The 72,089-nt window shown below is 30.8% G+C and overlaps 1 protein-coding gene across 2 annotated transcripts; it reads left to right on the forward strand.

Annotated features, from left to right (window-relative positions):
• Positions 1-2,216: 2,216 nt before the first annotated feature.
• Positions 2,217-60,256, forward strand: LOC132750869 (receptor-type tyrosine-protein phosphatase F-like). 2 transcript variants are annotated; one of them, XM_060740938.1, is made up of 35 exons: positions 2,217-2,466; positions 42,646-42,804; positions 43,043-43,288; positions 44,062-44,199; positions 44,462-44,608; positions 45,088-45,278; positions 45,809-45,899; positions 46,332-46,497; positions 46,895-47,067; positions 47,630-47,721; positions 47,961-48,192; positions 48,718-48,950; positions 49,619-49,688; positions 50,031-50,137; positions 50,318-50,504; positions 50,925-51,015; positions 51,298-51,559; positions 52,001-52,043; positions 52,427-52,541; positions 52,934-53,034; positions 54,188-54,282; positions 54,406-54,493; positions 54,749-54,822; positions 55,123-55,159; positions 55,319-55,416; positions 55,565-55,684; positions 56,178-56,326; positions 56,538-56,673; positions 56,887-57,036; positions 57,262-57,435; positions 57,704-57,838; positions 58,229-58,360; positions 58,805-58,962; positions 59,293-59,428; positions 59,751-60,256. In XM_060740938.1, the coding sequence occupies exons 1-35, from the start codon at positions 2,388-2,390 to the stop codon at positions 59,895-59,897; spliced, it is 4,752 nt and encodes a 1,583-aa protein (XP_060596921.1). In that variant the 5' UTR covers positions 2,217-2,387; the 3' UTR covers positions 59,898-60,256. The 2 variants fall into 2 exon arrangements, with proteins under 2 accessions (XP_060596921.1, XP_060596915.1); XM_060740932.1 differs by having other exon boundaries at positions 2,218-2,466; positions 54,110-54,282.
• Positions 60,257-72,089: the final 11,833 nt, after the last annotated feature.

The following is a 72,089-nucleotide window of genomic DNA, read 5'->3' on the forward strand; positions in this document are numbered from 1 at the left end:
ACATTTTCTTCAACAAAAGTTAATAGTAAATTAAATGTTACAACGATAGCGGCAATAACAACAAATTACAAACAGACACAAAAAAAAACAACAATAAAAAAAAACAAAAACAAACACGAACAACAATAACAACAACAAATTAAAACAAAAAAAATAACAATTTAAGTCCGCCTTTAGGAACAAAATTACTCTGCAGTACCAATTAAACACAATCAGCTGTACATGTGATATATCTTTATATTAATACACCGTTGACTGCTAACAGTTTCTAGTTAACTCAATATTAAATATTTGTAAATATTTGACAAATCTGCCAATGCCTAGCTTCAATATGATAATTATCTGCCAGTTAGAATACTAGTACACTTTTTTACACATACTGTATCACATAAAAACTACATGCATTAATTTTTGATTAGAATTATTAAGAACAATTAAAACAAAAGAAAACATAACTTTTACTTTTCAATAGAATTCGATTATCCATGCACCTTAAATGAGAAAAAAATCAAGCAATGGACAACATGCTTTCAGCAACAACATAGAAAAATATTTTAAATGTCTAACTCCCCAGATAGTTTTCAAGAATTTTCAATTGAATTAACTTTAAATTTGTTTTTACGAAAGAAATTGTCTTTCCATTATCACATTTAAGGCGTTTTGTCTGTCAATCTGTAAACTTTATGTATTGTGATTTATTCCGTTCAGAACAAAAGAATGTAGTTTTCAGGCCGCGAGATCTCATAAACATATTGAGCCGCGTCACGACAAAACCAACATAATGTGTTTGCGACCAGCATAGATCCAGACCAGCCTGCGCATCCGCGCAGTCTGATCAGGATCCATGCTGTTCGCTTACAGACCCTATAACAAGTAAAGAAACTGATAGGCTGGTCTGGATCCATGCTGGTAGCAAACCCATTATGTTGGTTTTGTCGTGACACGGCTCAATTATTAAAACGCGTGTGATTAATGGTTTCTATTAGAAAAGAGAGAGTTTAAATACGGGAAGGCGTTTTGTGAAAGCGGGAGTTGAATGAAAACTTATTGTCTCTTATAGTATCAATATTTGTATTGTTTGACAGTGAAAATTTTGTTTACATAGAACAACGGACTCTTGCGGCAGTGAACTTTGAAAAAGTGTCTGTATTATAATGAGATCCAATATAGAAAATTGTATTTGCATTTTCTTGCCTGAAGACAAATCAAACATATTAATATGGTTTAATGAGAGACATTATTTTTCACTTTGATTCAATTAAAGTTCAATTAAATGAAATGTGGTATTTTTTCTCAAAATGTGTCGCTTGGTTGAAACAGTACCTAACATTATTGATTAAAGAGTTCTGAAGTTAAATAAAGAGTTTTTATACTTTACTAATAACTAATGCATTATTTCTAGTTTTTGTAACTGATATCGAATCATCTCACTATGTAATCTAGATCCGATATTAGTAATCATGGTTTTATTCTATAATATCGGATCAGAAGCGCCACCTTGCGACCAATTTGTCTCAGAGGACTCCTTCACAAAGATCATACCATAAAAAGCTGCCAGCATTCATTATTGTAAAAATGAGAGCTTAATCTAATTTTAATCCTCTTGCTGAATAATGTATCTTATTTCAGCGGAACAAAAGTGATGATTATTCCAGGCCATGTTTTCATCAACCATAACGCGTAGTTTGTCTTCTCACAAACTAGACACAAGAACAAAATCTTATAAAAGAGAAAAAAAAAGAAAAAAGAAAAACAACAACAACAACAACAAAAGAATAAAAGTAATCATATTTCAAATAAAAGCTAATACGGTATAAAACGTACACTTCTGTTTGCTACATGTATCAACGATAGTTATGAACATATACATTAAACTTCATACTGCTTACTTTTATCAATTTCTTTTGTTTATGATTATGAATATTACATTATTTAACATACAGAATGTAGCTACAAAATGAGTTGAAAACATATGCATTTTTATGTTTACCTCAATGATTGTGTTTATATAATTAATTAAACAGAAGTGATGTGATATTCTGTTCTTTTTTCATGAGCAAATACCTGTTTTAACTTCGTCTGGACGATTAATGTATTTTTAACATATGGTTGAAAAGAAACTCAATATTAAATAATTAATATTTGACGAGAGCAACGGTTCCAATATTTCGCTCCATTTGCTCTGCCGCGGAGAATTCACAGTGTTCTCTCATAACCAATACTCCGCATATGGCTGCTGCACGCGCTAACGGAGCATGCGCACAGTCGGATTTTACCAGAATGTTGCAGACGATAAAACCTGTAAAACACATACGTTCTATACTTAGCTACTGACCTTACAAAATATGTGACCTCTTCGGGAATATTGTTATTTTTCTTGGTCAAAAATGGCCTTCAATTGGATAATTAAAGGATATTTACTCTATGTGTGCATTTATATATTGGAAATTAAATCTTCAGAGGGAGGTAAGACCAGTTAAATAACTTTTCCAATTCATCTTTAAAAGTTTTCAAACTTTCATAAAGAATTACTTGAAACGATGCCAGTTCTGTACAGTTTAGAGATAAAGTAGTTCGCTTCCTGCCAAGAGTGTTTCTTATTCACTCTGACGTGAGTGTGTGAATAAAAAATACATATCTATGAATGGTATCTTCTGAACCTTTGTTTTCTCGAGGTAATACAATTATAAGAATAATTTACGTTAGTAAATCGAATATAAAAATCAAATTGTGTTAGCTTATTTTGGCAAGAGCCCCTGGTTCCTTTCACGATCATTGCTTTTTAGTCATGTTGCTGTAAAATATTTTGCATTCGGCATAGTTTGTTTGAATAATTTTTTTTACTTATAATTGGAATGTTATAATTGGATGTTCTACAGATGTGTTATTTTTTAATGATTATGCTCCCATTTTATGCATTGTAATTATGAAACCCCATCAGTGGTGTACTTACCATATTTTATAATAAATAAATATTGTGCACTGACTCTATGAATAAACTGAAGTTGTAAATAAGTATGTAATTAATTGGTAGAAGTTCACGTAAGTGGCATGTATATCAAAGAGTTGGGAGTTTATTTATAGCAAGTGTCTATGTAAAAAGATATGGAACATTAACTATAGGTGTGGCGTAATGAAATATCCTGTACTTCCTCCTTCCCCTGTAGATTTTGGATATGATTAAAACTCTTTGAGAGCCTGGATAATTTAAACAGCGGGGATGTAATTAAAAGCATTTTTGCTGGGTTATCTCAAAATATTTCTGCGCGTTCTTGTGGAGCAGAGCGTTCGTGGATAGAAGTCTGAAGGCCTGAGCCAATGAGAATTACCATGTTCATGTTTTTGTTGTTTTTTCTTTTGTGTATTTTTTTCTAAATTAATTTCAATCATTAAATAGCGTTGGCTTCTTCATTAACATTCATGAGAAATTACAGATGATAAAATAGATTTTAACCAAGAAAACACATAACACTATCATTATGAAATATTTTGAATGAGAAGCCACATGATATCCTGTTTATTAATATGAAAATTTCCTAAGGATTTAATTAAAAATCATCGTTTTCATTCTTCATTATTAAGTAACGCGTCATCTATCAAAATTGATCTCATTTTGCGCGTAGCGTTTGTAACTTAACGATCCTGAAGATTTATTAGGTATGACTACAATATTGTTTCAGTAATTATTACAAATAGTTTTATTCGTGTTCTTTTATGTTAATGTATTGCGTATTAGTTTGTCCTTATGCTGACAATTTCTCACAACGACAATTTCTCTCTTTGAAGTATATACAAGTGATTTGTTACTTATAATTAAGTTTCTGTTCACGCGCGGAAAAGAAGTGTTAGTTAGGTAAACAATTTCTTTAGGTTTCTAAAAGTAAAAAGAAAAATTAATCCGCCTTTGCTTATGGGAACGTTTTTGTTTAAATTTCTTTTTAATTTTCTTGCCTGTTAAAAGTGCAAAAACAATAAGCCTTTTATTATATCAAACGTTCATTAGACTTGTGTTGAAGCGTACATGAACTATTTCGTAACCGAATTATTTATATATTATACGCAAGCTGTAATGAGGAAAGCATATTATTTTGTTATTATATGAGATACTTACGGAAAATGCACGGGTAAAATCATTGTTATTACTCGTGCTTATCCGCACTAACTGAATATATAATGATAGTTATATGTTATAGACTAAACACACTGATTACTAGTAATGATAAGGTATATATACAGGTCAGTGTTATTATATGGAATTCATTATCTGACTTCTGTGGCTCATAAAACGATTATTTATAGCAGTAAAGATAGGCAATCTCGTCCGATGTTTAACATATGTGTGTATTTCAAGCTACAGAAATGTTTGTTCAGTAGAAGAGCAATCTGTTCTGTTCTGATCGTAATCTATCTTAAAACCTCAAGTGCTTACGTAATATTGAAAACAAGTATATTAGATGTTTTAGCGGTTTGATTATTAAAGTAAAGTACAATGTACGTTTTCTTAATTTTTTTGTGCGTGTTTTTTTTCACAATTCTTATATTTTTACGAACAGCTCCATAATCTTGTGGGTTTTTATCTGTCTTTTTCTTTTTCTTAACAATTCTTCCTATATTTACGGACAGAGCCAAAATCTTAAGTTAAAGCATGTGTCAGAAACATTTTGCAGATGGCGTCTGGGCACAGTTGTTTAATCAAGTCTATGCGAATATATGAAATGTTTTGAATTAATTAAATCTGCACACTTTTTAAACCTGCACCCTGCAGGCTTTAATCCATCAGCACACCGTACTTGTGTCGGATATATTTTTCTTTCTCTTTGTGTTTAAACTTCTGCACGTGTATAATTGTAATATAACACCGCCGGAAGCAGTTACTTTGTACCGTGTTACTGTGTCAGATCGATTAATTACTGGTTACTACCGTAACATAACTTTATTTACGTCTGCTAATTAAAGTTGTGATGATATTAAATACTAGACGAACAATCAAGAGCATTATGTCAAAACCTAAATGCGCTTAATTTGATTGAAGTAATGTCTGTTATACTACATAAGATGGTGTAGGATTTATGGAATATCTTCGCCAATTATTTGCCTGTTTAAGCACATCTGGTAGTAATTATTGGACGAGTTTTCCGTGCCTGTCTTCACCCTATTCAAAATCTCCTGTTTTCTCACGATGCTAATTTCGCTCATACAAAGATGTGTATTGTGATATAAGTGTCCAACGAAGAATTAATTTGTATGTTTTCTTTCCCAATATAAGTGTACTAATAGGAAATAAATTGATTTCTTAAATTCATTTAACCATTAAAACCCCTTCATTTTCTTTCGTTTTTTTGCAAAGCTGGATCAGGTACACGTAGTAAGAATCAAAACGTTATCATTTAACATTTTTATGTAATGATACCCACAAATTAAACTATAGGATCAATAACAATTATCGATAAAGTAATAGCTGATTATAGAGATCGATAGATAAACATGTAGAATAAATTGATACGGTTACAACGCCACTTCAATTTATTGTGATTGTAATTAACAATCGTTAATGATCTTGAAATGTGTTTTATAACCGTTTTACGATCTCAGCATGGCGTCATATAATCTTCAAGTGTCGAGCAGATGAAAAGCTTTGGACTTTGTTGAAAGTGGGGACAATTGACATGTTTGCAATGAAATGAAAATTTAAAATCCTAGCCCTGGTGTCAGTGACATATGCTGTAGCAATAAAAGATGAAATACCGTTATTGTAGCTATCCATTTATTACAAACAAAAGAAAATATAGACGACAGAAAAAGTCGTTTTTTATTGTGAGTTATATAAAATCTGACTAAATAAATCAAGAAAACCTTGATGCTTGTGTTGAAAATTCAAATCTATTCTCGAGTAATAATTTAAATATTTTATAAATTTCCCCCGTCATAAATTCAATCAGAATACTTTATTATCTACATCTAATAAAAAAATTTGCAATGATCAGAAAAAGTACGTAAACTTGGCACTAACAGACCAATAAATGTGTGAAATGGTTGAAGAAAAGATATTAAAATGAAGAGGGAGATGTATATTAAATTGTTTTAATGGTGAATTTAGGTAGATTCATACTGCGTTTCATGGCGCCAAAAATGTTTATAAACTTGAATATGAACTGAATATAGTGATATGTTGATAACTGCAGAACAAATAAAAACAAACAAGTACAACATTAAGGAAGGGAAAGGACAGTAAAGTATTATATTGGTATAAACGAAAGCAGTAAATATTATGTATAAAGTACTGCCAACGATCAATTACTATATTGGAAGTAATATATCAAAAAAGATCACCGAATAATGCATATATAATGGTCAAATGCGCAAGATAACAGCTTAATATCCGTTCGTCGTTTTTGTTTGTGTTTTTGTTTGTCTATAATATTTAGTGGAACAGCTCTTGAAAAAAAACCGTAATAGAATAATTCTTCTGTTGAAGTGTACTTTTTCAGCTGCGCTGCATGATATTTATAACTTTCACGAAGAAAAAATAATCTTATAACAGATACATCTATTCAGGTCTTATTGAATTAAATCATAGTTTCTTTTGGTTTGTTGCTTTTAAGATGTTAAATTCTATATGTCTTGAAGCTTTTTTTGCTAGTCATAAACCTTAATATAAAATCTCATTTTGTAAAATGAATTATGTTTCTTTCATGACACGATGTTGCTTTTTTGCGTAATATAGAGACAATATCCCTAAGTAATGTTGTATTTTGCTTTGTAAAATCGTGATTTTTCTTCTATAACATACTAATTCTCATATTTAAACTAATATTCAGAAATAATCTCTAAAACTTATAAAAACCCGACCATTTCAGATTTTCATTCAAGTCGACTCAACTGAAAACGGTTTGTCACTTTACATCGAAACACGTGATTAAGTACCTTTATACGAGTATTAAATTATATTAACTTAAAAATAATGTAGAATGAACGTTTTTCGGACAATACGTGCCTATATAGTAAGGACGGAGAGAAGACCTTAAAAGGTGTAAGACGTATACGCGCCATTTATGTCTCATTAGTAAGAAAAGTTCTGTAGTAAGTTGTCTGCTGTAAGGTTTCACACAGCTTATTATGTGGTTGATTTCAACAACTGTCGCTGTCAGGAGGGAACTTTTAGGTGGACTAATTGTATTTTCTTGCCAATTTGCACGACCGAAGTCTGAAGTAATTTGTAAAGATATTGATAGATTAAGGTTAACAATCGTCATTTATGTTTGATGTTTACAAGTTAAATAGAAAAGACGAAAAACGCGCCGGGTAGAAAAAGAAAATAATTGTATAAATCATACAGAAAAAGATTTGTCCTTATTGGTATGTGTATTAAAATTGATGAAAATTGTTTAAAACAGCAGTTAGAAACAAAAAAGGTTTAATGTTTGACATTGTTGGAGTGGAATGATAATCATGCCTTTCTGTTTTGAATGTTATAATTGTATTGCATTATAATTTCATCTATTCATAAAGAAGATTCAATCTCAAGGGGCGGGGGGCTACTGAAAGCGAACCACGCGCATTAACCTTTTTTTATAGGAGATCTTGTTATAATAATGCAATGCAATTCTGTCACCATAAACGTTGAAAATAAGTGAAGAAGTTGAAAACACGCAGAAAAACAAGTTAGTACTTGTACTGAATCCAGAAATATTTTATACTAATTTTTTACTCATAAACTATTTTAACTGGTGCTTTAAACAAACAAACACTCAACAATAAAGAATGTTTATTTGAATAAGTACTCAAAGTATAGGCAGTCATAAATTGAAAGAGTATGGCATAAAAATGCATCATTTAACTGCTAGTGGAAATAATGTGACTGCATATTCTACAACAAAACGTTATTGGCATAACAATTCATTTTCTACAAGTAATTAGAGACGGTTCCCTGCATTTAAGGTAATTTTATGATCTCTATATTTAGAGAGGTCATCATCTGTCAGTCAAATATTTATATTTTACTTGACAATTTTAATCGTTAGCTAGAAGATTGATAGTCTATTTGTCACCAATTTCAAATGTCACAGCCAGTTGTTCCGCATCAATAACAGATTGTACAAATGAAAAAAGGGGACGCAGAACCCATTAGAGAATGAATCATAAAGGTGTTATGATATTCATGAGCTACGGGATACCATAGGTAGCTTAAATTCACAAAGTAAGAAATCAATTGATCATTGATACAAAACGTAGCTGCGCATTTGGTATTTGATTTTATAATCCACGGGTTTTTGTTTTCGACTGATCATGGCGTCAGACGATCAACGAAACACACAATAAATGTGGTCACTTATCCGTTTTGACATTCATCATAATAACAGTCATCAGCTTTCGACCTGTCGAATTGACTGTAAGTCGTTTGTAAAAAAAACTGTGCTTTTAATACAAATACATAAGTTGCAGTCAAATATAAAACAAAAAAGTTGTAAAGAAAATCAATTTATGTATCTTTTATTGTACTTTGAAAAGAATCTTGAAATATTTATAGACAGGCAACCAGATTAATAAATATTTAAATTATTTTAATTATTACTTGACTTTCTCCCAAAATTTATGGGCATTTTTTTCTCATTCATTGTTCTAAGCACCAGATTGTAAATGAGGGAAAAAACAACAACAACAAAAACAAAACAAAGCGATGACCATGTGCTTAAAACCAGGGTTAATATGTTTGAACACTTCATCACAAGACATTATTTTTCGAGGATGTGGACCCGGAAGAGTTACATTATAGTTTTTTATATAAAAAAATCATATGAAAGTATACTTCAGGTCATTATATATTATAAACAGTAAATATAGCTGCTCTTGGTTAACCAGAAGAAAAAAAAACAACAACAAAAACAGCAACAAAGAACACCACGCCAGAACAAACAGCAAACAGACAGCTGTCTTAGTGATAGAATTGTTTCGTCAGAGAACAAATGTGTAATCTGTTATACAATATACTTGAGAAGGAAGAACTTGATGAAATACAGAGATTATCTAGATTAGCAGACCCAATTCCCCACCATACGATCCCATTCTGTCTTAGAAAAATAAACATACATAACATACACATAAAAAATCTAATCTTAATTAATCACATATTATTTACATATAATTCACGTCTTATATAACAGATAAGTTAGATATTAGAGTTTTTCAAAATTCATCACCGATATAATAGCTACTCTAATGATATTTCTTTAGCTGCTTGTGTTGATAATTATCGTTGTAGATTGACCATCGGTTGAATATATAAAATTAGTTTTACAAAATATTTTCTTACTGCATAGTATTACTTTTTTATCAATAAATAATATGTTTTATTACGGCGAATGAACACTTCTTTAATTATTTTTTTACTTTACTATTCTATTCTATTCTATATTACTAACGCTTGCAAAAAAAATACCTCTGCCAGCAAAAATTCAGTAGCAAACGGTGAATAATTAAATAAAAACACATATTTCACGGGATTAAGTTTTATAAGTTATACATATAAATAATGTAATTTTGCCGTTTAAGTCCCCATAAAACAATTTCCTGTCGCTTATTTTCCAATGATATTATTTCCTTTCACTTAGACACTTTTTCTTTCTAATTAATCACCATAAGTTACTCATATTATTTTTACCAACAGATAAACCCGTCACTCTCTGTGCGTTGTTCATCGGTCAAATCAATATTTCAGGCTTCAAACGACCACTAACAATGTAAGAATGTTTACGAAAGCATTGATATATCAACAGTTCTCATTTGAAATAATCAGATCTAATGAAAAGATTTTCTGAAAAGTGCAGTACCAAATTACCAATAAGTATTAAGATCTTCAAGAGAGAGAGGTACACGGACTCCCCAAAAGACCACCCAGCAGGGCATCCAAAAGAAGCTGATGTAATATTTTCTCATTAATTTCAAATATGTCTGTAAACAAATTTCTTTTACCTGTTCGCAACCTTTACATCATGAACAGTCTAGTTATTTCGTTTCTGAAAAGATTTATAATATTTACGAAGGCGGATGAATCTGATTAAACAAGTAACACATTAGAATTCATCTGGAAAAAAATCACATCATTGATACTTATTTAATCAGTTTTATGTTAGATTTATCATTTTCCTTTGAATAGTTGTGAACGTTTCTCCCGTTGAATAACGTTAATGTCTTAAATTGTGAAGAACGATTTGTTTTTGAGAACAAAAAATGAATGAAACTGTCTAATCTCCCTGTGTGATGCCATACACAAAACATAACAACAAAAGCATAGAAAGGTCTGTTGTATTTCTACTTGGCTCCCCGTGAGAAATTCATCACGATCACGATTCTCACGATCGCTTGTGATAGAAATGATGTGTTAGCAATACGATGTTGTGGTTTTTTTATTCTTTAAATTAGTTTTACATTTTAATACGACGTCATTATCCTATCTTTTTCCTAGATTCAATCTCTTTTAAATTCCATTCTCCCTAGACAGAAGTTCTAAAATACATTCAGTTAGTTTAAGAAAAACAAAAAACATTTTATGCTGCTATAAAGACATTTCCCTTACTTCAGTGAAAGGAAATCACAATTAAGCATCAATATTTGAATCTCTTTTCTGTATTCAATTTTCAACGCAACGCTTAAATGGCAAAGTCCGATCAGCACGATTTTGATAATGTTAAAGTCATAAACAGGAATATGATATCTATGCGCAAATTATTTTCAGGGATATACCTTAAATACATATTTTATGTAAAGATGGGAAACATGATCTCTTCGTTCACTAGGTTCATGTCATTTTTTAACAAAAAAGTTTCGCTACTGTATCTTTTTTCATTTCCGGTTCATATATGTAAATATGTTTTGAATGTTTATGCAATGAAACATTTCGTTTGATACTGAGGCATACAATATGTTCAAAGAATTTACCAGTAATAGACCAGAAGGTCTGGTTTGTCAGTATGTTTGAAAATGAAACAGATATCTTCCGATTTTGTAAGTTTCAACTATTCGAGTCCTCCGGAATCTAGCATGATAATACACGCTAAAGTTTGTTAATTTTGTGTCCATGTACTTGCAGCGAAATTATCATAAAGAAAGAATTCAGCGCAAATTATTACCACCATTAATAGCTAAGATGATATAAAACACATTTGTGTTATTACTTATGTAGGCGTTAGCTTTCTTATCATCCATATATCTCTTATCTCAAATAGAGGGACACCTGTCGTTTTCTCTATCATTACATAATAATTTGTTTATGTTGAAAATAAAACATTCTTATGTAGGTTATACCGACTTTTACGTAAATGCCATATTTATCTTTAAAGATGGAATGAATTACTTTGTTTAAAAAGGAATTTGTATTTTAGAAACATATATGCTAAAAAATATATATATTTTTACAAAAAACAATGTAGTAGATAAAATAATATATATATAAAACGTACATTTTTGTCCCATTATATATTGAGATAACAAAAAAAAACGATCAAAGTGATCAAAATAATAATTAATTTTGGTGGTACAAACCCGGCAAAAGGTTCTGATAAGAAAAAATCACGAAATACGATTTCACCGCCACTTCAACCTAATTGTGATTGTAATTGATAATGAACGTGTTATATAACTGTTTTATGGCCTCACCATGCCGTCGTTTAATGTTCAAGTATTGTATTGATGAAAGACTTCTGAATTTGACGAGTACAGGAGCAATTGACAATTTTATTGTGAAACGAAAATTAAACTCCGATCAGTCTGTAATTAGCATATGCCATGTCAATAAAATGAAAAGTAAAACGATGTTTATTGATATAACAACTGTTCAACTATTTAAGAGGGTGTAGTAGGCTATGTTTGTGTGAAACCGTTTCCATAGATTTAAAAAGGGGAAAACTAGTAAATTAAATGTAAAACAGAAACAGTACTATCCTTTCATAATACTTCAAAAATTCTAAAGAATTGCTATACTGAGTACATTCAGAACTATTATTTCATTGACGTGTCGCGTTTTTATTTATTTTCGTGTTAAAAATCTTTTCGGTAAATGTTCATATGTTATGTAATAATTGAATCACACTCAGTTGCACTTTGTGTTATAATTATTTTTCTGGCAGAAAAAAGGTTGTTTTTTTCCGTACCCAAAGTGAAATCTTCTAACCAAATAACCGTACCATGCTATATAAAAATTGCATTATTTTTCCGATTATTTTTTCCCCTGTTGATTTACCACCCGTATAATATCATAACATCTTTTCAACCAGAGACATTTCAATGCCTACATATAGAAAATAATTAAAAAAATATCTCATTATAAACAGACTTACTTTTATTATATTTAACAAATTTGATAAAGGTCACTCAGACAATCTGTCTGGGTTTTTTGTTTTGTTTTGTTCTTCATTGTAAAAACTATGCCAACACTTTCCATAAAACCTCATATCTTTTAGCAGTTATAAAAATATTTATTTTTTACCTATCCACATTGTAAAGGTTAACTGAATGCCTCAAATATCTTAAATCGCTTTACCAGTGTATTTTTATCTTCTTCTTATTCAAGTGTTGGTTTTTGTATATTTTTTCTAATTAATTATTTTTTAATAATATATTGTTACTTCTTTACTCTCTTATAGAAATATAGTAGATATTGCAAACTAATATAATAGAGTATACATTTCTATTTAATTAGTAGATAAATGTTTGCTGTCTGGGTTTCACACAGCTTAATATGTGGTGGATTTGTGGTTGATTTAAGGTTTTTTAGTGTTACTGGTTAAATGTAATAGGGAACTTCTCAGCGAAATAATCTTATTGTTTCAAAACTTTGCACTACCAAAGTCTAAAGTAAATGTGTGTATATATTGATTGAAAGTTTTTGAACATTTATCCGAATATTTTTGTGTTTAAGGCACAAAACTTTTTGTCATTTACAAAAAAAAAATTGTTTTTGATTAACAAAACAAAATGATTATTGATAATAAACGTTTCATAGCGATTGTTTTAAAGATTACACAAGTAATGAATTACACATGCAAAATGTATAAAAACAGTATTATTATCAAAACTTATATAAAATAAATTATTTTTTTACAAAATTAATTATGACAGTATAATGTTTTTCATATATAATTTAACACTATGTTGTAGTCTCATTCATAAACCTCTTTGTTCTCATAGATTAATTAAAATGCATTTCTGTACATTAAAAGTAATATCCCGATCTCTTAATTGATACAAATTATCCCCTGTCAATCAATTATTAATCAATTCCCGATGAAATATTAATAATGTGCTTGAAAATTGATATTAAAATTGCCACCGATTTTGCGTGTCAAAACAGGCTGTTCCGCATCAATAACAGATTGTGCAAATGGAAAAAGGGGACGCAGAACCCATTAACGAATGAATCATAAAGACCTTTTGATATTCATGAGCTACGTGTCCTACATAAGCTCCGGAGCGTCATGCACAGCGTTAAAGTTACGAACACAACCGGAGAAATCAATTGTAAAATGATACATTAGAACGTGGTCCTTTTACCTTACGGTTGTTTGGCGCTTTGTGGCATTAGATACTGTAATCAACGAGTATTTGTTCTCTACTGGATGTGGCATGATAAGGTCAAAATGAATAAACAAAATTAATATCGTCCCCCTGATGGAAAAACGTAGCAATTAGTATAATGGTGGTCATATATTGACTTGTCCGATTAGTCTAAACCACGTGACTTTATTAAAATATCTGCATAGATATCGGAAGCGCTTAATCCAACAATAGGGCCATTTATGAAAGTTCAGTGAAATAAATCATGCACTAAGAAAATGAAAATATATGTTTTATGTTTTATGTAAAATATCATAAAGCGCTTGAAATTATTTTTTTAAGTTAGAAACTGATGGTTCAATGACTAATAATTTATTAAAGACAGAAAAAGTGGTGTGTAAATCTAGTCCATCTTTAATCAATAATATATTAGTATATACCTTAGTATTTTGCCCAATTTAACGGCCGCTCTTTGGAAAATACCTGTTTCCTAGAATAAAGTCAGTATGTTTAATGTTCATATTATCGATGCAAGTTTCAGATATACATGTATATTATATATGCAATCTACTTGTGGTTTGCAAGAGCACCTGCTTTTTACTAGTGGATCATTAAATGTGATGCATTCATATTTTATAAGTTAACAGTAAAATTGATACTTAAAATAACTGACGCTTATCGAAACGTTATTAATTTTGCATTTTGAAACCGCTTTTTTCTTTACATGTTTACAAATAAAGTGCTTCTACAAAAGGATTCATTATCTTTTACAGTTTTTTTTCCTTATAATAAAGTCACGTGATTAAATTATTCATCTTTTAACTCTGCTAAAACAATTTTTTACCCATTAATTTCCCCAGTGATATTATTTCTCATCGCTTGACCGTTGAATTTTATTACCATTAGTTATTTTGTATGGCCGGCAGATATCCCTATCAACTCACGTGAATTGTTCATCCGTCAGATCACGGTGATTTACTGGTCTCCGATGACCACAAAAACGCCAGAATGTGTCCGAAACAGTTTTATAGAGATGTAGTTATTCTTGCATAGCAATTCACACTTCTGATAATCAGTTTTCACTTAGGCTGATGCCTGGGAAAGCAATCGCTGAAACATTATGGATCGATACAAGAAAGACTGGCGTAACATTTTCTCATTAATGTCAATCGGTCTGTAAAGTAACAAGATGAAAGTATAATATTAGATTTATTTCCACAAATATACGAAACATCTTTCTGAGGAAATAAATTATTCTTTTATTCCAGATGTATGCGTACGCGTTTTTGTTTTTTGTTTTGTTTTTTTGTTTTTGATGAAAATCTACGTATAGTTATTATGCTCTACCTATGTTTTTATTACGTGCTTATAAATACATTAAGCGCACCTGATATATAAAAAACTTTCCTTCCGTGCGTTGTCTACAACTACAAATACCTCATTCATGGTTGCAGTCTTATTCTTTTTTTACTAAAAATAGATGTGTAAAGAAATATATGATACGATTGTGTACACTTTTGATTAACTTTTAAGTATATTTCGCATATTAAGGTCTAGTCGACATTTTTCGCTTGTTTTTGCATTAATTTAGGATCTCAAACCTATTTTAGGTTATACCGAACACAAAGAATGTATGTATAAATACGGTTTTATAAATAGAAAACGATATTTGAACTTTCCAGCATTGTAACGGTAAACTTGCTCAAATATTAAGTAAAGTAAAATAAAGCTAGTCGTTATGTCTAAAGATGTGTAACTGATGTTGCAATTTGCTATTTCGGTACAGAAAACACATGGCCTATCTAATTCTCAACTTTGTTTATAGATAAATGATATTTCTATATGAGTTGAAACACCATATTACTTGAAAGAGCCCGATGCTAAATTGAACGGTATTTTCATGTACTGCTCCAAATTTTATTTCAACCTTTGTGCATTAAAATGTCTTTTAGAGTTGAACAAGATTTTTAGATATTTCACAGAGTAGTTACAAAAACAACAGCATCAGAAGAATTGTGTTTTGCCTCAGTGTGAGAAAAGTCCCCTCGTTCACCTTTTGTTACATTTGTTTGTTATTTACAGAAGAGTTTAGAAATGGAAACATTTTGCTTTTTGTTCTCAAATCAGTTTTACATTTAAATTAGACAGTATTAAGACAACACAACACCATGTTCTATCACGAGGCAATCTTATTAAAATTTGTTTTCCCCAGACAGAAGTCCTACGCTCTAATCTAAGAGAGCAAAAAAGTGTTGCTCGTAAAAGATCTTCACCAAGCGCGATAACAATAACAGCATGTCTCATTTCATCGTCAAGATTTTATGATTATGATACTTTTTTCCGTTGAATAACCTAATATTTGCTTCTGCTACCGATAGTGAATTCAAACTACTTGAAACATGAGTAATCGAAAGTAAATAATAATTGAATTTTTATCTACAGTTTACTATACAGTTATTGTAACTTATGTAATCCTACTTGTCTAATGGAAATTACTTCGGTACATCATTGGGATGCGGTGCGATGAAGGTTTGGGTAGGAGGAAGTTACGTCGCATCATCACTTTAAAGGACATAATTATGTTAACTTTCCAGCAATACTGGTGGGAGAAAAATCAAATCTCGAACGTCCGTCCGTATCACACATGAGCTCGTGGGCAGAACCTCTGTCGTTCCGTATGCTAGATTTGTGAATAGTATTTATATTGTTTATAAGAATCAGATAAATATCCACTAGAAATCGTGTCATTCTAACAAATCTTGACATTTACTATACAACTGAGTACTTTAACAAACACATTTCTTTACCCATTTTGATAGCTGTACGTAGCATACGGTATACATCAAACTGTTAGCATACAGTCATTTTCTGACTGACCACCTACCTTTCCAGGCGTTATTGTTTTGCCTAGATCTCGATTTGTTAGTATGTTTATAAATGTTTATTTGATTAAACGCTTCAATTGATAATGAGGAAATCAATCTGTTCAAAATTCCACTAGTAACAATGTGTTAGCATAAGAAAACGAAAAAACCTAATTTCTTCGGTCCTACGAATTGTGAAATGAAAAAAAAAACAACATTGATATGAAACACCATTAGACACATATTAGATTTGGTATTGAAACTCATTCAAATTCTTCTGCAAAAAACCCCAAAAGACATGACAAACGAAGCAAAGCTTGTAAAAGGTTTAACTTATTTGCAAAAACAACTTTGTACATTAATGATTACCATATCTCTAATCATTTGCTTTAATGTATTAATTGCATTGTAATAGTTACAACTTACTGCGAAAGTTTACATCTTGTCAATTTTGTTTCTAATAATAGTATGTAATTCATTTCTGAAGCAAATCGACATTTAACTACCGTTACAAATAGAATCATCAGTTCAAGGACATTATATAAGACGACGATATCGTATATTTAGCTGACTCATTGCGTAATGATTATAACATCAATTACTTAATAGTTACAAAACACATTTTGTGCTACTATTCCTGTAGGCGTATGTTCTACTTCTTATACTTCTATAATACAAAATAATATATTGCAACAAATATGCAAGAACACCTGTCTTTTTTCTCGCCCACATCGTAAGTGTGTATAATGAAAATAACTACGTATGTAAAACGTTTTGTTAAGTAGCTAAGATCCTGCAATAAGCAAAAAATATGCTTTATTAATAAATTTATCAAATAAGGCTGTAAATCTATTGACAATCTGATATTGTTAGTTGAAATGTAACCTTGTTGATTTTTTTTTTGGATTTTTTTTCATTTCAAGGCATTCTGACTGCAATAAAGTGTTATTAATGATCATAAAAACATCAACATCCGTTATCAGCATGATTTTGAATAGGATTTCAAAAATTGACAAAAACGTGTATAAAAGTTATAAATTTAAAATGAAACAGAGAGAGAGGACAATGTGTCGCGCGGGAATTAAAGTTGTTTTCTCTAACAATATTCTATTCTATCACATTGATTGAACAGTAAGTGCACTTGTTTACTGTTCAATGTTCATAAATGTTGTATTTTTTATCGAAAATCTTAAGATAATTGAACTTGAAGTAAATAGTGTGGCTGAAGAAAGGATTCTCTATTTTAATGAATTTACTTATCAATAATTGATTTCCAACGATTGAAGTTTAAGATTAAAAACCAAAAAGACTATAAATGTCTAAATAATATAATATTAATGAGTGAGTTTACAGTCATCATACTAAAGGGACTCCACTGAGTTTTTTTTTACTTGAATGGACCGAAAATATTTTTTTCAAGATTTTTGTATAGCTAGATATATGTCTGGACAAATAACTAATGTACTCATATTATAGTTTTATTTGGAGAACTACTGCCTATCATGGAATATTCTATAAAAAGTTCGTGCGTGTCTACTGACCGTTTCCTACAATATCTTGGTAGAACACCCCTTGTCAATTATCTGAACTAATATTTCCGTAAAAGGTCAATACATTTCTTATACTTAACAAATGAATTATTCATCCTCAGCTGCGCTGCCTGGAAATTGTTACTTGCCCCGAGAAAAAAGTTCGTTTACAATGAAAAAGTTATAGTAAGAAGGAATCTAAGCAGGTCTTATTGTTATTATTTGCTGTTTGTTGTGTAGTTTGTTAGTTGTCAGTCTTCTGAAGTCTCATTTTTTATACATTTTAGCTGAAAATAGTCGTGTCCTGAATTACATGTCACCCAGATGCAAATATACACTATTTGATTATGTACTTGGTTACCTATTGGATTGATAAAAGACGCGACTTATGCTTTCTGTATTAGGCATTACTGTACTTTGTAATAAGATTGCTGACCTAAGCAATTAAATATACATTCACGTAGACGTGCCATATTTGTCTCATTAGTACGGTTAATTCTACTTTAAGCTGTCGGCTGTAAGGTTTCACACGGCTTATTATCTTCAAAGCTTCAACCTTTAGAGTGTTGTTATCTAGAAGAGAACTTCTAACTTCTAGGAAAGTAATTGTGTTTGCTTGCCAATTTGTATGCTTAAGGCCAGAAATGACTTGACGTGTAAAATATTGATTACAGAATGTTTACAGTATTTGAAAAGACAAACCTAGAAAGCAAAGAATAATTCATATATATATATTATTTTCTTTGCGCAATTTGTGTTATTACCCCTCACTTTTTTCGTAATGCTAATTTCCCATAGGCCTCTGGGAGTTATTTTTACTGTTAATGCAAGTGTACCACGTGACTAAGAATTTTTGTACTGTTACATAGGTAACAGTATTTTTTATCAGGTCACGTGGTCTATTTCCTAAATAAAATGGCCGCCATTTTTTCTCTATTCATTCTTATTTTTAACGTTAAACCCCGATAGGACATCAATTTCTCCTCTGGAGTCACCATGACACTCATAAAATTTAGTTGTTTGCACCCTGGTGTGCTTTTCGCGTATAAAATATCTTTTTGTTGAATAGTCAAAAAGTGAACATCCGTTTTCAACGGAAGTAATTGCAATGTAAATAATTATTTGTCAAACTGGAACATGCATACAACAAAGGATAATTTAACAAATTTAATCAGTGAAACGTTACAGATATGGTGGACATAGGATATCATCGTTATTTTGTCAAAAACCATGCTAATAATATTCTGGAAACAGAAGGATCAGATTTCACAGATCATAACCGTGTAAATGGGTTAGTGTTTTGTTTCCTAAATAAAACCTAGCTTATTGTATGTTTATGATTTGTAGATATCATCACTTGCTTAAAGAATAAAAGAAAAAGAAAACTTCTCAAGTAGGCCTACATACAGTAAAGTACACTTAAAACGTAAAAGGTAAGGACAGTTTAGTTATTGTTACTCTTGGTTTATGTTTGTTACAGTTAGATTTAGTTGACAATTTCAGATCATCTCAGTATTTTTGTTCGGGGTAATAAAATAAATAACACATGGGTTTGTGAGTAACAGTAAAAATATCATCCCTCGTAAAAATACTGTTACCCTCGGCTACGCCTCGGGTAACAGTATTTTCCTCGGGATGACATTTTTACTGTTCGCTCATTCTCAATAAAACACAGCATTTGATGTTCCACTGGGTAGCTCTTATACGAAGGTTTTTCTTGAGGTCAAAATGTCGTTAGAAAGGTGGCTGCCACTTTGTCTAATAGGGACACTCTCAGTTTTACATTTCTATCTGTTATTTTCTTTTTACAAGTACATTAATGCCCTAAAATGTAACATACGTTACTGTCGCCACCTAGAATTTTCAAACTTTGAAATTGTGTTTCAGAAAAATAAGTTCCAGAATAAACGAAACATGTGCAATTAGTCATTGCTGTGTGTATATTGCACTTTGATTATTGGTAAAAAAATTATATTTGACTGTTAAAAATCTCATTGGTATAATGAATGATCAAATTGTCGCCAAACGCATATAAATAAATAGTGACAAACCTAAAACAATAAGAAGTGAAACCCAAATTACATAATTGAATCGATGCATGCTTAATAATACAGCATATGTATAATTATAAGTAAAAATAAGCTTGCAGCCTCTCAAATAATCATTCTATTTTCGGAAATTTTCATTTTTTATTCAAATCTTTTCAACAGCACTTTAAAAAGAAACATGCGTTACCATTATTTAAGAGCCAATCCATTCAAAGAGGAATCCAAACAAGAAAGAATATTAACATGTGTGTAACTCTGATATATAACAAGAAAAACCACAAATTATGGCGGCTTAATCGGTCTTGCGTCATTTTAACCCACTTTCAATGTAAAAATGAAACATACGTTACAGAAACATACGTTATCAACTTTTTTAAAGTAAGTTTATCAAAAGGGAAATTGAAGTCAGAAAGCACGTATAGCATCAACATTAACTTCTATTTGACATTAGTAAGTAAATTTTGTTAACTTTGGTCGTGTTTTTACTTGTTTAAGTAACCACAGTGAAACAAACGTTACTTTTATCAAACAGACTTTATATTGTTTACACATGCATATATAAAAACATGAAATCGCATTTTTATGACAATATAAAATGATGTGCATTTGATTCCTAAATAAAAAAAGTCGATTTTACATGTAAGTTTAAATTCCGTGATAAAGTTCATAAATAAGCGAGTGTGAAACATACGTTACTCCAACTTACAATTCAACAATTTTTGAAATTAAAGATAAAGTTGGGATTAGCATGCCTGTTAGTAACGGTTACCTTGTATTAGATGTAAGAAGACACAAAATTGTTTTATAAAGGAAAGATATGTTAATAATATGTTGATGTACCAGCAGAAATGTTAAAAAAATATATTACAAGATATTGATGTTTCAGCAACAACTAATTCGTTTCTGCAAAGAGCTTACTGGCCGTATTTCATTCTATATATAATAAATTTAAAATAATATCCATAAATATAAATTATTTTACAAAAAAAATAAAATTGTTTTCTCAACCTTTACTTGCATTTGATAAATAAAATGAAACATACGTGACATCCTATATGGGGATAAATATCGACTGTTTAGTACTAAATTTTCCAAATATTAAGAAAGTGGAAAGTTGAATATTTTGAGAAAAAAAATTGCTAATACAAAATTGTTGTATGCATTCGACCTCTCATATATTATATATGATATATATCCTTTGAATGAAGACATAAAATAATCATTTTCAAAATTGACTATTTTTGCTTTCACGAATATTTAACTTTGAAGAAATTGACTGAAAATTAGCAAGGTACCCAACTTCTTTGAATTTTCCTGGGTTAGAAAGTCCCTCTAGATACAGATTTTGAATATATTTTACAGACATTGTTATTTAATATGCAGCCAATATGTTACATTATTAGATCTGAAATCTACGTTACCGAAGAAATACAGTGTCATTACCGAAATAAATGCCATCCTGTTATATCATAGTTTCTTGTTCAAAATATTTCTGGCAAACTTGCAAAATACCCTAAACTTTTACTTCAGCGATAAAAAATGACACAATGACAACATCAAATTTTTAATATTTTTCAACCTCAAATGCTTTATTTTATTGAGAATGGGCGAACATTACCCACAAACCCATGTGTTATTTATATAATACTACAGGGAGAAGTCCACCAATGAGTGATACAAAACTTAGTAATTAGTAACATGTTCTATAAGAAGTATTGTTATTTATGATATTAAAATCCGTAATCAATAGGTATTTGTTCTCACCTAAATATTATATGATAAGGTCAAAAAAGATAAACAATGAAATATAAAAACATATCGATACAGTAACAGTCAACGTAAATGACATCATATATTTGTTGTTTTTTTAATAGATTTATCAGATACAGGTATAGCACGTAACTATTTTAGTAGCTGCTTTTTGTTTAAAAATTAGTTTAAATATGCTTTATGCGCAAAGAAAAAACCCATTGTGAAACGGATGAGTTCTTTTTATTACTCGAATAATTTAAGACGAAATCCTAAAAAAAAGTAACACTCAACACTGATTAATAGGATGCAAAAATATAACATCTTTTTCATTATCAATTTGGGTTTACGATTTCATCTCCACTTTAACATAATGTTATTTTCTTAATTAAGGTATCAGTTTGTAAAAGAAATAACAAAATTCTATTGAAACTAAATTGTATTGTTTCATTCAATATATTATATAAGCACTTGTGCCCTGGGAACAAAACAAGCAGTTGTCAAACTGGTATAATTATTTTTCTAATGGAATCATTGTGAACATGTCATGGAATGTACAAAATTGGAAACACGTGATGAAACATCGTGGTAAAAGCTAGGATAGAGCATATGCTAAAATATTCTGCCAAAACTTTTTGTTTGTTTGTTTGTTATCAAAATTTTAGTTTGAATTTAAATGCGATAGTTGTGTTTTCCAAACAATTAAACCAACATATATTAAAGTATATTGTATAATATTTTTTTCTGAAGTAAATTAGTAAATTATTTATCATTCTTTCTGATTTCCCATAGTGATGCTATTTCGCATCTTTTGACCATTGTATTTCATCACATTTATTGTGTATGACCGGCTGATATCCTATCAGCCTGTGTGAATTGTTTCATCCGTCAGATCTAGATGATTTACAAGTCTCCAGTGACCACACAAACACCAGAATGTGCCTGAAACCATTATATAGAGATGTAGTTATTCTTGCATTGCAATACACACTTCTGATAATCAGTTCTCACTTAGGCTGATGATACATTGGTAAACTGAAATGATATTAACGTTCCGTTTAGAAATTCTCATTATTACAATTTGGTCTGTAACATTTATTAAATTTGATTTAAAACACGCCTACATAATGTCTGAATTAAAGTATCATTTATTCGAAGAAACTTTTACATTATTTGTGCTCTTTCCTTAACTAAAACTATTTAACGCAAAGAGTTACAATGTAGAATTATCAGATTAATATAACGTTACAGTTTAAGTGTTTTGTGTCTCGAAATATGTTTGATCAAATCAAGGAGGTAAGCAATGAATAGAACGCAACTCTTTCAAATTAATATATCCCAATTTGGTTAACTTCAAATTAATGCTGCATGGAAAAAGCCTACTATTATCCGCAGTTGCACAGCTAATATTACCAACACCTTTACGAAGTATGTTTCTGCCATTTTATGTGATCACTGAAGACTTGTAAATCATGTAGATTTGACAGGTGAAAAAACTCACAGGCACTCATTTGAATCAATATTATTCATTCAAAGAATTTATTCGTTTATTAATAGATTAATAAATTATACTGTCATTTAAATAACAGTATTGTTTCAGAGTGCAAACATTACTTATGTCGATTTTACATATTCTTCCATTACTGTTTCAGATCATTGTTCCATCTGTCCGCAAATAATCCCAAGCGTTATTGTTTTTGGCAATCTTTGCTTTGATTGTGTGTTTACGAATGTTTATTTAACGAAACACCCTCTTGATACTGATATGTTCAGCTTGTTTAAAGAACTTTGTGTCAGGAATATATTGGTAACTCAAGATCAAAACTGGAACCAGTTCTGTTTTCTTCTTTCATGTTTCAATGACAGCTCTCAAAAAGTGATGGATGATTTATTTTGATTTTCATATTTTACAATGCAGATCCTGGCAAACCACTTTGATAAGTAAATATCTCTTCAATATTGGAAACATTTAGACAAATGTGTACATTTATAAAAGTTTATTATACTTTGTTGCAATGTTTGAAGGGTAGCAATATGAATGTCAATATGTATTTTGTTTTTGTAAGGATCTTGCCAGTGGATTTTTATTCTTCTTAAACCGATGCAGTTACCACTAACGTCCATTAACAGGCTCAATCAATCCGAGCCTGCACAACGTTTTCAATTTTGCCGTGTCGTAATTTTTTTAGGGATTTTGTTTTTCTCTATTTTATTTAATAATGTCGATTTAGTTTAATTCTATTTTATCGTGTTTTTTATGCATATAAACGATATACATACAAACAAGACAACAAAATATGATTGTGCCATGAAAGAAAACAACTGCAAAAGGCCCGTTTCATAGGAAGTCATATAATTTGAATATAAGAAATATACTCTTATGTGTCTAATGAGTACCGTCATATTAGTATTACATGTATTTAAATTTAAACAAACAATATATTGATGGAAATGCGATGTTTATAAAGCATGTTTTATTATTGTTTATTGTTATTGGACAATTTCAGGATGTTGTGTCATAACGTTCAAGTACAAAACTAACTTTTAATACGATTTTTGTTTCAATAAGTAATAATGTCTGTAAAGTAAATAGAAAATTTCTATATTGAGTGTCCAAAGATCCACATGTTTATGTTCGGAAATAATTTTATCTTTCAAGGACACTTTTATGCCTTTAATTAACCTTTGAAGTCAAATGTATTATTTATCATCCCAAGTTTTACCTCAGAATCATTGCATGCCCTGGAGGTAAATCTTAAAGTTTCAAAGGAAAAGGCAAAAATTAAATCCGACCAGGCCTTGCTTAATTATCTTATTTTATTCTAGTTGTCTGTAATTTTGTTTTCATCATTATCAAGTTTCAAAAGATTCTTTTTGCCGGGAGACATTTGCACGTAAAATATATTATATACAATCGCATTTATTAAAATCTAAATTTACTGCAGTACTGAGTATAAATAGTGTGCACATAAAAAGGGACGCAATACCAATTTACAAAATAAATCATTGATGTTTTAAATATGCATGAGCAACGGGATTTCATGTTTTGTACAAATGTTTAAAATGTAGAAGTTTCATTATGTGGTACAAAATTGATACACTTATCAATTGTAACCACGACACCGTCTTTTTCGGGAAAGCCTACACTAAAGTTTAAGAATGTTTAAACTCCTGGTAATGCCCACCCTACGAAGACAGACAGAAAAGAAAGTCTCCGCGCTGTGAGATTGACATACACAGTTCTCGCTATTTCGGCTTTATTTCATACAAAATCATGGCATTCACCGACAAAACGGGGACTGATGGAAGATAAACACGACATATTTCGCCTGCATCCCGTTGCAGTAATCTTACATTATCCCCAATCACTATAATATGAGGTACTGTAGGTAACAGGTATCTGGTCTAAATATGGTCAGACATTCATAACTCAATTTATATATGTATACATTGTAATAGCAAATCAGAAAGTTACAAAAGTTACCACTGAGCTAAATAGTACAACCAATCACAACACGTTACTAGTATTCCCTTTATTCTGTGAATGTAGATGCCCTAGGAAAGAATTTCGACTACAATAGGCAGCTGCCAGTGTGACAGATGATTTTCTAGGGAAACGAAAGTGATATATGTACATAACAAAAACAGCAACATATGATGCATGACAGTGTTGATTTAGTCTCCTTCCAATTCAGCAGACACATTTGTTTCTTATTTGTTTCCCCATAAACGTAAACTTTGCATGTACAGGATAATTTATGACACCATGGTCTGACATATTTTTGTATTACTGCAGAACCAATGATGTTAGCTTTATTTTGTTATTATTTATATTGGGATGCAAACGGTAGTATTTAAAATGCATTGCGTTGCATCGTTTACATGCTTTAGGGTAGCAGACGCGCAGATTTGTTAACAACTGCAACATAATAAGTTTTGCATTACTGATATTCATGATCACGACAATACCTGTCTTGTTCTATAGTCAATGTTGCATTTTTAGATAGCACATTTGTGTACATGCATTCATTGAATTCCACACTACCTTTTGATCTTTTTTATATTGTAACTGACTCTAAGCTACAGGTCAGTACTTTATTCATTTTATCAATGATAACATAAAACCACGCTCTGCAAATGTGTAAGGTTTAGATATATATAACACACTTGTGGTTTGCAAGCGCACCTGTTCTTCCTTGCAGAATAATTTAATGTGTTGTATCTATAATCTATTACTAAAAATATCCTCAAGACGCAGTAATGGGAACTTAAGAATAACGTTTTTAGCTCACCTGAGCACAAAATGCACAAGGTGAGCTTTTGTGATCACAATTAGTCCATCGTCCGTCAGTGCATCTGTGCGTCCGTCGTCAACTTTTTTTATACAAATGGCCTCTTCTCAGAAACCACTTTTTCTGGGGATGTTTCTAGCATCAAGTTCTATAAAAATTGTTTAAATGATTCTGTTCTATTGATCATCTGGGTTAGGACGGCTAAAAATAAATGAAGTCTTTAAAAATTTTCTTCTCTGAATATGCATGGCCTAGAGCTTAGTTATTTTGTGTGCATTAAAAGTGGAAAAACTTTGTTAACACTCTAGAGGTTACATTTTAGCCCAACTATATTGGACATTGGTCAGAAAGGTTGATCGAATGATTTCCAGTCAGGTTTGAAAAAGGTCATCTGAGGTAAAAAAAAAAAGGTCACAACACATAAAAGGCGTATATGAAAAAAACAAAACTTTTTGCACTATTTCAAATATGAATGTTATGATATCAGTTTAAGTTTATGGCATTTATCTGTCTTTCATTCATTGCTATCAATATTAATTAATTAGGTAATCGATATAAGGGCCATCATGACCCTCTTATTATTGAAGTGTTACTTTTCAGACAAAGTACACAAATAATAAATAGATTTTGTTTTATTTGCTACTTTATCATTCGTTTTCTCGCACATTGCTTTAATAAATGGCATGTTTAAAATGCTTATACGTGTATGTTTTGGTACATGGCTATTGTATACCGTATCGTCTTTTAGCACTTTGATTTACCAACTTATCTCTTGGAACAAAATATTTTTTGAATGTATCTTGACAACACAAATTTATAGTTGAGATTTTTCAACTACAATTCTCGAGCTCGCTGGTTAGATTTGAACTTTCTAGTAGCAAGAAGAAGTAAAATGTTTATTCGGCACTTCTGTGAAAAGGAGTAGAATGCAAAAAATATTCACTAACGTCTAACTGAATCCATCCAAGGTTTTTATTGCGTGCTTTTAGACACGTTGGACCTTTTTAATGACAAAATAAATATGTGAGCTAAGAAAACATTCTGTCGAAAATATGTCTTCTTGTGTATGTTTTGATGGGAATATAACGTCAACCCTTCAGTATAATGAATTGAACGGAATGAAAATGTATGGATGTGCTATTGTTTTACATGTACTCCAGATAAGTAATAGCTGCATGTGTATATCAACAAGTAACTCTGGCTTTCATGCTATTTTCGCAGTTGAAATAATATCAGAGATAAAAAAAAGAACAACAACAAAATATCTTTCACTAACTGATATGGCGTATTCATTATGTGAAATTCGCATGTTCTCTTATTCTCACGGTTGTCGATAGAAATAATGTGTTGCTTTTTTATTTTCAAATTACTTTAACATTTAAATAAGATGGTGTAATACGATATTCCGTCAAAGAGTAATCTTTTTGATATTCCCAAGACAGAGGCACTGTGGCTCTTGAATTTGCTTGCGCAAAAGATAGTAACATAAATTAGCTTAAGAAAATAGGAAGACAAATGCGTTCCTGCTTTGCTTTTAAAGTCATTTCCTTTTCTGTTACATTTAAAATTGTTTCTATATAATTTATGAATTTATTTCCATTATCATCAAGACCTTGCATTTCCTTTCTTCTATGCAAAACCTCGTACACGGATACTAATAAACATGTTAACTATATAACAAAACTATATGCGTCTAAGTGGCGTTTGAATAGGTTGATTTATTATGTAACAACTTTTTTTAAATAGTTTACATACAATGTTTCGAGTTATTGGATTTATCTCTTATGTTGCTGTAGAAACAAATAACGTAAGGTACATTAGTGTAATCTAGCTTAACAGATTGTTTTTACTGATTTTAAGTAATTGTTCCCGTAGGAAAACTTGTAACTTTGAATATTTTAACAGAAATAAAAGAAATAAGGCGGATATGCTTTATATCATTTGTGAAGATGAGGTTCTACAGCGTCTATCACAAATCAATAACGAGCATTTTCATCTGACCAAATATTGTTAAGGTTTGCCTTAACTGATTTTATACACGTTTATTTGATGAACAAATTCTTTCATGTTCAAGTATTTCATTTGTTCAAAATATTTATCGGAATTAGAACGGTAACAAAAGACCAAGTCTGATATATGCCTGTTTTTTTCTTTGATGTTTCATAATATATCTATAAAAAGGAAATGCCCATAATTTAATAAAACTGTTCACTAGATTTATCTCGTAAAACGTACTTTGGGAATTCCTATGACAAATAGTGTTGACAATAACGATTTGTTATGATTCTATTCACTTCTTTGGAGAACAGAAGACAAGAAAATATATAGGAGAAAAATATCACAATAAAAAAAAAGAATTTTACGACATGTCGTGTATAGTTTATATGTTCGTTTTATTTATACTGTAGATGGAAGTTCAAGCCCACGCTCTGCGCTCCCTTGGTGCATGAAGTAGCTAACTAAATACACTACCGTTCCTTCAAACGGTGAACGGTACTGGAACATTTGAGCAATACACAGGAGAGTGGCCCACGCCCCTTTTACTGGCTTAAGAATAATTTACATCTGATCTTAAACAATTGTTTTCACACATCATCATTATACATGTTGCTATTCCCATTTAAACCTGCCCTTATATTTTTGTCCAAGACGGTTCCAAATTTATGATATTTATAGATATTTCATGATTTTAGATTATTATGATACTATTATATTTTGTAGAAATAATTTCAGCAATCTAGCCTAATCATGCAGGATGATGTTATTTCAAGTCATAAGCTGGCAGAAATTATTGTGATCGTTCGCAAAGTCATTATAAATATGAAACGCATTTGTGTTACTATTTTTGAAAACGATTGCGTTTGAGAATTTACACACGTATTTCTCTTAAGAGATAAAACCAATATCTTAACGAAAGTTTTGACACACCTGCTGTTTGCATTCTTATAACTCATGTGTAAATTATGTAAATAAATCAAGAAGTATGACTAAAATTTTTCTAAATTATTTTAAACGGTATTTTATATTTTCTGATCCTTTGGAATCATTGATTCCAAAACTTGTGCTCATAATTAAATACTATTAAAACCGGTGCTAGTGGTACGTTGCACCTTTCAGTGACTTATTCAAATTACAGAGTCCTTAATTTTCATGTTTTTTTTTAGTCTGAAAAGCATCGAGAAATCTCACCATATTTAAATTTTAAAGGTATCGAATTCTTTTAGACCAAATCATTATCACAAAATTTAAAGAACATTTCAAAAGCGATTTGAAAACGCAACACCCTTGCATGATTATGTTACAGCCCTTATTCTTTTCTTTCGATTAGTTTATCTTTCTGTTTGCTATATACGAGTGTATTATTACGATGCAAAGTAATCTTCATTCCTAAATCTGACGAAAATATAAGTGTAAATGTGTTGCCTGATAGCCACTGCACATGTTTATATTCAACTCTCTCCGATATTGTGATAATCGTGCTATATACTAGTATAAATCATTATGTGTTAGCGTTAACAAGCAGTTTTATGAAAAGAATTTATTGCGAGATATAGGACTTTGTCCATGACTACCCCTATATTTAGGAAAAATTGGTATGTCAAAGCATACGATTAGTCATGATTATTCTATTTAGGATGATTATTGGGGGTCATTTCCTTTATAGGGTCATAATAAATGAGCTGTCGCAAAAGCGTGTTTGGTCAGTTGACATGAAATGAATGGTCATCAGTGATATTACAACCGGACACGAACGCTATTAACGGAAACGATGAATCAAGATCACTAGTCATACGTAATGGTTCACGACTTTATGTGAGGCATAAATCGTTTCATTCCGCTGTGTATCAAGAGTACATTAAATTTTACATTTTAAAGCATCATTTCTACTCGCGTAAATTTTTTTGCGACAGAATTGTATCACTTCAATTTAAGAGACAGTTAATGTCTCGGGATTAAGAAAAAAGATATCACAATTTAAACTTTAATATATTTTTCAATAATTTTCACGTTGCTCTCGATGGATTTCCCATTTCCCAGATATTGTTTTCTTACAAGAGAGTAGTGTATATAACAAAATTAATGATTTGTTATAGCATGCAACATGTAAATTACTACATATAATTTTTCGCTTTTAATATGTTTCTGGGTACACGATGATTACGGTAATTAGTTCTCAAATACTGGTAGTTTTATTAGGCTTATTCAAATAAATATACCTATTACATGTTTCTAAATATCTTAATTATCAACAAAAGCGATAGCTTAATTTTCAAAATATGACCATAATTTAAGTATAACATTACAATTCCCTTTGTCAGTTTCTAAAACATCCTGTACAAGAACATTAATGCTGTTATATGACATTATATGCTAACTGGCGGTAATTGATTAAACTCTGACAATAAACACGCGACACCAGTATCCGCATGATGTCAAACGTAATGCCGATCCATACCGATTATTACCAGGAATTGCCTCTTATAATTCAAAATGAATCAACCGTTGTTTCAATGAAACACAATTTCCACCACTGTTTCCAATATTGCTACTTTAGACAATTTGATTAAGTGATTAATTAATGGAATATGTCTTGATCGATACCCGAAGATAAATCGCTTTTCCTCCTCGATCTTATGATATGTTTAAACTGTTATGGAAACATTGTACTGTGGTGTAAACAGTTCAATTACAATTGCAATGAGAGAGATGTACAACACCTCCAATACGCATAAAGTAAAATAAGTGTATAAGTGTAAACTGAATATATAAATAAAGATGAATGTACTGTTAGGAAGATTATTTAATCTAAACCAGAGAAATGCGAAAATAAAATGTGTTAAATTTTATTTGGATGAAATTTCGATATAGAATTTATATTTAATGGGTTAAAAATAAAATGACAGAACATAACTTAGTCCTGAAATTGCCTTTGATATTTCAATGAGTTTTATAATGTTTGAATTTGCTTCGTTTTTCATGTACTTATTTAACCCCTAAAATGACCAAAAAGGCCATTATAATAGGAATGATTGGACATTTCTCTTTTATATTGTACACTGTTTTTTTTTCCTACAAAAAGGACAAAACGCTCTTAATCATTTATAAATGATATAAATAAGATATGAAAATATAAATTGTAATACATGATAAGAGTCAATAGTCACCCCCGTAAAAACTCTTTGTATAATGTGTACAGAAATGTGTATGTTGAATGGTTTCGATATCTTGAGATAAACTAGTTTTCTATATGCGAATAAAGAGACATCTTCCCATTGCTGCTTAAGACACATATCTCACGATGACGAATAAAATAGTTTAGTTGTCACGAAGCTTCGCTCAAGGAATTGACTATATTGAAACATATTCTTGATGTTAAGCATTTATCATTTTCATTGGTGTATAAATGTCAAACAAAAATGCCCACGTAGAAAAAAGAAAAACGACTTTGAACGTCTAAAATAAACTTCACAACTTCTCTCATATAGCATTTGATTAGATTTTAGGGGTATGTATGAAGCTAAGGGAATAATCCAAACTTATCTATATTCAATCTTGTAGATCACAGCTATCAGACTGACGTATTAGAGGTTGAGATCTCAATTCCTGTTTTGGTATTGCTTTTCAATTAACAGGATATGTCTCCTAGATTTCCTGGATTTCAATATAATTCTCCAATCTAACGGCAGCCAGATAGGTTCCCGGTTTCATGAATATGTTCGGAAGAGGTCAAATGCACAGCTTTTGAAAAGTACAGAAGTGTAAATGACCAAACAAATTCCTAGACTAAAACCATGGTTAGACATTATTGAAATACTTTGCCCAGATATATAAGTTAGAAAACATAAATAAGGACATACCTTTGTTCTAAAAACGACAATTATTATAGCTGTTGCTGGTTGTTTTTTTATAAATATTTGACGTTATAAAGCTTTTGAACTTATATGACATTTTACTAGTTGTGTGACTTATTGAGCACAAATTTCAGCAGAAGTAAAGTATGTCAAGACGATAAAATTATGTTTTGTTAGTTTAGTTTAAATTTATTGATGCAACTACAGTTTATCATTTTCATTCCTGTGTGTTTGTAAATTCATGTATGATTGATACTTTTTGCTTGAATTATTTAATTTTAAAACTTGGAATAAATGAACAACACCACAGACAAGCGCACAACATAGAAGATATTGAATTTAATACATTGTTACTCAAGTTATAGTGGTGATGTCGCTCGCATTATTTAAAGCCTGAAAGAGTACCTAGATTCTTTTAGCTAGCTGGTGTGCTGCCTCACATGAAACAATAATCCAAAATGCTAGGCAGGATTCAAACACATGGCGACGTGTATCAAGTGGTTTGAATCAAGCAACATTAACTACCGGGTATTCGCCAATAAATGTGTAAGCAACTTATGTAAGGTATAACGCAATATATTATGTTCTTGTTCTTTCTTGTCAATGTCAAACTTATCTATAATGATAACGAAAAAGAAGAAAACAAACAAGAAAATATGACTCAACAGCAGTTAGTTCTTGTAACAATAAACTGTAACATAATGTGAGATTGTATTCCATGATGACATTTGTAATACTTCTCCTTAAAGAAAACTGTCAGGTCTGGTACGTTAAAAAACCAATATCAATGCCGTGATTTTAAATATGATTTTCTTATCTAGGGAATATCTTTCAGCAACAGTATAATTCATTCTAGCTATTCTCAAAGGCACAATGATATTACAAAACGATGACATTTTGAACATGTTACAGACAGATGTTAGATATAAACCCATCTGTTCATTGTTAGATAAACATCTTGTAGAATGAGGAGGGATATATTTCGTCGATTTCATGATCTTCTTCCCACTGTTGAAGTCAAAACATTTTCTATTTTAGCACAGCTTTTTTGTCGTCTATTTTTCTGTAGGTTCAAGTCAACAATGCAAAGCCTCAAGCTACCTACACGTAAATAGCGAAGTAAAGCATTCCTAAAGAATGCCCAAAACGGTAGAATAGAAATATTATATTAAGGAATAATGTTATTTAAGATTTAACACATGTTACTGTTACCGTTTTGTTATTTATATGTAGGTATAATTATAAGTTAGCAATACCTTCAAAATATAATAATTTTAATTTTTATTGCTGACATATATCAAGTATTTGAAGAGAATAAAAGTTGCTGTTAATTTCAACGTCTCTATTATCATTTTACGCTCTTAAAAACACACATTTAATACAATGAATGATACCAACGTTTAATGTAAAATCTTTAAGAAATGTATGTATACAATCTACTTTTTTAGTTCAGCCTTTGAACAGGCTCAATTAAACCGTCCCTGCAACATTTTAATTTTGTCGTTTTGGGCGTTCTTAAGATTGAAGGTCCTATATTATGTTTGGTTAAAATAGGGATTAACATTCCTGATAAGAAAATGGACCAATGTAAAACAGTTGAGTTACTTTTTGAAAAAAAGTGGCTTTAAAAGCTGAAATACAAGTGAATATAGGCTAAGGTCATTTATTGGCGAAGAGAAAATCATTTAATGTTATTACAATGTTATCATTTTGTCTGTAAAGGTATAATCGTGTTGTCATTTCAACATCTTTAAAATGATTAATAGATTTATCTAGTTTTAAGAGGTAAAGTAATAAATGCATGCAGAAAACTAAGTAAGTTTGTCTTTAAAAAAAAAAGTTAATGTGCACTTATAATTATGACTGGCCAGCATGTTAGTAAAAAACAATGACTTTAATCAGCATGTACATTACTTTATATCTCTAGAGTAAAAATATTGCTTAGATGTGATTTTAAAGTATGTGTTTTAATTCTGACACCAGAAGCAGCAGTAGATCATTAACTATTAGACGTGAACAAAGTTGATATTCGTTTTGCCTAGATTTGCACCTTAAAAGGTTTTTACATTTTAAGCTTTCTCTGAAGTTGAGGTATAAAGCAATGTGTTTCGTTTTGTTGTGCGCTATTTTCAAGCGATTGTGGTGCGTCCAAACAGGCATTGGTGTGATATAAAAGAATACTATTACTATCGTGATTCATATCATTGATTTACTATTATTGCTATGTCGACAGGAGACTGGCCGTCTGACATTTCATATTTGAACAAAGATAATATATTACGACTGCGGGCGTTCTTGTAACGATTACAATGTTGATATTATATTTATTGCCATCCGAGCCTTTAGACAGGAAATATTGCCAGCCGATTTTAATTACATTAATCATATCAACAAAATGTAAACTATATCCTCCGAAAAGTGGAAAGTGTTCGCGAGTGATTGTATTATAAGAATGTCATCAAGCACTATTGAATACTGTAAATATCAATGTAACATTTTTATGTAGAACTCAAACAATGATTGATATAAAGATTTTCACATAAGAATATAAATTGAATATTAAGTGCAGTTGTAAAAATATGCAACAAAATAGTTACGTGAATATAAGATAAGTGTGCATGTTATAGCATGAGCAATGAACGAAAGCAAATTATAGTTCACGAATAGCACTTTTATTCAAGCAAAATAAAAATAATATATGATGCCTTACAAATATACGAAAAAAAAGAAATACTAAAAATGTCAGATAGAGCTTGAATAGCACTATTACATTTTCAATGTTACAGATTCTGTATGTTAGAAAAATGATAAATTAATGAAGAAATGAAGGATACTGATTTGCTAATTATCTGAGAGAGCCTAGACGTGTTCTCAAAAATCTGAAAAGATAAAAATAAAACACAACTGAATGTACTGTTCTAAATTTATTGTTATCAATCAATGGTACCATATATATATGCATTTTAACTGCAATGTCTTAATTGGAGCATTTAAGTTATTTCAAGAGCAGTCTGGATTGTCCTCAGTTTGTTTATGGATCCGTTCGTGTTATTTAATATACAGTGCAAACAAATTGACATTACACAGTTCAAAAGTTAACGCATTGAATATGTCGTAAATATACATACAAATACAGGGAATTCTAACTTTACTTTAACAATCCTTACTTTAAAATGAAATACATTTTATAAAATTTTTCATACAAACTAAATATAAACTAAATATAAAGTTAAACTGCTTCTCGGAAACTATTTATGAGAGACCATCTTACTAACGAGTACTGTATAACCTTTATTGTTTAGTCAATAACTTCACAATTTAAATAGAATTTACGTTACATTACTAATGTAAATTTATACTACTAGTTTTAAAGAAAATGGTCATTTGTCATTTTCTTAATTTAACGCAAATTGTAAATAGCATCATCTGCCAATATTCCAGAGGTTATTGGTGGCTTGTGTCATAAATATTATTTTCTGCAATAGCAAATTGATCAGAACGAGGCTGTTGACTTGCTACCGTTTAAGCAAGGATAATGGATAGTAATTTATGAGATAAATTACTTTCTTATGCCAAAGAACATTTGAGATATAAATCAAGACATTATACCTTAGATATCGGTACAGTAAATCAAAGGAGAAACATTTCATATCATAATTTGATCTGTTAAGGCAGAGAGATATTTTGTTTTGCAAGTCATACTGTTTTGTCGATTTAATTAGAAAACATATATCATGCAACATTAAGCACTAATATATTTGAATACGCATCTGAGTAGATTTAATGGTACACAGTTCTCATTTTAAAATGAAAACAAAAACATTAAGATGTACAAGTATCTTCAACAAAGCCGCCATTAATGTTTGAACCTTTTAAGAGCGTTTGTAGCTGACAAAACCCATTGTGAAACATATACACTGTCAATTTGATCGAATTAAAATTGCTTTTCATTTTATATAATTTATTATGCGTCATTCCAAAGCCATATAATAAGTTTGACATGTTGTTAAGAACTGCTTGTTGTCTTTATAGAATTTGATATAAGATGTTCTATAAATAAGTTTGTTTCGAAAAAATATAAAAGAACGTTTTTTATGCAACAGGACGACTGGCAAATATATATCAGTAAAACATGAAATATGAATTATTTAATTCTAATTTAAACTGAAACTAAAGAAAGCCCAGAAGCATATTAAACCAAATGTTAATGGTTATAAGAATAGAAGAAGTATTGTTTTATATCCGCAACATCATTAGTGTAGTATTTTTGTACAGAGCTGTTGTCAATAAATTACTCCCTTTAGAGCAAGTGAAACTCATCAATATGAATAATTTATGTTCACCTCTGCCTCCGCTCTATTGAAAGAATGGTAACGTGTAAAATGTAACAAAATGAGCAGCACTAAATTACTTTTTCTGTATGCTTGCATGCAAGCGTAAAGTCGTTTGATAATGTTTTGTTTTGTTGGACATCCATTAGTTGCGTCTACTAATATAGTAATCGAGTAACTTTGAATCAACTTATCTATTTCAACCTTATTGTAGCGGGTATTGAGAAGCTATTGTTGACATAAATGTGAGATAAATAAAATTGCCATAGGTATATCCTATATAATAAAAATGGGTACACATTTATAATTATATATCATTTTGCTCATATATCGCCCAATACACGAAAGAGACGAGATTAAGTTTTAACATGATATTCCATAGAATAGTTTGTAAACCGGTGTTTGAATTCTCTCCAGGTACATTGTATACTGTATTTACTGATAAAAAGATGCTTTTAAATTTAATAGAAACGAAAGCAAATTATCTACCGATAGTAAATATAAAGTTACCGATAATTCTGCTTCATATATCAGTCCCTGTATCTTTAAAAGCCGTTGATGCAACTAGGAAGCCTTCAACAGGTAAATCGTTTCAACATTTTTCATTCATGAGTATTTTGCAACGAGCACTGATCATATCGCCACTGATGTGGTAATACCAGCAGGTGTTTGTAACATTTAGATTAAGTGCTTTCAAGTGCAATATCGTTTATAAGAATTACTCGTATGATTCAGGTATACTAATTTTTTTCACATTCAAGAAAAAATGATTGCTCTTACAAATGAACCCTAAAGTCAAAACATATTTCTTTTTACAATCTGACAATAAAACTAATAAATGTTTTAAGTACATATTTTGGAAGAGATATAATCTCTTACTGGCATCATATAAAAACAAAGGTACTAAATAATTTAGATTATAAAGTACAATTTATCTTATATTGGACAATTGGTGGGGAAATGAATGTCATTTATCTTAAAATATGACTGCATAGATTCACTGTTGTAAAAGTTGAATGATTGATTTATGACAGCAAAAGGGTAGCTAAGGCCTAAGATATTTGGACTAAACCAAATCCCTTTTTTAACAATCAGTATGTGTTCAAAGTAAATTTAATTCTGGACTTCTAAATGATGTTTTTTTCGAGTTGCATGGTTTTCTAGGTTTTAAAGCGTACATAAGAAAAAAGTGTTGATTTCTTTTATAGAGTGAAATAAGATTGTACAAATATTGCAGATGAACCTAAAAATGGTTTTCATTATTTTGTACACGTGTTAGTGTAACCAAACTTTTTGAATTTGATGATGATAAAGCAACTTCTGAGTCTAAGATAAGCTTGTGGAAAAATTAAACACTTTAAATATTGTCAAACCATTTTTTTTCTACTTATTGGAAGAAAAGTTGTCAGGGGTCTTCCAATTTTTCTTCTTCACCTTTGTAAAATATTGCACCACTAAATCTTCATTTAAATTCAACAAGCAGATGACATTTTATATTATATTTGTGCGGATGTTAAATGCATCATAAACATTTTACTTCGATATCTTTATTACAGTTTTCTTATAATTACGAAAGGCAAGCTACTCTTTCTTAAATACATTCATAATACAAACTGTTGAAAACGGTATTGACATAGATTCCTATTTTGTCGTGCAATTAAACCATTCTAATGAACGTGTTCGCTAAAGATAAAAACCTTCTGTTCGTGATTGAAGCCGTTATCTCTTATGTTGCTAACACAGCAGAAATTTGATTTAATCCTCATCCCCCAGGGTTCAATTGAAACCTCATATAAATCCTCAGGAATTTCTTTGACATTTCTTGAAGATGTGTGCTTCTGTTTACTCGTAATATCATTTGATTTTCTCCTAATTCTATCTTGCTTTGGTATTTAGAAATATAACCATATCTTTGCCGGTATATTTGAGGACTTTGTAATTCAAATTTAAAAAAGCCTTGTAAATTTTAAGCAATATATCTGTTTGTGATTGTTAGGTTTGTTTGTTCTGTTATCTCATTTGTTTTTTATTCATTTTGTTTTACTTATTTGTGTGTTTTACTGATTGTTCTTTTTTTTGTTGTTTTTGTTTTATTGCTGTTGTTCTTTTTTGTTCTTGCTTGCATGTTTAATCTACGCTTGTTATATTGTTATATCTCTTAAGCTCTAATACAGCCGATGCGAAAAAATGAAAGACACAACTATTTTTCTCGGATGATTGATTGAATTTTAGTCTGTCCCTGTTCATGAGGGTAACGACGTCATTTATTAGAAAACATCAGATTTATTTGATGTCAGGAATGAGCGTAACGAAGATAAAGGTCACCATAATTTAGATGCATCACCAGCATTAGAACTTTGGGGTAGGAGTTGAAATCCAGCATCTTTAATACAAAGTTTCATTCTAAACATTAATCAAAAGAAACTATAGAAAATTAAAAAATAGTAAAATCCTGAATGATTGTAAATTTATGGAAAAAAAAAACCCACCAAAATCAAACGACATTGAAATAATTATAACATTGGTGCGTGTTTTTCTTTTACCTAAAGATGTACTCACTCTGAAGGGTTGCTTTGCATAAATTGAACATAGTAATCATAAATAGGTCTTTCTATACGTCTAGTAAACTATTTGAGGCATACTGACAATTCACTTAAAAAGTGACAAAAGTATAACATTTCCGTTAAGACTCTATAATTTGAAAATTGATTTATTGTTAGATATAGCTTCTTCGTTGAGTATTTTTACATTATCCATTTCTTTTCATTGTCATATTTTTATTACCTCTCATTTAACTATCGTGAATGTCGATCAGACATTTTTTTCATCATTAAATTTTTACTGGCATTTAAAGAAACGAAATATTGTAATTCAAGCCATTAAACAATATGAGCCGCGTCACGACAAAACCAACATAATGGGTTTGCGACCAGCATGGATCCAGACCAGCCTGCGCATCCGCGCAGTCTGATCAAGATCCATGCTGTTCGCTATCAGTTTCTCTACTTGTTATAGACTGCGCGGATGCGCAGGCTGGCCTGGATCCATGCTGGTCGCAAACCCATTATGTTGGTTTTGTCGTGACGCGGCTCATATGTTAACAAACGTTAACAAACACTTATATGATGGCCCTAATGATATAAGCCCTAATGAAAAGAGAGAATAATTCTCAGCGGAAATCATCTTAGTATGTATGTTCCTCAGACAGTAATAAAAAACAAAAACATGAAAGAAGACCATGTTATCTGATATAATGTTGCGAGGGAATTCCCACTGTTTGATGAATAATTCATTAATCAAGTCGTTATGATATAAACTAGTAATCAAGGTTTTATTCTGTTTGACCATGATACCATTTCAAATTGTATCAACTATCGTGGGCGTCCGTGGTCGAGTAGTTAAGGTCATTGACTTCAAACTACTTGCCTCTCACGACTGTGTTTTTCGGATCCCACCAGAGACTTTGAAATTGTTTTTCGGATCCCACCAGAGACTTTGAAATTGTTTTTCGGATCCCACCAGAGACTTTGAAATTGTTTTTCGGATCCCACCAGAGACTTTGAAATTGTTTTTCGGATCCCACCAAAGACTTTGGATTCGTTCATGTGATCAAAGTTCCTAACCGAACGTTGATTGTTCTTCTGAGGTGTCCGTTCGTGCCAAAAATAATGCACGGATAAGCACCCGAGGTATTCATCCTCCAGTGAATTTCATTATCCCTCATGAATAGACTCAATAAGACCGAGTCTGCAATTGTCATGTTGTTTTGGTTTAATTAATGCTTCTCAGTCAGATTTTACTATAGTCTATTTCCATGTCGATCGTATTAGCATAATAATGATATGTGAAATAGAAAGGATATGCACGTCATGATAAGCGTTATTAGTATATTCCACGATTCCAAATGAACACAATATTGTCATTAGCCAATGCATATAACATGCTACAGAGTAAGTACACGATGATGGAGAAAACGGGAACTAATCAACAGTTGATCTAAGTATCATTTGACATGTCGTCAATAGAAAGGAAAGATGAAATCTTAAAGAACTGACTAGAGACTCTTTCATACTGGATAAAGTAATGAATTATTCATACCCCATGCGATCAACAGATTTTGCTTGCACTCAGCCTTCAATTGTAATGTGATATTGAAAAAGTCAAATGATAACATAATTACAAGCTTTACAACTTTAAAATTACATTGCATTGCACGGTGTCGACAAAACAATACATCTGTATAATTGATAATGTGTTGCCTTCTAACAATTATGTTCAAGCGGAGATTAATTTGTATCAATAATCAGAAAACAAAATATTAATATAAGTGTTGATCTTTATCTAGGATTTTCTATTCTGAATAATTTATAATAACACCCGTCCGTTTTATTTGTTCCTGTCCTTTCCTGAATTGTTTGTTAGCTTGCTAGGCTCCACGCTGGTGCAGTGTTGCTGGGTTTTGTTGGACGATGATTTCATTGGATGCCACCCTTCCTTGTTGATCTGTCTTTCATATTTCATACACGTATTGATATTAACAAAATCAGTCTTCAGAATAGAAAGGAAACCCCCTTGTTTCCAGAGTTCCCTAGCGAATTTAGGGAATTATCAAATTTAAAATAAGAATGACAGATTGCTAATGGTTGCCAACTATTAACAAGGGAACTGTTATGACAGCAACAATTTATCAATATTGTACACTTAAAATTACTGGAACAAAGGAGTTCAGTGAGAAGTTTAAAAAAACATCACAAAATAATATGACGGTAATAAAGACCAGGATGAGTCACATAGAAGATCTGATATAGGAAAATAAAGTGTGTTTTGTTGTAAGGTGCATTTCAGAAACGGTTTAAATTTTTTAAAAAGTAGCTGACCCTCGGCTTGCTTACTTTCTAATGTTCAGTTAATCGCGCTCTTGTATCTGCAATTTTATTCAACAGCCTTGTTGTCTTGACGCCATGATTATTGACTTTGCATTCTGGCTACGAGCCTTTCCATCCTAGATGTCTTTCGTTTTTCAATTGTTCAAGCCACTTGAAAATCAGTGATTTGTACTCAACTTGTTTTACTGTTGTCGACTTTAACATGCATCTAGTATGCGTGGATATTTTTCCAAGTAAACACAAAGTTTTATATTTTGTTTGTCAGCTGTTTTTATAATCTGTTGCCATCAGGTTTAACACATTGGTTAGATGATTGCTTGGATAGTTTGTATCGTCAAACAACGAATCTAAGGGATATCACGTCATGGTTAGTTCAGTTGGCAGAAAGCTTGTTATGTTGCCTGCAAAACGTCTTGCCAAATTAGGTTAATGTAATTCAAAATAATGGGCAAAACTTAAAGTACGACATTGTAATTGCGATATTTAGTATGCTTGGTCAGTGTAACCACCAACGATTTATTTTGTATTTTATATATTTTACATTTATTCAAATAAACAGACAATTAGATTTTTATTCGAACGCCTAGTGATGCGATTACGTCATATTGGTTCATAACCGTTTAAATTTCGGATTTTTATTTCTGCCTGCTCGTATCATATAAATAATTAGAGCAAATTTCGTAAATATATACAGTATTATCAGCATTATTATAGCAAACTTATTGTTTTGAACATTGGTTTCATTTAATGATAACATAATTCTGTCTTTTATATTACAATATGGTATTTTGGTTAACATTGCTAAAGTGGTTTTAACTACATTTGTATATCATATGATCAACATTATTACATGACAGTTATTTGTCAAGGCCAAAAATTGTTGAATTACACACAAGTCTCATGATAAAATCAGTAAGATAATATCTGATCCATGTGCGGAAATGAGAGACAAATTTCATAATAAAATGAGATAAAATCAGCGAGTTCTACTCCACTAAGCCTGAAATGATGAGTGTTTGATTGCTTAATTGTTTTACGCGTGGTCTTTTTTTACTCTTTAATTGTGTATTCACTTGTGAAATCATTTTCCATTTCAACGCTGGCACTTTGGGATTTGTATCAAAGCGAACATTTACGCCTAGTCAGAAAAATGTTTTACAAATCAGAAAAAAAATCTAATGCGATAATTCCGTGAAACGATGACATTTAAGCAAATTAATCTTGGTTCGTAAAATATGTCTTCATATTTTCTGATTTTTTTTGAAAACAGAACATAATATAATCATTATTAGTTTTTTGTTGTTTGATTTGTGTTCAAAAATGACACAAGCTAGTAAAAACACCTTTTTTGTTCTTGATAAAGCTTTAGCCGCAGAGTGTGCAAAGGGCTACTACTGTTTAAATCTGTCTCGAACAAGTATAGTCTTCACACAATACGTTTCTATTACTATATATTATAGTAATGCAATTTTCGTCCAAAGTAACAATACCCTTTATTGCCAATTAATATCGAATTATTCAGAATGTGATTTTATATATTTTTCAGGTGATGTTCGGGACTTGATGCAAGGTTGTAATGACGGTTTGTTTGGTTACCAATGTAGATACAGATGTCACTGTCAGCGTGATGCTCCGTGCGACAAGATTACTGGCACGTGCTATAACGGATGTGCCGCTGGTTACTGGGGACCCGGATGTCAGTTAAGTGAGTGAAAATTTGTTTTTACATTTTGCGTTTAGAAAGACATTTAAATTACAATTCAACAATATGCAGTAATATGTACCTAAACAAACCGGGAAAAGTTGTGTCATGTTTTCGCTATATAATCTATTCAGCATATTAATTGAATCACACAGAAACATGAACTAAGAATAATTCTGATATTGTTGAGCAATGATTTTATAAAGCTATTTAGATTTGTTTTGTATGTGATATTTTACAGACAACAATTGCTTCTACAATGGAAAAGCTCGTCAGTATCAAGGACGTGTTTCAGTCACTGCAAGTTTATTCATCTGTCAAAGATGGGGATCACAGACGCCACACAGGCATTCATACAAAGCGAATGACTTCCCCGACGGACATATTCCCGACAACTCCTGTCGGACAACAAAAGACTCGTCACGACCCTGGTGCTATACAACTGACAAACGCCGGCGTTGGGAACATTGTAATGTAAACAACTGCAGTAAGTAGATAAAACAATGTATATTAAACTCTTTAAGGTTAATTGATTTGAAAACATATTTGCTTTAGTACTGCTTCTATTGCTCTAATTTGCTTAAAGCCCCATTATGCTCCAAAAATGCTTTTGATTTTATTTTTCAAATTAAAGCTTTCTATTTTTGTTGTGCTTTAAAGTTTCCAAAAATACTCATTGACCAATTACCTGAATCAACATTTTCTTCTGTTGCTGTTTTTTGGCAATTAGTGCAATTATCGTGACGTAGATTTTTTATGGAAATCAAAATACTACATTGTTTACATTTTCGCTGGTTTCATGACATGATTTCATATTCAATGTTACTTTTTAAGATAACAAGCATTTGATATGCTCTAACACCATTATTTAAACGTTATTTTTTACCCTTTCTAAAGAAGTAAAAATGAATTCATTTTGAGGCATATAGTGCCTTTAAAATGGTCAGATTCTTAGCTTTTGTTTACTCTTTTATGTAAGTGTATTTTATACCAGTGTTATTCATTCCCTATCAAATACATACAACTATACTAAAATTACATATTTTTTAATGCCTATAAGAATTGTCCAAATATGCCGATTGCGACAACTGTGACAAGACAGTCATGCGCATCGGTGGACGGAATGTGCATCAGTATTACTGGAATATGTGTAAATCAGATGATCGCTGCGCCTGCGATGGAGCTGGATTTGATCATGTTGGTCGCAAACCCATTATGTTGGTTTTGTTGTGACACGGCTCATTTTTTAAATGCCTATAGATTGTCCATTGAGCCGATTCGGACATAACTGTGACAGGGAATGTCACTGCGCTGGTGGGACGGAATGTGACAGTATTATGGGAATATGTAAATCAGATCAATGTGCGCCTGGATGGACTGGATTTGATTGTCAGACGCGTAAGTTAAGTTTTAATATATAAATAAGTTGCAGTCGACAGCGATGGATTGAGCTTTGAGTAGTAAAGAAAATTCTATTTACAAAAGAGTTTTACAAGTGATAATTATAAAACCAGGAATGTATACTTGGGTAATAATTGAAGAATATATTGAACTTTAAGTGTAATATTTTCTTTCTTGTACATAACACTTCAAGTCAAGTATGTCTGCCAAACATTTGTACTATTATACATTATAACTGATTATCATTTTATTTTTACAGCTGAAAAATGTCTGAGTAACACGTATGGCTGGGAATGTTCAGAGAGATGTTATTGTACGAATCCGGATCATTGTGACAGGTTTACAGGTCCAACTCCTCAATGCCAGTGTCAGAGAGGGTACTTCAACGCACCTTTTTGTGAACAAGGTAGTGACAATTGCTTTGAAGATTTCTGTTTGCATCACTTATATTGTTATTGTTTAAACCCCCCGCTTGTTCAATCTGTCTGGAAAGATTTTTTATAATAGGTCACAAACAATAATATAAAATACATCTCACGATACATGTTGCAATATGTTTATTGATCATATACCGAGTGCTATATCAAAGTAGTATATACATACAATGTAATAAGGAATACATATAATTGCACCGATGCACATATTGCAATTTAAATATTTTTGCCAATTAATTGTTCTGAACAAAGAGATAAAGCAAAACATAATACAAATGCAATTTAAATTGAAACAAACAAGGAATCAAACGTTTTCACAAAAACATTTCAGGAATAGTTTATCGCTTTGATGGAATGCTCCTAACTTTACGAATTGCATGATAGGAAGGAATTGATAAATATCTTCTTCTGTAAGTTATCACTCTAAAATATCATTATAATATTTTTATAGTAACTCCACCAAGAATTATTCATTTTGGGAACGAGCGGGAGAATCAGGGACAAGCGTCGGTTTTCAACTGTACGGTAGCAGCGTTTCCGACACCACGTGATAGTGAGATCAGACTTCTAGCTCCACGAGGGAAACATGTCACCTTGATACAGTCTGTCGTGTTTACGTATACACGGTCCAGTCTCTTTCAGGTAACTTTTTTATGCAAGTCTGATAGAATGCAAATGGAAATATAAGAAAAGTATAATAAAGTATTTATCCCCTTTATGTAAATCAACCAAATCAAATTCAAGAAACATATAAAAGAGATCAAGAAATTTGTTAAAAAAACAAAATCCAAATGATAATTTTACATGCAAAATATATCAAAATATACAGTTATTTGTACACTTGTTAGTTTAAATCTTTACAGATCCTCAATATTTTCCATTTTTCAATAAAGATTTTTTTATCAAACCATGTGACACTATTATTTAAAATTAATTTCTACTGTGCTTTTTGACACCTGTTAGATTTTAAAATGTTATGTATTGCATTCGATGCGCATTTAGTGTTTTCATTGGTTAAGTTGACATGTTTTATCGTATGAATATATAGTTTCCGGTTGGACATTCAAACAATTTTCTGACACCCATTGAATTTCTCGGGAATCGATATATTCATTATAAACACAGAACGTTCTTTTATGATTTAATTATTGCCTGTTGTTTACGCATATTAGGTAAGCATGGTGAATGCAAATGAGAAATACAGTTGTCTGGTACGAGCAGTTGCTGGGAATACTTCCATTACAAGAGAAGCCGATGTGTTCAGTAAGTCAATGAATGCATTCTCTAGATTTGTATGAATTATACAGTCTTTTCTACTAGAGGAAGTTTTTTTCCCGCAATCTCAGTTTGCTCTTAATACTGCTAAAAAGCTAATTTGTTACTCAAACCAAATATTCATATTCAATGATGAAACGAAATTAAAAATATATTTCGTATTAAATTACTTTATGCTTTAAATTAATTTCACACTTTTCTTATCTCTTATTTATTTCACTTCTGTGGATATTATTTCATTGAAAATGTATTTCTCTTATTTTACTTAAACCAAATATCCAATGAAAAACGAACAGGAGGGTATATTTCATATTTAATTACTTTATGCTTTAACTTATTTCACAGTTTCCTTATTTGGTATTTGTTTTATTTCTGTAGATAGTATTTGTTTTCAATGGAAATGTTTCGCTCTTATTTCAGTACGCCCTATGTTGATAAATCCACCAAATATAATCAGGGAACAGGTTACAGGAACTGAGATTCCTCTAGAATGGCCACCTTGGAGTAGATCTCGAGGTGATACTGGGGATCCACCTATAATGTGGTACAGTGTCTGGCTGAGAACATTAGGAGAGTCTTCATTCAGGTAAAAAAAAGGAAGTGAAATTAACAAAAGACCATGCCGATCTTTACACACTGTCATCCGGATGTTGATTGACTTATATTGTAATGTTTCGCTCATATTTATGGCTGTTATGGCTTTTATATATGAGCATATTCTGTAGTTAAAAGAATTTTAATCAGAGTGAATCCTTTTGTAATGAATAATCTTAATCAATATTTTTAATTAATATTTTTATAACATGTATTCTTTGCTTCAATATCAGTTCTTTTATTAATATCTTAAATGTCTAAAAGTCATGCTTAGTAATTTAAAATGTTTTTTACTAAATTTTGATTTTAAGAGAAAATAATATGGTAACGAAAATTAAGGAAATACATCAATTAAATTTAATGTCCTTGTTTTTTATTTGATTTCCCAGAATGCTAAGCGTTGTTCCGGAAGTTCAGTGCTACGAGCGTTCTGCTTGTAATTTTACTGTGACAGATCTCATTCCATACACGAATTACGTCATATATATCTCGGTAAGAAGACAAGGAGATTCCATGGATGGACCAGCAGGACCTATGGTTCACGTTAAAACAAAATGTGCTGGTAGGAAAACCATACGTATTTTATAAATGTTAGCAAAAAGACTTGTTCATTTAAATAAGGTTAACCACATAATAATTACGATTGCTATGCAATCGTTTTTCTTTAGACGTGTCAGGCTTAAAAAGATGAATGAAATAAATTTTTTCATAAACATACTTATAATGTAAGAAGTTTATAGATATTCTCAATCTAATGAAACTTAAGAATTGTTTGGAGTATGTGACGTAATTTACTATAATTCTTATCATCAAAATTCTTCACCATAAATAACAAAGTAAAAAAAAATATTTCTGCACGTTGTGACAAGTTATAGATAGTTATTTCAATGGATAGAATGTGCCTAATACTTTGTGAAATCACTTAATGTGCACACTTTTATACAACATGTTACTCATGAATTTTTTTTGAGGTTTTCATAAAACTAATATAAATATATAGGCATGGTTCCTGGCATACACAGCACAGCACAGCACATATATTTTATTCAACATAACATTGTATACATACAATTCATAGTCGTATAGTTGAAAAGTAATATGCTGTAATTTCAATATTATTGCAGAACCGACAGAGAGTGTGATAATCACAACAATAGCTGGAGAGTATCAGGTGAACAACACATATCCAAAGACCAAGCTTATAGTACATTGGGAGGTACAATCTTCTTTCTTTTTTCCTACGATACAATCAAAATAAATACCACAAAAAAGTACATTATCACGTTTTTCAGTTATTGCGTATTTTCAAAGCTGATTCTAAATATAGAAAATGTATTTCAATCCAATTGAATAAATTATCAAATTGAAAATTTCATTGCATGTACTGAATGTTATATGCCTAATTGTGTTATTGTTAGATTAAAAGGCTGACTTTTGTCAAATCTTATTTTCTAGGATGCTCCAAAAGAAGCCTGGAGTTGTGATAGCATAAGAAAATACCAGATATTAGTTTCAAAAGGTGAACCAGATGTTATGGTAACACACGTGGCAGGAAGGGCTTATAAGCAGTTCCAAATATCAGAACTTGAACCTTCGACACATTACTGTATTTCAATGAGATATGAAAATAATCAGGGATTTTTTAGCCCAACATCTGCTGAAAAATGTGTAACTTCACCTTCAACGGGTAATTTAGAGTTTCTTTACTTAATGTTTCTTTCTCATTAACGTTTTGTTTGATAAGTTATTTTAGTGCGTTCGTTTTGTTTGTTTCATTTAATTTAAGTGTTTACATATGACGATTTCCATATAGTCTGAAATGGAATTTATGCACTTATGGCATAGTTATCATTTCCCAATCAATCATTTCAAGTTAAGATATGAGGCAATATTTGCATATGTATTTTGCTGCCTAAATTAACTATAGATAACACAGGTGAAATCATATGATTACTACAACTAAGTTATAGATTGTTAATTCAAGATTATCGATTTGACATGCATTGTAGTTGTAATCCAAATTAATAGTCTGCAACAGGTCACGTGCACGCTTTCATATTGGTAGCGTCCAAGGGTAAAAATTAAATCATGGAACGCTCGCACTTGTGTATATTTCTGCCTGAAAAGATTGTAGGATATAAATGAACGAAATCTTGTTAAGAAGACGCTTTAATCCAGCAATATTGTTCATATGTCATTTTCCTTGATTTAGTTTTGTCTGCACCGAGGAACCTCCAACTCAGCAGACGGACGAGTACATCATTAACGATTTGGTGGGAACGCCCATCAAATGCACGTGGGAACATGACGTTATATACAATAATATACTGGAAAGGTTTTGTCAGAGAGTTGTCTACAAAGAAAGGCGTAGAATACCAATCAGGAGAATTAGAAGTGAAATACAAATTGACAGGACTGGACCCAGTCACTAGTTATAATATTCAGGTATTATTTTCCTTAGAAAAAACATTTTTTTAGTTTTGTTAAAGTGACAAGCATCCAGTGTTGCAACACACTGTCAAAACAACCACACTGTCAAAACAACCACACTGTCAAAACAATCACACTGTCAAAACAATCAAAATTATTAACTGGTTTGATATCAATATGATATATTTTTTAAGTTCAGAATATTCATCAGTTAAGTGACAGCAATAATTATTAATGAGACTTATCACAGACTTAAATTAGGATTTAATCATAATATGCCTTGGCGTAAGGAGTAAGCACTTTTTGTCCTGAATATTTGGACACGGTATGGGTAAGGTATGTGGTATAATTCACGTTTAGTCAGCTATAATCACAATTGGCAATAACATATTTACTGATTTTGACAATAATTCGATTTTCATAAATATTTGCACGAATCTGGAAATGCGCTTCTTTAAATGGCACACGAATTGGATACAATGTGTTAAAACAAAATCGTCTTTTTGCTTGCCAAAATGTTGACATGAAATTAATAAGGATATATGTTGCTGCTTTCATTTCAAATATGAGTCAACATTAATGTTACGTGAATATGAATTTATGTAAAAACACCTTAAATTCTTTATTATTGTTTATTATAAATAAGTTGTTGATATAAATGCTATTGTACTTACAACTTTTAGGTACAGGCTGTAAATAGTGCCGGATCTGGAGAATACAGTGAAATCCTGGTAGCATCTACATCAGAAGGACGTAAGTACACTCAGGTCCTAAAAGTCCCATACACTATTTTATAATAAATTATTTTTGATGTTTGATGTGTAAAAAGACTGCTTTCTGTATTTCTTATACAATGAAAACTTGTAAAAAATATCAGTTTGTTGAGTTTACATCTTATAACATGTAAGGTATAAAGCATATATATTTGCCCTTGTTAGTTTGTCCCGCGTTTACTCATTTCTGTTGCCATACCGTCCGTTGGTGGACTTATTAAAAAATGGAATGTGGGAGTCATCCGTTTCTTCCTGTTTTTTCTTTGGCAGATCAAAGTGTCCTTGCATATTGTTATTCATTCTTGTATCATGTATATTTAAGGTCCTGGTGCACTCTCTAAATTCCGGAATACTTCAAGGACACGAACATCAATCATGTTAGAATGGCAACCGCCAGAGAGGTCAATCAGTGAGATTATGTTTTACTATGTAAGTTGTTGCTTCTTATCAATTATTGTAGATGAAACCCAACAAAATTCTTTTTATATATATTATGATAAGATTTATTATTTAGAGGAAAACCAGTGATAGAAATTATGGCCAAGCAAGTGGTCACTCAATTGATATCTAAATTAAATTATAATTTAAGTATAAACTGTTTTATTGTAGGTGAAGTGCACAAATTCGAAAACCGCATCAGTTAGTCAAGTAGAGCCGCTGCGCATTCCAACATCAATGACAAAATACAACTTTACTGGTCTCGAACCTACAACTCAATACATATGTAGCATTAATGCAAGCTCTACTATCGGCACGGGGCCCACATCATATTTTAAAGCCTGGACGGAAGCTGTCGGTAAGGCCATTTCGGAAGAATCATTTTATTAATTATATGTAGAAAATCTCATAAAGTTCATATTTTGTCATTTTCATGATATAAATTATTTTTATGTTTTGTAGAAATATTGATAATTATTCACTTACAGTCAATTACATTTTCTTCTGCATAAAAGGCGTATTAAATACGTACATCATATTACATTTGAATATATTAATAGATCCCACAGAACCTCCCGCACCAACCATCCTTGGCCGTTCTGACACGACTGGGAGATGCTTTGGTAGTTTAGCACGGAGAAAGGTTAGGTAGTCTAGTACTGGTGTAACTCTCCAGGAACGATGGTTAGGAAACTACCCGCCTGTATGACTGAAATACTGTTGAGAAAAGGCGTAAAATGAAACAAACAAAGAAACAAACATTTGAATATATTATTAGATCCCACAGAACCTCCCGCACCAACCATCCTTGGCCGTTCTGATACGACAGTCACCTTGGATATAAAGCAACATGTGGACGAATCAATCAGGTTGGTCATGATATTCACGAGTTTACCGATGCATTATTCATCTTTCATAAATGAATTATTATTTGTCATTTTGAGTGATGTATGTTTGAAGAAGTTCGGAGTACCTTTGACTGTTATTGTGTGTTTCAGAACTTTTTTCGTTTAAACAATCTGGGATAATGTGATTCCTCGGAAGTATTAATTACAACAAAATTTCTACGTTTGATTGAAACTTTGTTTCGTTTTAATATGTACTTTCAATATGTGGTTATTTGTTTTAAAAAATGTCTAATGATATTCCAGCTTTTACAGAATAATAGTAGAACAGGTTACAGAGCGCTCCAAACGTAGTGTACAAGAGTCAGTATCTGACATAAACTATGACTATTATACTGCAAAGAAAGAAGGCTCGTCAATATATGTGGCCGCTCAACTAGACAACGCTGATGCAACTGGCACGTTTGTAGTTGGAGATAACAAAACATATGGCGGATACAAAAATGTTCCTTTACACCCGCAGGAAGAATACGATATATGGCTCGGGGCATACGCCGAGACTGACACGGTATAATATTTTGAAAATAGCTATACTCTAAAACGGGGAGAGAGGTTTTCTAGTTAGTATTATATAGTGTATAAATGCCAGATTTAAATTAATCTTATTATATTCGTATTAAAGATATTGCCTCTAAAATGAGACTAGAAATTAGCTTAATATTTAGATAAATTACCTTACTGCTGTTATTGTATTTATATACATTAGTTATGTTCTTTATACATATGGTGTGTAAGGGCTTCTAAATAGCAATTTGAAAATAAAAACAACATTCTAAAATAAGACTAGTAAATAGCTTCTCATTCAGATAAATTACCTTATTGTATTATTGTATTTATATACAATAGTTATGTTCTATATACAAGTGGTATGTAAGGGCTCTTAAATAGCAATTTTAAAATAAAAACAACATTCCTTTGCAACTGTATTCCGTTATCTTTCTATTATCAGGGAATTCGCAAATCCATATCAAAAGCTGTCAAGGGATCAGTTGGTAAGTTTACTTCATAGCATATTGTTTCCTTTATGCTCATTTGCGCTTCCTTTTAATTTCAAGGACACTAAGTATTTCTGTTGTATACACACTTTCTCCTTAACTATTCTAAAACATAATAAGCAGTTCTTGACTAAAAACTATTGCTGAGATGACTCCGGAATCTAGGGTAATTTCATCCTTGCTTAGCTTAGTTAAAGGATCTTTGTTTTTATACATTTATCACATTAGCTGATACGCTTGTAGTTTCATAAAATCAAAAGAGATAATATTATTGTTTTTGATTATTTTGCTGCATCTAGCATAAGATAATAATAACATATTTCGCAACGGTCATTAAAATTTAAACGTTCTTTATGATTTATTGAATATATTGTTTTCAGCCCGCAGTGCAATAACTGCTATTCCACCAACCAGTCATGTTCCGGTTATCATTGGCGTCCTCATTCTTTTCATCGTCCTCATTCTCGTTGTTGCCCTCCTTTTGTTTATGTGGAGGTAAGTTGACAATGGATAACAGGAACCCAAACTTTATGTTCTACCATAAAAGTTATTTGTCGGTCGTGTGACAAAAATCTGTTAATATAACACTAATGCTAAGACTTACCGTTTTGAATATGATTTAAATTAAGATGTATTTCAATTTAATAATTATGACTTTTTAGGATTTGAAAATTTATTCCCATATGCCGTTTCGGGGGTAATGTTTCTGATTTTAACTTAATACTTAATCTATTTTATTTGTTTATTTGTAGGGACAAATGAAGCTTTATATTTATAATTTATTAGTTACATTATTTAATTTTTTCTTTGCTAATTGATTTAATAAATTTGATAAATGGTATACATGTATTTGCGTGAACTGTATTGGTACGATTGTGTTTTTACAGGAAGAAACATTTGCAGTCAGAGCGTGAAAAGGCAGAAATGCCAAATTTTGGACCAACAATTATTCCAGAACCTGATTTAACACCTCCTTCTACTCCGATTGGTACGTAACTTGGAATTTTGTTTGTTACCCTTTTCTGGCATTTGATAACTTAATGCACGCAATGGTTCCATGTTCTGTGTTTTATTATGATGTTATTCTTGCCGACGATGTATAATTCATATCAAAACTACCTTTACAATCTAAGACGGCCAAATACCTTATGTTCTTAATATTAAGTACTTCTGTCTAGATTATAATGTCTACCTTTTACTAGTTTTGTTCTCTTACTACTTCGACTGCATCTTCATTAAATGTTATTTCTCCCATTCATACCCTTACTTAGTTTACTGTGTGTGTTGTTTATACTTAATTACAATTTAAATTTACTTGTTCTATAATTTCTTGCATTCTATGCATTTTCAAATTGTGTTTAAATATTTCGAGTTATTTTAATGCATGATTTTTATTTATAAATAAACAATTGTTCAAAACAGATTTGCAAATTATCATTTTTGTTTATGTTTCTAAAAATGCCTGTCATTGGATTTTATTGAGGTGAGTTGTAAGGTTTTTTAACGAAAGGTTTTTTATAAAAGACATGTATTATACATGAATGTACAAACAGATAACAATTATGTACGCCAAGGATCATTTATTCTTGCAAACATATCATTTATACAATTTTGAGTATATAGTCAGTCATACGATGAATTTATATAGTAATTTGTTATTTAATCTTTAATCTTTTGATCATTCCATAACTTATTTTTATGCATGCGCATGAATATATCATAAAGGATTATGAATTGTATTGAGAAAAAACAACACTTTCATATTTTAATTGCTTTTCATGTAATTCATTGCCTTTTTTAAGACTAACAATATAATAAATCACTATTATGTTCATTACACATACCCTCGTGCCATTTAATCATAAAACCATAAACTATCTTTATCATAGGAGGTTTATTATGACTTTTAAATTAAAGATAAACACGTTTAAAGACTAACAATTCAACACAACACAGGGTTTTGCGCTAAAGTAAAAGTTTAATTTAATTAAGCAGTAACATTGCTTTGATATTTTGCTAAATTTAAATGTCAATATTTTTAAATGAACTCTTGCTTTTTTTAGAAAATGTTGACAGTGACCCATTACTAGATGCTAGTGTTGGGTCGGACACTGATTCAGAACCAATCTATGGTAATATAGGTTTTGACGTTGCTCCAGTGAAGGTAGAAGATCTTTGGGACTATGTGAAAAATAACAAATGCAACGATTGTGAAGGTTTCAGAAGAGAATACAAGGTGAGACAACATCACATTTCCGCATTTAGCGCACTATATCAAGCGCAAGAGATTCTTGTTATTGCAATTGATTCAAGTAATTTGATTTGATTAGACTTAATGAGATGTTGTTCGCCCTTTCAGCTGATACCGGCCGGAATCACAGCAATGTGTGAGGCAGCAAGAAAGTGTGAAAACAAGAATAAAAACAGATATGGAAATATTGTTGCATGTAAGTCAAACAATAAAATATCATTAAAGTCATTGAAATTTGTTTCTATATGCAATGCAGGAAGAAATTTGAAGAAATAAAAAACAACACACATTCTTGTGTGAGCTTATTCATTTAAACAAGATAAATTTCTGAAACGTATATTATTGTTAAGGATTTTTCCAGTTGAAAATATTGTGTGATAAAGGATTGTACATTTTTTTAAGATAAAGGATGGTAATTCGCCTTTATATATAAATTAAATGTTATTTTCAGATGATCATACTAGAGTTGTATTACATGACTATGAAGACGAACATGATGATTATATCAATGCAAATTATGTTGACGTGAGTATCACAATGCGAAATAGATAAAATGTACCAATTTAATCACATTACAACTACAGCATCTTTACACTTGTTATGAACGATTGATTTAACATTTTTGTCTTAAAATGTACCAATAAGGGTTTTATTGAACAATGAATGTTTTGTTTGATTATGGTATTTGTTGTAATACTGACATAGCTAGCAAAACAATTTATAATTTTCAAGTCGTACTATTTGCTATAAAAAGGACGGCAAACATGATTTAGTAACTTATTCAAGAATAAGTAATACGATATTTGTTTTGATTTTTTTCTTCAGGGGTATAACAAGTCGAAGGCGTATATAGCAGCTCAAGGTATGTGTTATTACTTTATTTAACACTTTCTTAACTGAGTTTAAGATTTAACTATCAATGTTTTCTTATAATTATCATACTTTTATCAAACATAACTATTATTTAAATGTGGCATTTAAATCAGTACATTATAAGAGTATTTTTTTTCTTTAATTGCAGGACCAACAAAAGAAACGTTGAAGGATATATGGAGGATGGTTTGGCAAGAACAATCCAAAACTATTATCATGTTGACCAATCCTACAGAAACTGGAAAAGTATGTAATGATGCTGAATTTCATATTCAATTTAAATTTCCTGTAACAATTATGTTTTTAGATTTGTTATATATATATGTTTTTGATCATATTTATTCTGATAACATTTTGAACATAAAATTTAATATCGTTTAATTTTTTCTTTTAGAAAAAATGCGAGTCGTATTGGCCTGCTGATGAGGTACAATCACATCATGGTATTACTGTTGAATGTCTTGGTACATCAGATCTCCCTGACTTTACAACCAGAACATTTAAACTTGCAAAGGTATTTGAGAATAGATATTTGATATATTGAAATTTCCTTTTCTAAAAGAAACATAGCTTACTAGGATACCTCTTTACTTTCTCTTTAATATATAAAGCAACAAACATCTCGTACATATCCTTCAATTCTTTATAGCATATACTTAATCATGTAAAATGGAACATTTTATTTCGCATGCCTTTAAAGCTGCCTACCTCCAGATGAGCTAAAATAATTTTTAAAAAACCCCAAACTTTAGAAAAATGATCTAAGATTTTAAGAAATTTTAATGTTAAAAGATTAAAGATTTAAGTAATAATGTACATGCTACGTGCGATTAATGAATAATTTTGCAGTATATATCATCATACTTCACTTGCATGACTAACGCAGTAAAAGCGTCACAATATTTTACTATAAAATACATTTTCAAACTTTTCGTGAAATTGAGCATAAATCTAGAAAATGCTGCCTTAACGGAAACATTATAATTCTCTCTTCATTGAACATGTAGGACGATGAGACTCGGGTGGTTAAACAGTTCCATTACACAACGTGGCCTGACCATGGGGTACCAAAATACAGCAGCTCTCTTTTATTACTTCGGCAGAAAATACGATCACATGACAATTTAGACGCAGGACCACAAGTGATTCATTGCAGGTGAGAAAATACCTTTATTACAGGTGAGATATGTGTTGAAAATGAAGATGTGACGAGTCATTACGGAATTGAAATAAAGTGTAAATAAAATCTTTATAATTAATATAGCATATATCATGTATGGTAATAAAATAAACGAAAAACCATTCTTCTCTTGCAAAAATAAACCAAAACAGTTGATCTTTATATATTTGATGTTAACAATTTATAGTGCTGGAGTTGGGAGAACGGGGTCGTATATTGCAATAGATGTAGAATTGGAGAGGGCGAAAACCGAAGGTATCATAGACGTCCACAACTTTGTTCAACTTATGAGAACACAGAGAATCAATATGGTACAAACCATGGTATGTACGTCTTTCAAGAAGTTTTATCTCTGTTTATATAGTTGTTAAATAATGAAATTATATTTTTTTTCCTACACATTCAAGAATTGTTTTATATCTTATCTTGTGTTATTTAAATTATTTTTTACAGAGAGAATAAATAACTTAGTCGTGTTGTATTACTTTGTTTGAATTTTTGTAGTAAATTATCTCATTTACTTTCTATACATTTAGGACCAATATGTGTTTGTGTATGACTGTCTACTAGAGGCTTTGATTAGCGGAGATACATTAATGAGAGCTGATGAATACCAAGATATTCTCTCAGAGATGTGTCAGTTTGACAATACCATACAAAAAACCAAACTAGAGGAACAATTCGAGGTAATTATTTTAAAAGTACACTGCCATGTGGGAAGTGATACATTTAGAAATTTAAATTGAACTGTCTTTCACAATTTGCAAATGGTTGATGTTTGTCTGTATTCATGATATCTTACTTATGGTTTAAATTAAGTATTTAAGTCGCCAAATCTCATATTGACAAGTATCGCAAGGTCGGTCTGTATTTCATGCAACGTATCTTTTAACCATGATCATATCTTATAGATACTACGACTTATTACGACCACAATAGAAAGGGACGAAAGCACGACAGCTCTCAGGGCCGAAAATATTTTCAAAAATAGATGCAAAAATATTATACCAGCAAATCGGTGTCGTCCATTTTTGATGACGCCATACGAAGGTTGCAACGACTATATCAATGCAATTTTCTGCAACGTAAGTCTCGTTCGTTGTTTTAATGTCTGGTAAATGTTTTTCGAGTAGGATAAAGTGTTTTGTAGAATATTTACTTTAATTTAGTGATTAAAAGATATTGCAGAGGTATTATTGGAAATTAAACTGACAAACGCATTAAAAATTTGAGACAATGGCAATTTTTTTGTGTTTCATATTGGTTAAGTATTAAGGTAAGCGATTGTCAAATGTAGTTGGTATATCGTAGAAAACATTGCCTATATTATTATCGTCACCTATTTCACTACAGAGCTACACACGTCGAGATGGATTTGTCTTGACACAAATGCCCCTACCAAATACTGTGATAGACTTTTGGCGACTCATTCATGATCACAATGTAGCCGCCATAGTCATGCTGAACGAGGTGGACCAGTGCGATGAGGTATGTAATGTGATTCAAATTCGTTCTTTAAATCATTTTATTTACTAAAATGAAACCATCATGTATTTTGTATTTCGAAACGTATTTTATCAAAAGTACTAAGCCATAATAAGTTATTATAAGTATTTCAATGCATTTTTATTTTTAAGAAGACTAATACTGCACCAAATTATGCTACTGAAATAGAAAACATGCATTTTATTTTATTTGAATTTCAGGTGTTTGGTTCTTCACTTTTATTAGATTAAATATGACACGACGTAAATACTTAATAATATTTTAGTTGTATGTATATGAATGATCTTATATACAGGGATGTGTAAGAAGTAAATATGAAATACGTTTGATTATTTGTTTGATTCAAGTTTTGTTTTGGCACAATTTTTACAGACTTGTGAACAGTACTGGACACTAGAATCATGTGGTGAGAAGTATGGACCTTTTATAGTAGAGACCACCGCCGAGATCAAATCTGACCCGAGCATTACTATTCGTGATTTTTCCATTACAAATACTGACATGGTAAACACAAACGCTATTTTATATAAAGTATAGATAATAAAAGTGTATTTTCAAATGTTCGAAAGCATGGATTTACTTATCACTTTACATTACAGGACACAAACATATGTATAATTTAGCAAAAATTGTTTAACTGGAGACAATGATTTTCCTATTATATTACACTATGTTTGCAAAGAATTGTTCACGGTTTCCTAATCGTTAGTCTTATTAATTATATCTTCATGTATAACCAATTTGTTTAAGCAATAATAATATGTCATCAATTCGAGGTCACAATTTTGCAATTGTTAGCAGAACCGAGCAATACAAGTCAAATATCAACAGGTCAAAAATATTAATGCTACTAACTTAAAACACTTTATGTCATGTGCTTCCAAAAGTTTCTGAAATAGTTTCACTAAAATAAAATATATATAGTATCATTTATGACATATATTTTAGCCACATGCTGTGCCAAAAGTTGTTCGTCAGTTTCATTTTCATCGATGGGTTGATGATTCTCCGGTTCCAAGTTCAAAACTTGCTCTATTTGAACTTCTTGACATGGTGGATACATGTCAAAGACACAGTGGAAACAAACCAGTTGTTGTTCACTGCATGTAAGATCATTTATACCCGAAATTACTTTTATTTAACTTGCACATACAAACGAAACTCCCGCGTTTTCAATCTTTGAATTTATTTATTTATTTGTTTTCAACGTATTTCCTGTGACAAAGTTATATATCTCATCATACAACATTATATCTTGACGTTTCAATGAAAAAAGTAAACAAATGTACCAGAGGAATCTATTTTAGAATGCTTAATTATACAGTGCTTCAGTGTAAAGGATTAAGATATATACTAAAATGCATACGTACAATTACTTCAGGTGGAATATCTCTATAAGAACAGCTAAGTAACAATTATGAATCTATTTCTTGCAGGAATGGTGCTTATCGAAGTGGTTTATATTGTGCTGTGAGCATACTTATTGAACGCCTAAAACTTGAAAAAGAAATTGATGTCTTCCAAACAGTGAAACAGCTTAGGTTATGTAGATCACATTTGGTAGACAATTTGGTAAGTTACCTTTTCCCAAGTTTAAGTAATCTCATTAAATATTAGCATCCGTTCTGAAACACATATTTTGTCATTAAAATGTCATTACTTTTCTAAAATGTAATCATTACCTTATTCCTTTATGTGAAAATCGTTATGTGAAGATAATAGCTAAATTCATTACTTGTTAGACTGATTGATTGTCATAAACTAAATGAAAAAATACAACACTTTGTATTAGAGTTAAAATCGAAATGAAGTCATAATTAACATATATGAAAACGTATATTATACATGTACGATATTATTACAGACATTAAAAAGTGTATCATTTTTCTTTCAGGAACAATATCGGTACTGTCACGAGATTGTACTAGACTATATGAACTCTGTTAACATGAACAGTATGAGTACATTTACACCCCCAGTCAATTCATCTACAGTTGTTTCGTCATTACATCTCAAAGTCGGTGAGCCAAAAGACACGTGAATAAAACTTTTCAAATATCAAATCCAAATATGTGACAAGAAGACCTAAGCAGTTTCGTCATTAGCGTATATGTAAATTTAAAAGCCAACGCCGGATGTGCTTAATGTTACAGTCCTCACATTATTAATATCTAATTACTTATTTCATTCACAATTTTATGTGAACTTTTAGCTACAGTATAGACATTCACTAAAGAAATTTTACAACAATTTGTGAAGATGGCCTTTTCCTTGCAAACACCAATTATTTAGCGAAAAAGGTGATCATAAAGTGCATTTATGAAGGTCAATTTGATACATCCTAGTGATGAGCAATGTCGTAAGCCCATATAACTTTAGTTATAAGCATTTCATTAAGAACGGCTTACAAGTTTTGGGCTTTGTGATTACCCAAATTTGGGGTTAAAATTAAAACAAGCGTAGTTTTGGAAGGAATATTAAACATTTTTTTCAAACAGTAATCTTGTAAATGTTTTTTTAAAAAAAGCCCTTTATTTATTGAAATTTTTTCCCAAACAGCCCCAAATGTTTCTAAAAAAATGATTTAACTTTTTTGATTTTGACAGCCGTTATATATGTTTTACTTTTAAAATTAGAAATTTCTTTTGTTTGGGAAACGCTCAAAGAAAAGGGAAAAATTAGAAAATTTAGGGGGCCTTTAAAATGATGAAACTATTAAAAAAATTTTTTCCTTTATTCAGCTCAGGGTTTTGCTATAAAACTACCAAACCCGACGAGTCCCTTTTGGGGCTCTTTAAAGAAATTAGTTTTATTCTTTTCAAAGTACCTGTTATTTTGTGTTGTTTGCTTTCTGATGTTGTTGTTGTTAACACCTTTATACATTTATCCAATCTTGTTTCCCATATATATTATTGTTCATTGACTCATAATCAGCTACTATATTTTGGAATGAGTCAGCACACGTTTCTTTTCTTTCTTATCAAAGCACATTTAGAGATTTATCTTATACAACTTTGTTGTTATTGTCGACGCAAAATATAATTAAAGCTTTCCTTTTTTAAATTAGCACACATTTCACATTGTTTATATACTTACATTAATTTAATATTAAGCTGTTTAATCATCAACGTATCATGCAATTTTGTCATTTTTGTAAATTAGTTTTATTCATATTTACATTTTATATATTTGAATATAACATGTTACTTACATTGAATAAATGCCATGTAGATCGCATTTTTATTTTGTAATTTTTTACAATCGTCCCAAAAAAAAGGGGTTGTATAATCGATTAAAATTTCGATCAAATTTTTTTTAAAAGGGGGCACCCTAATTTTTCCCTTTGTTCGCATAAGAAAATTGTTTAAAAGATCCTAAATTGTAAAGCAAAACAAATAACATGTTATAAATTTTTGGGAATGCAAAGCACGGGAAATGTAATTTAACCGGCAAAAATGTCCGAAAAAGGTTAAAGTGTCTGAAAAGGGGTTGTACGGGGCCGAAAAAGGGCTTAAAGCCCTTTAAAAGTCGCAATTGGGTTTCAAAATTTTGATGAGAATGATACTGCAAGGGTTTTAAAATAATAATCATACTGCCCCCTTTAGTAAAATAAAAATTTTTCATTATGAAAAATTGAAAAAAGAATAACTCGTGGCAAATGGGGGTTTACTAAATGTTTTTTGGGGGATGTGGGCCAGAAAGGTTGCCTGCCCCCACGGTTTTTAAAGATTGTAAGTTAACGAGAATATAAGAATGACATTTTTGGGGCCCCTGGGCCCTATCCATGTAAAATACCGATTTTTTTTAGAAAAAACCCAAATATTATGAAAAGGAATTTTTGTTTTTTTTACTTCAAAAATAATATATGGTTTTTAAAATAAATTTTACCCCAAAAATTTCTTTTTTAAATCTTGGCATTAAATTGAGTAAAATGAATCCCATAAAGGGATAAAAAAAATTCCCAAATTTTAAAAAACAAGGAAAAAATTTGGTGATAAAGAATAAAACCCAAAAACCCAGCTAAAATTTAAATTTCCCAAGTGTTTTTATTTTTTTCCCTAATCAATGACGAAACCTCCAAAATGGGGCCGGGTTAAGATGAAATGCTCAAAAAATTTTTTTTTAAAGAAAAAAAAAATGAATCCCTGTATTTTAGTAATAAAACCCTTTGTTTAAACATGTTTACCTAAATGTGGGTATCCTATTTATTTTCGAACACATTTAAAACAGTTTCAGTAATAATTATAATAATAATAACTATATTTTGAGAAGGTGACAGATTAAGAGTACTTAATAAACATACAACTTATTTCCAATATGGCATTCTATACATACATGTTTATAAACAGAAACAACAGTGTTTGAATTAAAGTTGCTAAAAACAGTATGACTAAATATAGTCAAAGATTTTTTTTATATAAAAAATTCCACCAACTAAATGAAAACTTTATAGGGCTTTTAGAAATATATTTTTTACGCGCTAAGTTTATTATGAGGCTTGGAGTCATACATGCATACACACGCCGTTTCTAAATAATTATCTTCTCGACATGTCACTTTGATTATCATGATTCAACCTCCCAAAGGGCTAATATCTGACCACGACTAGTAATTATATTCGGAACTTTTGATTAGGCGAGACATTCGCGAATTCTGACCATTAATTCCATCAAAACGTGTACTTGAAATTACGATAACTGGTCATCTGGTCGCGTTATTTGTTCTTTGAAGATTGCCGCCTTGTTTCACCAATCAAAATAGAAAAACTGATATCTCAAAGAGCGAATTGAACACATACAAGCTCGGTTTGACAGTGATTGTTCGTAATTTGTCTTGAAAAGAAAAGTAATTGAACATACATAGTATTGCCGTAATTTTATATGATTCATTATTAAAACAGATACAGCATTTAGCTATTAAAAATGTATGAAACTACTGTATATATCTGCTGCAAAATATGTTTTTCTAATTTCAAAAAAGAATAACTTTCAAAATACTTGTATGAAAGAAACATGGTAGCATTTTTAAAGCGAATAACACATTTAATAAATCATTACACAATGGTTAAAACCCTACTTGAAATAGTACCAAACCAAAAGTATATTAACATAATATTTTGCTTAATGCCCTTTAAGTTAGTTAAAATATTAACCATACTAAGTATTTAAACAGATAGGTCTTGTGCATCATGTTTAATGAATAACCCAACGGTTTTCTTTTCCTATATATGTATTTTACATTCTACAATTATATCATTTTAAACTTGAATAGGGAGGGGGAAGGAACTGGTGCTAAAAAAAGAATGCATTTTCATTTAACATTACACTTCTTTTTAAATTTAATGTAACATCCGTTAATTGATAATTGTTAAATATCTTCTGACATACAAAAGCTTGTTGATGAAACTGTGTCTCGTCAATTTTTGCCTAGAACGGAAAGTGACTGTAAAATATATGATTAAAAGCTGTTTTAAAAAGGGAAAATTAAACGGGGCCCGAAATTTTACCAGAAATTTTTTGAGTTGTGAAAGGTTCGCCCAGGGTAAACCCTAAAAATGTCAAAATATGTTTTTAAAAAAAAGTAAAAATGTTTGGGAATAAAAAAAACCGTATAGTTATATCTTGGGGATCGAAAAAACGGTCGAACCCTTGCTATATTTTCCAGTTCTGGGAAATTTTTAGGGCCCCGTCATGACCAAAAAAAAAACCCTAATAAATTTTGCAAACAAGCATGGATCCAAACCCCCCCTGCGCAAACCGCCAGTCTGAAACAGGCCCAAAGCTGTTCGCCTTAAACCAACCCTTTTCAAAATTGAGAAATTTAAAAGCAAAAAAGCATGTACCCCCGGTTGGATCCATGGGTGGTCCGGGAAAAAACCCCTTTTGTTGGTTTTGTCCCTGACACGGCACCCCTATTCCCTTCGAGTCCCCCTTTAAACCCAAAAATTTTTTTCTTGAAAGGAAAACGAGCCTGCATAGATGGGTTTTTTGTTTAATCTTGTAATTAAAAATAACCAAAAAATTAAAACTGTAAATTTGGGGTCGGGACCAAGAAATTGAACCCCTTGATGAAAATTAAGATGTTTTTTCTATTTTTTACAATTTTTATTAGCATCCCGTTTTTCTTATTTGACACTTTTTAGATTGATTTTCCTATAAATTTCCCCAAAAAGTTTTAAATTTGGTTTTTATTTTTATTATTGGGAATAAACACCCGGGCTGTTTAGCACATGTATCCCTTTTTTTTAAAATTTGAGCTTATGGTTTTGACAAGTGTTTTAATGGAACATTATATTTTCTTTCTAAACCTAATGCACATGTCCAAAACAAATTCATCAAAAATTTTGGAAAAAACATCCCTTTAAAATGTTTTTGGTTTTGTCCAAAAATATAAAAAAATACTTAATGATATTTAAAAAAAAATTTGACCCAAGAAAATTATAACCTGCGACAAGTAGACAAAAAACAAACCAGCACATCCCGTAAAGTACCCGCCTGATCACAGCCGATTTGTTTTATTATATGAACCCGTCCCTATATAATACAAATTTTCCATCGAAATGGCTAGTTTTTGGGCAAGTCTATGTAAACACAAATTTGTTGTGTAAAGGGTGTAAATTTAACCCGGCCCAAATTTTAAAAAGTTTTCAGAATACGTTCTCTAACTTTAAATTTTTTCTCATAATTTAATGTGTACTCCCTTTAAAATTTTAACTAAAAAGAACCCAACTATTTTTAATTTCGCGAAAGGGGATTCCCCAAATTTCAGGGAGAATGCCAAATTTTTTTGTAATTTCCAAAACTTAAATTTTTAAAAACAACCAAAATATTGCAAAATATTTATATCGTTTCTCTAGATTAAACATGTGCAGAATAAAGACAAATGATAATTGTATTAATAAATAATAAATTTTACCAAATTAAAAGTAATCCTCAAGTTTTTAAAAGAATATTTATTAGTTTAGATTTTTGAAGGTCAATTTCATTTTTTTATTAATTATAATAACACCTTCATAAAAATTAAATCTTCTTTATGAATAAGTTATAATTTAACAAATAAGGAGAATCATAATACAGTGAGTATAGGTTGTTATGAAGAAGATGTACTTTGTTACCCTATCTTCTACCAAATTTTTCTACGAAAATTGTTACGTTAATATATGAAAACATTAAGTAATTATTAGTATCATTCCACCTCCAGCGTGCAGGGCTGGTAATAATGTGAAGTATGAAGACGTGTAGTGTGATTTGCTGAAGTGTGGTGCGGTTAGATGTGATGGGGTTGAGTGGAACCTGGAGTGGTCTGATGAGGCATGTGGAGTAGAGTAGGAAAAACAGATTAACAGAGTAACTTTATAGTAATAGTAAGAAGAGAGTAGAGTAAAAGTAGAAAGTAAAATAGAGCAGTGCGAAGCGGAGTAGTGCGGTGCGGTGCGATACAGTGTAGTGTAGTATAGTGTAGTGAAGCAAGCAGTCTTCAGTTGGAGGAGGGATATGAAGATTACATACAAAGTTACTATTTATGACAGACATAAAACGAACCAGATAAAAACACACACTTAATATCGTTATTTCACATCTGCGTTTGGGTGAATTGCACGGATACAATTTTGGGAATTTAAAACTCAATATCTTATTTATAGTTTACTTTCTTATCTTAGTATTGGACTCTTCTGACTTTAAGAAGTTGTTACCAGACTGAATATTATGATATGATAAATCGTTCACTTTTATTATTCCAGCTTTCAAAATAGACAGTTATATTTTTACAAAACAGATACAATGTTTGTCTTGTATACAAGTTATCAATCTAATTTTTTAGTTTTAAAATTATCATTTCTATCAAATCTTTCAGTAAACAAGATATGTAAGCCGATTCCTTAAACTCTAAAACCTAAGTTTTCTATTTATAATGCGTCAATCAAAATAATCTATATTCAAATGTTCTGTTTTTATTTAATTTAAAACTAAAATCACTTCGTTTTTCACGTATCAATATATCATTCAGCTGTATTTTTTCAGTAAGAATGATGTGTTAATGGATCCTAAACATCTAAGAAATTGGTTTCCTATATCTGACATATTCTTACATAAGTATGATAAGTATGCATCAAACAAAATAACATATAATGACTTTTTTTGATTTTCGTTTTTTTTTACAATCATTATTTGATCGATGTTCACTTCCACTGTTCATTTCTGTCTGCAGTTTTAATATGAGAGATAGCATAGATAACTATAATGCTACTTTTTTACAGTCTCCATTTAATGTAGCAGCACGCCTCAAGATTCATGCTAATTTTCATGAAAATTTGAAAATGTATTTTACAGTATCATATTGTGAAGTTATTAAAAGAATACAACTTTCACATCATCAACTGCACTAACAACCCATGTTAATTACAATAAAGAGGTCACAATATGCAAAAATAGCCCTTACTGCTTTAGTAACGCAGTAATAATATAGTTATGAATACTGAAAAATAAAATCGGTCATTAATCGCACATAACATGTAAAGTATTGCTAGTATTTTGAATCTTTATACTTTTTCCTAAAATCTTACTACATTTTTCTTAGGTTTGATTGTCATCGAAATATTTTTGCTCATCTGGAGGCGTGCAACTTTAAAACTAAACTACATGTATTACTACAGGTTGCTTGATACTGGTGAAAGAGTATTTCTTTTATTAATTGTCGAAAATTTTCTATACCAATGATAAATTCCTATCTGTATTGGCTTGTTAAGTCAATTGGCTGCTTAATAACATATGACCATTAATAAAGGTTACAGTGTATATTACTAAACAAGGATGCTAAAAATAAAAAGAAAAAAGGGAAAAGAATCGTCGGTTTGTTTATATAGATATGAATATGTTAACAATATACCTGTCAGGTACATGTACATCTTCGAAAAAACTGTGACACAGTTAATAATTGCTTAAAATTCCAGAATAGCGAGTTTGTTGACGTAAAACACGTGTACCTCCTAGTAATTTACTATTAAAAGATTATTTTATGAAACAAGCTGCAATCGTATTTGTTTGTATTTTACTGCTTTCGTTACAGTAAATTTATATCAATGTTGAAATAAAATCACTGTACTTCTTCTTGTATATACGCGTCTAGTAAAAGAAGAAAAAAAACTTACTTACAATGTCTCTGTAATCATGCAACAAATTTCAATGTCTATATGAAAACAGTAGAGAATGTCTTAAAGAATATCTTAAAACAAAAATCCCTTGTGGCTGAGGTGTTGCCTTTAAGGGTTGAGACAATAGAATTTCAGCCGCCGTTTATCCGTGCGTAATAGTAAGAGGCAATTAAATGGGTTCTAATTACTGGAGACTATGCATTTCTTAACTCAAGAAGATGAGGTGGATTTGACGCTAGGTGTTGCTTTAAGTTTATAATCATCTTTCCTATTCCGGCGCCATATGACCTAAATTGTGTTAGTGCGCCGTAAAACTAAACATAACAACAAGTATCTATCATATTTACCCAAGATGTGGTAATATTTTTTTCATAAACTAAAATAAGGCAAACCTACTCATCACTCAAAATTGAAACTTTTCATATGTGTCAAGTCAGCAAAACAATTCTTTTGATCAATCTCGTCTTTTAATAGAAAACAGATAATTATTCTGCACTAGATATCTTGCATGAAGTTTTTGGTGACGTGAATCTGAATATATTTTATTACTTTCAGGATATTAGATATTGATTTGTTAATTGCTGCTGGTAACAGATATTATTTATGATCACGCTATGCAGCTGAAGAATACTGCCTTGTAAATTATATGTTTCATTTTGTAAAATCATATAGCGGAGAAATATCTAGCTGATTATCAAATACTCATATGGAATAAGATATTTTACGTAGCATTCACTTTAAAAAAAGTTATATACACTATGATCAATTTGTGTTTGTTGATATAAATATAATCACTCTTAGCATACTCTTATATTCAAATGTGATGCGCAAATTCCATATGGTCATTTCCACCAAATTATAATATATCATGTGTTTATAATCTGATTGAGTTTCATTAGTTGATGCAACGGATAAAGCAGCTAAAATATAATCATATATACAATTTGTAAATATAATAACTATTCTCGCAGTTTTGATTCTCTTAAAGATGTGAAACTGAAATGAGTATTTAACTTACTTCCCATGGAGTCTTTTAGCCACATATTAAAACAAACATCTCATTGATATCTCCTTCAGCTAAACTAGTTAACTCAAACGAGACATGAACTACTGTAATATGTTGGATAAAGGCAATTATTTGCATTGAAAACAAATTTGCGGATATCTGTGTGGTTTCAAGCGTTTTCTAAATTGAATAAAATAACGTAGGACATCCGCATAAAGATATAAACATAATTACAATGTTCAAAAAGATATAGAATATATTAATTAAAAGACTGCATTTGGCGTTTCCCCCTACCAGGACCCTGTTTAGTTTACGTACGTTATTACATGACTTGCCGTATCTACAATACTAAATTCTCTACACTATTCGTTTTTATTGTTATCCGTCGAAATGCCGGCCAACACCCTTTGTGATCAGAAGAAACTGAATTTTGCTTTCACCTTTATCAGATAACAATTTTTGGCAATGTAATAGGATCCCTTTATTTTGGACTTTAACATCATATTTCTGTGCATTACGAACATTAAACTGTATTACATTAAGATTGCTTTTAAAGGGCTTCTTTTAAATTTGTTCATTTCAGCAAAATGTGTTAATCAAATCAAATCTCACTGTACCATATATGCTGGTTTTGACGTATTTTACAGGACTGAATATTATGTTATTAAATTTAGCGGTTTTCCTGTTTTAGAGTTCTATTGATAACGAAAACAAGAATGTTAATAACCCTTTCATTGTATTATAATGGAATATCGTGACGACGTAAATAATGATATAATTGCTCTCTTAATAGTTTGATCATTGATATCTATTATGAAATCGTTTCATATTTGGTAATAGATGCTTAAATTTGAGAAAAATATGAGGAAACATTGTTACGATGCAAAAAGCCTTAAATATCTAAAAATATGTTTTTTACAAATATTTCATCATTGGAAGTTGAATGGAAATGTTTCCATCAATGTTGCGTGATTATATGATAATGGAGGCCTACACGGTCTGCAATATCTTTTGTGTAGTTTCTGTGATTATTTAACGCCGCGCCTCTATTGAAATATCTTTTAGAACTTTATGTTTTTTTTCCTTCAGAATTTAAGAGAGTAGCCTAAATATTTCTGAAATAACATAAAATGAAAGGTTGTAGTTGAAAATGGTGTGATTCAGTATCGCGCGCTTGATTCAAAAGTTATATTGTAATTAATAGCAAACAAGTTGTTTTTACTTTCTTTCATGGCTTAAACACCAAATTTATTTTCATATATTTGCTTACTTATCTGACGTTGTAACACACAATTCTTCAGCCTAATCATGTCTTTCTCTAAAAAGTAACTTTAACAAAGGAATCTAACTCGTATATAAAACGGTATCAAATGTGAATGTATTGATGACTTTTAGCAAAACAATGCACATATATCAAAGGACAAAGTTTCAGCTCATATTTCTATAGAGATAATATACATGTATTGGCCATCTGAAGTAGGATATTTTATATTTGTTTGGCGAATAAAGGTGAAATAACCGCAATAACTGTTTGCCACATTGATTTGATATAATCATGTTATATTCATTCTGATTATGTTAAAACAGACTAACAGTATATAGGACACATCAATCTGTATAAAATAATGTTGTCTTTTTTATTTTGATGCATGTGTAAATCGACGGTTACTTTTTCTATTTACCTTTTTTATAAAAATATTCGAAAATAACACATCCAATTTATCACCATAACCATAAATTTAAAGCGCATACATAAAATAACACTGCGAAGTTTGATGGCCAATTTGATGCATGATATTGTTTACTTATTTACAGTTTCTACAAAAATGATTTATTCAGCATAAAACTTTCACACAAAATTTCTTTTTATATCGCCTTCTAACATTATTCTTTTCGTAAATATTAGCATTATGTTTCCTTTTATTGCTGCAAGATGCATAATATTCCTGCTTTTATACTCCCTGAAAAAGGCTAGTCTAGATGTCTTTAGGAAATACAGTATAATTGAAATATGTCAGACGTTGTCTATGGATAATCAGATATAAATTTCAATACATGTCAGCAGATAAAACAACATTGATTTTTACCAACAATTTCTCCAGGGGGCAACGTATTGGAATATTCAAAATATTATGTACACCAAGGGTGTTCATATGTATCAAAACATTTTGATTTTTCAAATATAGTTTGAGTAAGTTTTTACTTCTTCAAATAAAGCTTTTTTAAATTCGACCTTGTATATCTGCATGTAGCACGAAAAATATATCCTAGACTCGATTCAACACTACTTTATAATGTTTAAAAGACACACTAACGAATATGTTTGATAAATGTTTCCAAATGTTTTGTGTTGTAAGAATGTTGAGATGAGATACTTCCAAATTTCATCTTTAAAAAACGTAGATTATAGTTTGGTGATATTTTAAACATAAAAATTAGTTCTTTTAGATATGAGTGCGCGTGCGTGTGGGTGTTTGCTTGTTCACGTGTGTGTGTTGGTGCGTGCGTGCGTGCGTGTGTGTGTGTGTGTGTGACTGTGTGAAGATATTTCGTCTACGAAATCTCTGTATATGGTATTATTGAAATGAATTCAATAGAATGGATATAATTAAAATAGTTTAATTGTTTGAAACCTTATTTTGTTTAGACCTGATTTATTCACGGCATTGTGGCAAATTAGCATATCGTATGTGAGGTGATAAGCAAAAACTTATTTTTGATTAATATACTTATAAAAGACTATGTTAGTATAATGAATTTAATTCAATCATTTTTATTATACTGTTTCGATGGAATGATATATTTTGCATTGTCTAACTGAATTTTTGTGGTAAGATATATCTTTTCTTGTCAAATAACGTATCCAACAATGTCGAGATAATTGTGTTTTTATCTAATTTGGAATATAAAAACAGTTTTTGGCAAATTGCATGCCAGTGATTGGCTTTGACTTAGATAAAAAGAAGATACATTTTTCTCAGCAATTCTATTCGTATTGATTGTTTACAATGCTGTTTTTAACACATTTAACACACATCATAATGTCTAATGAGTGTTTCTCGGTTGACTCACTTGGATATTGTGCCTGAATTGAGCGAAATACACGAAAATACGGCCAGATAAACATTTTGTCCTACTTTTGTTGCACGGGGTGCAACGGCGAAAACACAAAAATAAGACAAAGGCACTTCTTTGTCGTATTTTCGCTCCGCGGGGCGTCTGACTAAAACTCGAAATTACGACAAAATTACCACTTATGTTCGTTTTCCTCGCCTGCCGCCCGCGTAGCGAAAATACAACACCAGATCAACCACCAGAATTTGTTGTATTAAGAAAACAATATATGAAAATTATATGTGTGCATACACGATGTTCACATACAGTTGTTTCAAAATATGATTCGGGATCAGTTTGATCAGAATAACAATTAAGTTTTTGAAATTTGATGCAGCGTTTTGCTAGTATATGTATGTAAGTCGTATTCGCAATGGATTCACATCCTAAATTTTTTGCATTGGTTAATCAATTATTTATGAAATTATCTCAAACACTGTAATGACAACTAAACTGTCTTGAAAATTGAAAAGAAATACTCGATAAAATACAAAATAACCATAGCTTTGCATTAAATGACCATACGTAAGCATTTTTCACAAAAATGAAACATTGTGGATTGTTAAAAAATAGCATACCATACTTTAAGAAAATTTGAAATTGAAATATTTATTTGCAAAGTGACAGCTTATATTTATATGAACATAAGCGTCCTGGTGCCAATTTAACATGTTCTATAAAATGTTAACTTCTGCGTACGAGAAGACCTACGTACGACTATATAACGACTATATAACACCTACGTCGGGCATTTTAACTCTTACATAGGAGATAAAATAGTCAAATTAGGAGTTTATAACTCCTACGTAGGACTTTATAAGTCATACGTAGGACTTAAATACATTCTACGAAATACTTTATACTTCTACGCTGGAGTTTATAGTCTATAACTCCTACGAAGAACTTAATTATTTCTACATAGGAAATAAAAAGCCTTATTTGGAGTTTATATCTCCTACGTA

The sequence above is a fragment of the Ruditapes philippinarum genome, unplaced genomic scaffold, assembly GCF_026571515.1.
Source record: "Ruditapes philippinarum isolate M1 unplaced genomic scaffold, ASM2657151v2 ctg2193_1_1_1_1, whole genome shotgun sequence".
NCBI lineage: Eukaryota > Metazoa > Mollusca > Bivalvia > Venerida > Veneridae > Ruditapes > Ruditapes philippinarum.

Bases quoted from the DNA above. Each gene is read 5' to 3' on its own strand.
- LOC132750869 (XM_060740932.1), top strand. From the start codon at position 2,388: ATGGCCTTCAATTGGATAATTAAAGGATATTTACTCTATGTGTGCATT. The intron at 49,689-50,030 runs GTAAGTACACTC...TGTATATTTAAG, and splicing joins AGCATCTACATCAGAAGGAC to GTCCTGGTGCACTCTCTAAA. The intron at 51,560-52,000 runs GTATAATATTTT...TTCTATTATCAG, and splicing joins CATACGCCGAGACTGACACG to GGAATTCGCAAATCCATATC.